The following is a 52,673-nucleotide window of genomic DNA, read 5'->3' as shown; positions in this document are numbered from 1 at the left end:
AACGTAAGTTCTAAACACATTTTTCTTCTTCTTATATTTCATAATAAGGATTCAAGAATGCTCCATTGAACAGTCTTTCGTTAATCCTAGAATTGAAATTTGTTTGAAGAAACATTTTATTACTTGAAACTAAAACGAGAAACAATTTAACTATTACTTAAACTCATTTCTTTGCTTTGTTAACCCCCTTGACATTAACATTAAAACTCTAAACTGTGCGGAATTATTAATTTCTTGATATAAAAATGATCTTTGATTGCACTGTAAACTACCAACTCGCAACGGAATGTTAAAAAAAAACGATAAATAACTACAAACTGAATTTTGAAAATATTTGACTATTTTTGCTTGCTTTTTAAAAGGTATAGCTTGACATTACTATAAAGTGGTGAATTATATAAGCCTACGAATTATTTAGAAACAGTGTTGAATAAAAATCTACTAAATTGAATTTATTAAACCAAGAATCACCATTGATAAATTGCCACTTTAAAGTATTTATTTGCTGTCCGGAACAAGTTGGCATCTCTGCTTTGAAGACGTCTGAGACACGTCAATTATTGTTCTGACATACGAAACAAATGACGTGTCCCAAACGTTTTCGTATGTCAAGTTACACATGCACTAAATGTCATAGCTTGAATAATTCTAAATGAATAAGAAAGCAAATAAATTATGAAAAAAAAAATAAACTAACGCTTTATTGCCTAAAATATACCCGGTAGCCGAGGGGGAAAAAAGAATACCTTGCCAGTGTAACCTTAGCAACATCGAACAAACCAAACATGCATTAAAATTTACACTAAAACACCACAGATGTGCCCGTTATGATAAGAAAGCGGTAAATCAGCCATTCCCGTACAATTTTATAATCTTGGGTACAAATTCCATAATTCTTCCTACCCCTGTCACAACCTGTAACCCTTGAATCTTGTTTTATTTTATACGAATGCCGATTCCTTTCTTAACGGCATAAATGCCTCGCTCTCTCTTCCATATCGCGTGGAAATGCATTTCTCTCTGATTTGCGCCCCACACCTTCTGCGGTTTTTCCAGTTTTGTTTTTTTCACGTTTCGTTACGAGTACTAATAAGATTAGTTTACGACTATTAATGTTCAACTCCGTTGTTATTAATATTTCTCAATGTCAACAGATGTCGCTCTGGTCAGTAACGTAAAATTATTAATTGTAATCAGTTTCCTCCATGGCACTGTATCGTGAACATCTTCTATGATTTTGTTATTAAATATATTATGTTAAAGGCGTTTGTAATGATTTAAAACCTCGAAATCATCGTATTTAACATCCATAGCCTTGCGATTCTGAACCCAATTCAGAAGGCAAGGGAACTCTTCGATCAAGAATTGGGCGAAATAAGCCTTCGTGGAGGACCTTTTGATGGAACTAACTCGTATTTGCGTTACATGGAGAAGAAAACAACGAGAATCTCCCACGGTTAGCCTGACGGCAAAAGGACTAACCTCAAAATGAGAAGAAACATCAGGATGCTATTCGAAAATCATTTTTATCAAAAGAAAACCATATAACGTGAACATTTGTCTGAATGAAGCGATTTGTTTAAACAATGGGTCACTGAATACTCTTAAATATACACATTTCAATGTTTTTAAACTACCACAAAACATTAACCATTTTCTTCAGTTGTAGAAAAATCATATAAAACCTTGTGAATATGCATTAGAATTATCTCTTCCAAACCCTTGACATTTTTATTCCTGGGACTGTTTCGTCGTTAAAATTCCCTACCTGGAATATTCGATTCAAAGCTTACAAAAGATTAACCATACTACTCTGAATATAATTATATGTAAAATTGACTTTGGTGTAAGATTTTCACATAATCAAGTTAAAACAACTTAAAACACATATAATGACATTAAAAGTTCGGGCGTTCAAATTCCAAAACCGTGAAAATTCGGAAATAATTTAATAATCGATTCAAATTTCATTTTCAAAGGAGAGTTAAGAGAAAATATTTGTTTTTCGGACAGAAATTTGCTAAAAATTGTCTGTTGCTTAATATCATCGTGTTAATAAATACGCTATTCCGAGCAAACACACAAAATGTTAAATGAAAAAAAAATTCTTCAGTTTTTATTTCGTTCTTTTTTATTGTGTCAACTTCATAGCTTAGCAACAAACTTGGTCGCTTAGCAACAAACTTGGTCTCCTTAGCAACGAAAATTAAATTGTTATTTTGTTATCTTTAATTTCTCCTTCTGCTGCAGCGTATCGTTTGCATTTTATTTTGGACTATCGCCAAAAAAATATAGCTTCTTAATGTTCCTTAATATTAATGATCCCATTTTTCCGAAATTTTGTCTATTCCACATTTTAAAGGCCAGGAAAATGCTATATGTTTATTTAAAGAAGAAAATTGAAATTGTCTGAATAAAGAAAAATATATGATTATTCAGGAAAATAAATTTTTGTGCCCGATTTTGTTACTTAATGTTAGTCCTAATTAATCAGTATATTTGAGGTCACATCATGAACTATTAAAATTGATAATTAGTTAGTTAAAATCTAATCATTAAAACGAAAGTTTTTTTTGCGTACTGTACAGTGGCGAAGCATTACTTATTGTACTTCAAGAGCTTCAATTTACCAGTATTTTATAATTTATTATACTGGCATTTTATGATTTACCGATACTTCATAATTTCAATTTTAATTATCATAATCAGGAGTCTGTTTAGAAGAAATTTAGGTCCGTTAACGGACCCTTCACAAAATATCTTTTCATAAAACGGACCCTTCACAAAATATTTTAACTTAGAAACGGACCCTTCACAAAAAAGACTTTTCTTTTAATCGGACCCTTCACAAATTTGTTTATCTTCATTATTATTTTGTTAATCAAATAAACCCTTTCCAGGGCAGAAAACAAGAAAGATGGATGTAAACGAATTAAGTTTTGTCTTCGGCAGACGATTCTTCCATTATTCGTCGGAAATGAATATTCTGCGTTCAGCAGCAGGTATAGGCTAAATACCAAATATTTGCATGTTGCATCTCTAATTTAGAAGCAGCAATTGTAGTTTATTTTTTAAAATTTAATTTTTTTAATTATAATTTTACAGTGTTGAGCATAATCTTGTATCTTTACAATTTAAAAACTCCTTGAAAAAGTTTTTTTTTGCAATAACGGATCCTATTTGCACAAATTCATAAAAGCGGACCCTGTTTAAAAGAATGTGAGTAATTTTTTCACAATTTCACGAAAAACGGACCTTTCACAAAATGTGTGGACAGACCCCTGATAACGTATAGCTACATTCACATTATGTAATGAAACTTAAAAATTTAATTGTAGGAACTGTTACAGATATTATATTCTTGATAAAATTTTGTTATTAGATCAATCAGAGGGAAAACACTACCTTTGTTAATTTTATTTGGCTGACATTATTAAAAATTGACTTTCAATATTAACAATTTGAATAAACGCATGTCATCAATGTCTTAAAGATGTCCTCCGCTCCTTGCATTTTCCCCTCACTTTTATATTTTTTCCGTTCTAATACCAGAAGTATAAAACTCTGCATTGATTCATCATGGAGAACGAAAATTCCAAAAACAAGAGCAAAATGAAAAGGAATTCAGAACAGTTTGAGAATTGAAACAGTGAAAAACAGGAAAAATGTTCTTTATCTCAATTTTCAGCTTATCAAAATGAAATCAAAAATAAAACTTTTTAACAGCTTCCTTCACCAATTATTTAAAAAAAAATGCAAAAAAAATCAGCATATTTTTTTTATTTTATTAATAAATACTAGGAACTAAAACAAAACGTAATGCACAAGTTTTAAGTTGAAATTTGAATTTATTTTTTTATGTGCAATTAATATTTAATTTAAAATCTCAGTTTACCATCCCGAGTTATTTCGGGCAAATGAGAAAAGTTAAATATTAGTCTTTGTGCCAGAACTTAAGATTAAAAAGTAGCGAATGTGAGCTTCAAAAGTAGCGGATTCGAACATTTTGTAGCCCAAAAAAACTACGTTATATATATATATATATATATATATATATATATATATATATATATATATATATATATATATATATATATATATATATATATATATATATATATATATATATATATATATATATATATATATATATATATGTTACGGGCAATGTAATTATTTAGGTCAGTATTCATAATGCTTAGTTATTATGAATAATGACCATTAAAATTGGGCAATTTGATAAATTTGAATTACTTCACGATAATTTCTCACATTGCCCGGTCATTATAAATACCGCTATTATTTCTTTGGGCACTTTGATTAATTGACAGCAATGGGACAATCACGTGCGTGTGGTGTGATTCTGGCTGGCCAATGTTCACCGGTGAATGTTGATAATCAAATTAGTCGCTTTGGTGAATGTCCGATATATTTATTACATCCAATTTGATACTAATTTATTCGTGGATATAATTACATTTATTCGATATTTTAATACTTACTGACGATAGATTAGAACAAACATCAGTGTTTGGAGTATCGGGCAAATGTATACCGGGCAGTGGCACTTGACCAGACCTAGTATGACTAGTAAATTTCCGAAATATATACAAAGTCTAGTGCCACTTTTGCTCTAGCTTAAATATTTAAAAAAAAAATAAACAAAGCGTTTGAATCAATTTTAAACTGATACCGAAATTATTGCTTGAAAAAAAATAATAAAAACTGCGCCAGATAAGAGTAATTGAAGTAGTTGCTTTATACAGCGCATGTGAGGGGAAAAATTTAAAAAAAATTATCCAGGTGCATCTAAAAAGTGGATAAATATCCCAAGATACCCTGTGGCTGTGTGTGACACAAATTGCCCACTTAACCTTTAGCATTATACATAATGACCGGGCAATGTAATAATTGCAACATAATTTATCATTTTGTCATATCCTTTTGGGCACTTTTTAAATTGCCCGGCCCAATTATTTACATTGCCCATGACATATGCATGTATATATATATATATATATATATATATATATATATATATATATATATATATATATATATATATATATATATATATTACTAAATTAAAAAAATAAGTTACACTTCAATGCTGTAGTTGTCGTTCATATAACCGTCGTTGAACAGCCGAACCAATTTTTTGGGTTTACGGCTACTAATGTTCAACTCCGTAGCCTTGCAATTTTGAATCCAATCCAGAAGACAAGGGAACTTCTGGATCAAGTATTGGAAGAAATTTTGCCATCGTGGAAGACTTTTTGATGGAACTAACCGGCATTTGCGTTACATGGAGAGGAAGACCACGAGAACTCTCACGGTTAGCCTCACGGCAAGGGGACTCAAACCCATGATCCGTCTACCACTGAGGATATTTCACGTCAGTTCTGTGGTCGGTGCAAGCAGGATACGGAATTCGTATCGACCAGCCATCGCCGGGATCGAACCCGGTTCACCTCATTGGAAGGCGAACACTCTCTCCCCTGAGCCATCGCGGCTCACCCAGTGATGTTTGACTTCAATGATCTGCTGGGAACCGTGTCTTAACGATCAGTCCACTGAGGGACTTAAATTTCGATGAGCTGCGTTCATAATTTCGCCAAATTCAATATTTCGTTTTAGCTCAGATTACAGGTCACGCGATTTTTCTAGATGATAAGCGATTAATAATGGTTGGAGTTACAGCTTTTTTTCCCCCATCATACTAGCCGTGCATTTTTCCATCTTTGCGTTTTCACGAGTCTATGATTTGTAGCATAGATATGGAGAGACTCTGGACTCTGCGCGTCAAAACAAAACAAGAATCCAAAACTAAAGCTGATGTGTTTTCAGAAATGAAAGAAAATATTTTTTAAAAAGATAAAGAAACTGCAGACTTTACAGATTCTCTTATTTTATAATAGGAAAGGAAAATTTTGTTTTTATAAAAGTATTTCTGTGACATAAGTAGCATGAAATTCTCTAAGTAGCGCATTTTTAAGATTTGTAGCTTTTGAAAAATAATGAGTATCCCAAAAAGTAGCGGGTAGCCCAAATTCGATTTTGTGTAGCGGAGAGTTTTAAAAGTAGCCCAATCCGCTACTTGTAGCCCAATCTGGCAACATTGCTTTGAATGACAGTTATTAAAACAAGGGACAACACACAATGTGATACTTTTCAAACGTCAGTGAAAGAATACGTTTCTAATTTCTGTGTAAATTCAGCAGCTATCGTAAATACAATCGCACAAAGCACGTGTGCAGTCCAACAGCAAAACTTCCAATAAAAACTTTACAAACTTCCAATTTCAGCAGATTATGTTTTTTGCTACAGACCGGGTAAAAATGTGATAAAACAAAATGTACTGACAAATTCTGCTAAGCCCGAGTTTTCTGGGGATGAAAAATATTTGCATATTTCGGGGAATATAAACTGCTGTTTGTAGAAAATGCAACACCATGAAAGAATCATCAGAATCAAATGAAATTTAATGCAGAAACGACTTGTACTGATACAAATAAATGATGAAATTTTCAAAACAAAAGAAACAAATTAAGCGTCCGAAATCAGTATTTGGTGCAGCCACCACGCGCTGCAATAAGTGCTGCTATACGACGTGGCATGGAGTCAAACAGATGTTGAATATCTGCTTGAGGAAGAGAATTCCATATCGCTTGTATGCGCAACCAAAGTTCGTCTTTGGAAACTGCAGGACGCGGATCACGAGTGAGACGCCGACCAACCATATCCCACACGTGCTCAATAGGCGACATATCCGGCGAATAAGCAGGCCAAGGAAGAAGTTGCATGCGTTGTGCTGAACAGAAGTCTCTAACAGTCCGCGCAACATGTGGGCGTGCATTATCCTGCTGAAAGATAGCTCCAGGGATGCCTTGAAGGAAAGGAACGACTTCGGGCTGTAGCACTTCACGGACGTATCTGTTGCTATTGAGATTACCCTCAATTCGTATCAAATTGGATCGTCCATGATACGAAATCGCACCCCAGACCATAACTCCGGGTGTTCGACCATTATGTCGTTCAATAATACACTCAGGAAGGCAGCGTTGACCCGCATAACGTCTAACACGAACACGGCCATCATGGGTCCACAAATTGAAGCGTGATTCATCTGAAAAGACAACTTGGTGCCAATCAGCTCGCCAGTCTCTGTGCTCAAGAGCCCACTGCCGACGCAGCCGTCGATGATCCGCCGTGAGGGGAATCCTGTATAATGGCACCCTTGCACGCAATCCACGGCGCAGCAGACGACGACGAATTGACGAAGCCGACAATTGTACACCTGTAGCAGTAGACCAATGTGCTGCCAGCTGCCTGGAGGAAGCTGTGCGATCATTCACCGCCATGCGGAGCAGGTGTCGATCATCGCGCTCTGACGTCACCTTCTGTCGTCCAGTGCCTGTTTTTCGAGTTGTTCGGTGCTCGTCGGTCCACTGCTTCCAAACTCGCATCACTGTGGAACTGTTCCGCTGCATACGAGCTGCTATTGCGCGATAGGAAAATCCTCCTTCTCGAAGGCCGATTATCCTCCCTCGTTCAAACTCCGTAAGTTGCTTGAATTTCTTATTCTTCCGTCGTGGAGGCATACTCAGGTCTCACTAAACGTTTGCCACTAACAAATAATCATAGACTATTTTCAACGTCCCGCTACAGCACTTTATTTATACGCTTTCAGCATCAATTCAGAGGGCGCTGCGCGCGCCACGCACGCGCGATGGCTCTGAAACTTTATTAATTTGCATAATATCCTATAATTGACATTTGCTGCGAATTTCATTTGATTCTGATGATTCCTTCATGGTGTTGCATTTTCTACAAACAGCAGTTTATATGCAAATATTGCATCATCATTTATCATTAATAATCTTATATTAGGTTTTATATCCGTCAGTTAAAATCACACTCATAATCTAGTAATCAATTATTTTTTGGTGTATATACATGAACTGAAAAACCATAAAATAAGAAACATTATAGTTTTCCTTGAAATGAATACTAAAACCCTTTTTAATTCCTCCAAGGAACCTTGGGATTTCCGGGAACGCCATTTTTTACCCACTGGAGCAGACGATAAATTCTCTATTGTTAGCCTATTATAATGCGCATTTAAAACTATTTATAAACATTCAAACAAGAAATAACCATTTTGACACAATCAAAACTACTAATCAAACACCTGCATTAAGAGAGAATAACTTGCTCATTTTCCTAACTCTGCGGCTAGTAAAAAAATAGTAAACTTAACTAATAATTTATATTTTAATATTTACATATATTTGGCTGAAAAAATAAATGAGATATACGACTCTGGTAGCACTGCATACTAATCGTGCAAATTTTTTTTCAATGTGTAAATTAACGCAAGAAATGTATCAATTAGAAAATGCGTGAGTTAAAAAAAAAATTTCAATGCGTGAATTGGAAAATTTTTTTCAATGGGTGATTTAGAAACTTAGCATGCCATGAGAGATATTTTCTATTCCAAGTTTTTAGTAATTCTATTCTTGGTGTAATTGCAGCCCTTAAGCGAAATCTCTGGTTGGTTAGTTATGCCATTTAAAAAAAAAGAATTATTGTAAATAGAATGCAAGAAAAATTAAAGGTTGAAATACTTGAAAAAATGGAATTCATGTGATTTTAACAAAATAAGTGATATTAAATTGTGAAATTTGAAATCTAAGTGAACAAATTTAATTAGTTAAAATCATTTCATATTCACGTAAGTATTAGTTAAAAATTTTACCAAGCATAACAACAAAATAATTAAAGGTGCCAAACTTTTTAAATTCTTAATTTAGTAATAATTCTAATAATAATTCTTAATAAATTCTAATTTAGTAATAACATGAGACACTGCGCGAAACCCAAACGATACTGCGTACTTCAGACAGGGTGCGTAGCCAAATTATTCAACAAAAAATAAGCACCTTTTAAGCACTTTTCAAGCACTCAAAAAATATTTTTAAGCACTTTAAAAAAATATCATAATTAGATAGAGTTGGAAAGTTTTTGACAATTGACGGTTTTATCTTGTTTTAACCGTCATGCAAAAAAAAAAAAAGAAAAAAAACTTTTGGCATTGCTTTTAACAATTGTCAAAAATCATAAAATTTTGAATCATGTAAAACGAATGGCGTTTTCATACGCTACGGACTGACAATACGGCGAAATAGATTGGGTTGAATTAATTGTGAAAACGTTGAAAAGAACAATGTGAACTGTGTCTTTTTGCAAAAATCAACATAAAGAAAAATCTCATTTTGAAAAAGAAAAATTAAGCGCTTTTTAAAAACACCCAATGAAAAAAAGCACCTTTAAAGGCTTTTAAAAAATAAAAATCGAAAAAAAAAAAAGAACTCTTTTAAAAACACTCTGTCAGATAGCAAAACCCCTTCCGGTAATAATGACTTAAACTAGGTCGGATGAAAAAACATAAAAAAAGCGTTGGAAATAAAGTAATGACAAAATATATCACTAAAGTGACTAGGGACTATAGAACTCTTGTTTTATTCTAAATATAAATATCCGCGATTTCAAATTAAGCTTATGAAGTAAAATATTTCAAAGCATTAAGCATCTTAAGTGGTTCCAAATAATTCAAATATCACTTAAAAAAAGCATTCAAGGATTTGCGAAAAAGTACATTAAAATAAGCTCAAGGCTTTAAAAGCTCTAGCGAGAAAAATAGCTTTTAAAAAAAAGGCTAAATCTACTGCAAATATAAAATCAGAACATAATCCAAAAGTTATAAAAATAACATTAATCAAAAAATAGTTAATAAAGAACATTAAAAATTGAAGATTACTTACATTCGAAAGATCCTTTTCAAAAGAAGATATTATACATTCGAAAGATCCTTTTCAAAAGATGATATTAGCCGAACTTCCGATGAAACTGAAATTAAAAAATGTTTTTCAGAATACTGAACATCAAAAAAGAAAGAAAGATTTGCTTTGAAGTTATGACGCAACAGATCAGTCGCCAATAAGAGATAGAAACTGCTTTCCCCCATTTCTGCTTCCCTACTTCTTCTCAATCGGAGTTATAAGGAAAGAGTTTTAAAATGTCAATTTTGAAGTTTTATAAATTTCGTCTACGATAACTACATTAAACGATAAAAAAATTTTATCTTCTGAAAAAATTTCTTTTAAATTTACCTTTCGGCTTTTTCAAAGCCTTATAATAAACTGCATTTCAATTTCTTTTCTAACTCATACTTGAAAAAAAAAAAGACAATGTGAGTTTGATTATTCACTAAATTCTCAACTTGTTTTTTGTTCTTCCCAAATTACGATATGGCTATCTCTAGAAATAAATGGGTGTTTTGTACGCATAAAAAATATTACTTTAATGTTTTAATAAATTTCGTGCAATTTGAGTAGAAAACATTTCTTATTCCACTCGCTACTTTAATTTTAATATAACTCCGCACTTCTGTATCTTCATTATTCGGTCACTGACTATTAATTCATTTCAAAATCATTAACTTTTCTAAGTTGGCAGTAGAAATCCCAATCTAATTCTACTTGCGAACTGCATATGATTCTCCTTTCTTAACCATTTAGCGGACAAAAAAAATTTCCAAACATACTTCTGGTGTCGGCTGAAACTCTTTAAGAATTATGTTCTAAACCTTTTTATATTCTTTCATCTCCTCAACGTTTACATATGTTAATAAATTCGCCGCTCGCTCGCCAAGCAAATTAAATAAAATTTCAACTTTAAATTCTTCATCGACATTTTTAATTTTAAACGCCTTTTCTAAAGAGGTAAAAAATAAATTCCACGTTTCCGGTCTACTCGGTACAGGAAGAGTTAATGTTCTTACGCTTTTCATGAGAGACTCTAATGATTTAGAATTCGCGTTTGGATTACATGGTGTGGAAAACCATGAAAACCTCCCATGGTTAGACTGACGACAAGGGGACTCCAACTCATGATCCGTCTACCATTGAGGATATTTTAAGTCAGCACTGTGGTTGGTGCGATCCGGGTGTGGAATTCGTAGCCATTCCTAGCCATCGTAGCTAGCCATCACTCGGATTCGAACCCGGTTCACCTCATTGGAAAGCGAACACTCTATTCCCTGAGCCACCACGGCATGTAATATTTGAAATTTTTTGGGGTTTCTGCAATGAAATATTACCGGCATTAAAAAAAGAGTGACTATTCAGGGTTATTGAAACAAGAGCAGTTTATGACAGAACAATGTGTTTTCATAAAGTAAAGCATTCCCTTAAGAACCCATTGCGGATCAGGGAATAATGGAGGTTAAGGTTTCGCAATTTCTCAACCAACGGCTATATGTGGCAATGTAGTTAGCATCGCGCACCAAACGCGTTTACTTCCCAGACAACATGGTATCCATCGACTTGAAGATGGTTAAGATTCAAGCCGCCATTGGGATTCGAACCCCAGTTCTACACAATGACAGTTCAGTGCCATCACGACTCAAAAGCGTTTTCATAGTTTAGAAATATTTGAGAAAGCTTGATTGGAAGTATGAAAGCAGCGCATTATTCTGTGACCTACAGCTGTTCTACATTTAAAGTAATACCTGGTGATGGTTGATCAATTCAAATATTGCTTGTCCCTACTTCAGTAATAACGTGACGCGGATCTTCAGACAAAGTCGTCGAAATAACCACTATAAGGTTATCATGGTTTTCCCCTCCATATCAAGCAAAACCGCGTTCGTCTTCAACAAAAGTAGCGTGTCTACTACTACAAAATTCCAATTCACTAGTATATATGACGTGTTAACTCGATTCTGCGATGGGGTATCTTTTCATGGATGAAGGTTGACATTGTAGTTAACTACTATCCCTACATTGGTGACCCGGGCGTGATGTGAATACGCCAAAACTCCAACTTGGATTTAAACACGCTTACTTCGATGTATGGTCCACATTGAACAGTTGACTTACTACTTGTGACATCGACACTATCCAACTCCTCACGCTGTTGCTACTCAGTCTGGAACACACATAGCGTGCAACGTACTGTTAAAGGCAACACAGGAGCGACCACGACCGTGAACTTAATATAGCTCTCACTATCAGCACTCAAAATGTACGGCGATCTTAATACAGCTCTCCCGGTTTCTCACAAATCAGCAGTGAATCAACTAGTGGTATCCAGTCATCGAATTCTATCACAGCTACAATTCTGGTGGGGGGGAGTACTGTCTACCACTACAAAATTCAAATTCGCTAGTATATATGACTCGATTCTATGATGGAGTACCTTTCCATAGATGACATTGTCTATTATTTCTGGTCAGAAATCGCACAAATAAAGTGAGCCAAAAAGTGATTATTTAAATGGATGATCTGAAACTCGCGTGTCTTAATAATATCGTAATAAAAATTCGGGAAATCCTGTTGAAGAGTGGAAATAATTGCTTACGATAAACTCGGCTTAAAGAAAACACGTTAAACATACATTTACTATAGAGTCTGTAAAAATTGAGTGCATGAAAACAAGACGACTCAAAAAAGCGATTAAAAATTTATTTCGACATTTTTCTCATTTTTGAAAATTTTGTTTATGTTTTATTGTGTTTAGAAGCTCTCACGGGGGAGCAGGTTGAGCACCCCTACCTTATAAGAAATTCCTTATTAACCAACTGAACAGAAGTTATTAAAATTAAATGCATTATGTGCTGCATTACCTGGAAGGAAGTAAAGAAAGGAAATGATGGGGTACCAAATACAAAAAAAAAAAAAGAGGCAGAGGTGAATGAATTGCAAATGATAGTAATTTTTTTTTGGTGGTCACTTAATTTTATTTAGTCAGCACGTAGCTAGTGGTGACCACTAAACTTACCCTTTACCAACCGATACTTTATATATTTATTTTATATTTTATAACAGCCGACCCAATTTTTGAGCTTAAAACTACTAATATTCAACTACGTAGCCTTGTAATTTTGAACCCAATCCAGAAGACAAGGGAGCTCCTGGATCAAGTATTGAGAAATTTGCCTTCGTGGAGGACTTTTTGGTGAAACTAACCCGCATTTGCGTTACATTGAGAGGAAAACCACGAAAACCTATGGTTAGCCTGAAGGCAAGAGGGCTAGCCCATGATCCGTCAGCCACTGAGGATATTAAACGTCAGCACTGTGGCCGGTGCAAACCAGATATGAAATTCGTATCGATCAGTCATCACTGGGATTCGAACCCGCTTCTTAGATTGAATTTGCACGCTTGCGTTACCAACTTAAAAATAACTTCAGTCTTAAATTAAAACGCCAGCAAATAAAGTTTCGAAACTATTTTGATAAAAAAAAATAACAAGTTTGACCTGTGATATTACTTTTAATAAAGTTATAAGATTATATATCTAAAAGTTCTTTTTCTCTCGATGTCTCAAAGTTGAAGGAACGCTAAAAACTTTTGAAATCGCAAGTTTTCGAGATAACAAGATTAAAAAACATTGAAAAAAATTCTTAAACAGTATTCTAAAACGCAGAGTCATAGTAAATCAGAATTACTACTAAAAAAGATATTTGTATAACAGTTGACAATAAGTCTAAATACAGCGATTATAATTTACTTTTAAAAGCAACAAAAACATAAAACAATTCCGTTATACCAATAGCTATAGAAAACAAGCTAACAATTAATAACTAGCAAAAAAATATAACTACTACTAACTAATAAAAAATTCGTGAAAAGAAATAATTAATCCCTTAATAAACGTGCTTTTGTAGTACATATTTCATTTCACATTCAAAATTATTATCACAAACTATTTAACACAGTGTATTATAGGTTTGTAAACAACTTTTAAACTAATTTTTTTTATTGTGTGCCGTCAAATTTCGAAATCGTTAAAAGTGTGCCGCCCTAAAAAAAGGTTGAGAATCACTGATCTAGAGTATACCGTAATACATACGTAACAAACAAATTCATTAATTCTTTTCGAATGTGTTATTATGATGTAAAACATTCAATAAATATTAAGTGTTAAACCAAATAAATTAAATGAAAAAACTGAACGGTACTGAAATGAAAACTGACGCTAATAAAATAAAATATATGTTTATCGACAAAGAAAAACAAAATTTTCACAATCAAAACATTGATTTCAATTTTCCAGCGTGACTAAAAAAAAAATTCCCAAGAACGATCAGTCGATGTTCAACTAAATATTTTATATGAGAAATAAATGTTATTACGATGTAAAACAGGAAAATCGTGAGCGGTAATTAAAACTGATGTTAATGAAATAATATTTGTTTATCAAAAACGAAAAATAACAAAAAAATTTCTCACTCACAAACGCCGATTTCACTCTTCCAATGTAACTTAAGAAATTTTTTTTACTGGGAACGATTAGTCGATGTTCAACTATATATTTTAAGTCACGGTGGCTTACTCAGCCTAGGTTTAGTGTGGCTCCTGGGTCAATCCAGACCCTTAATCCTCGATAATAATAAATAAAAGGTAGCATGACACAAATATAGTTTGGCATATCAATGATGTATTTTTAATTGAAAAATTAAAATAGAAAAATATACATAGTAAATAAATATTTCAAATGAAAAATAAAACAAATGTTTTTTCATCTCTTCGAATTGTAGGGTTGCCAGTGTTGGCACATTTGATTTTCCCTATGACTGCAAAACTCGCCAAATCAACTTTTATCTCCAAAATTTAGTTGATATTTTTTTATTATAAAGAATACTATAAAGATTTTATGATAAAGATTATAAAGACTTTATTATATTGTCTTTATTAAATGAAAGACTTTATTAAAGGAAAAATCCCCAATATCGAAAAAAAAATTAATAAATAAATTTAAAAGTATGGATTTCTCTTTCCCAATATACGGCCTAGTAAAACTTTAGATTTCAACTTACAAAATCGCATACTTGTCTAAAAAAATATAAACTGCCTTTAGATTCCATAGTTAAAACAGCTAAAAAATATTGAATTTTCAGCATTAAATTTAGATGTCAACAAAAACTGTAATTGTTTGCATTTTTTTAAAAATTCGTTCTATTTTCGTCTTAGTTTTACAGTTAACTTTAAGCAGTAAACTCAAAATTGAATCGGCTGTTCAACGACTGCTATAATACACACACACTATATATGAAAATATCCTAATTCAGCTTGAGTAAATGTTCAGGTATATCCTAATTACTCTCGCTATTAAAATCCCAACTAAAAATAAATCTTCAACTGAAAAAATATTTAAGCATTTAAATTCAACAAAGTCAGGAAATATGAGAAAAATAAAAGATTACTTACTTGCGAATGGAAGATAAACTACTCCCACAAAACTACGGATAAACTATTCCCACAAAACTACGAATCTATATTCCTTTGGATTACGAAACTGAAAAGAAAAAAGATTTTTTTTTTTTTTCAGAACACAGAACATCGGAAAGATTTAAGAGAGAAAATGCAAATTAAGATCTTTGCGGGTTTTCGATTCGCTGAGAGTTAGTGACGCAATATAGACGTCACTTATTAGAAAATACAATCGTAGTTGCAAAGAGGATTAAAATGTTAATTTTAAAATTCGAACTCTTATGCATCTCGTCAAATCTAATTTAAAAGAGAAGCAATCTTACAACTTTTAAACAAAATTTCTTTTAAAATTCTCTTTCTTTGCAAAATTTACATTACTGTTTTTTAAAAACTTTTACTCAACGTGTGTTTCATTAAAGTTTTTTTAAAATAAAAATAGAGTTCATTTATTAAATGCTTAACTTATTTATTTTTTCTTTCCATCATAGAATTATAGATTACAACTTTCAAAAATAGACGTGTGTTTTGTGCTAGAAATTAACATTTATTTAGACCAATGTTTAAATAAATTTTATGAAGAAACCTATCTTATACAACACTAGCTACTTTTTTAAATTAACAGTTGTACACACAGTTTTTTTTTTCAAGTAAAAAATGTATCTAATTCATTTTTATTATTCAAATGTAGTTAAATGTAGATAGCAATAAAAGTAAATAGTTAAATTGTTTCTTTCTCTTCTTAATATACAATCGGACTTCTATTTAACGAACTTCCATTTTGCAAATTTCTCTATTATGCTATTTCTTTTTCTTTTGGAGGAACAAAGAACTTTATAGAAATTTATTCTAAAAAAAACTTCCCAAATTGCGAAGTGAATAACGAACTTTTCTTTGATATGAACTTTCCCTATTCCCCGAAATATTTCAAAACATTTTAAACTTGCTAACGGATTTTATGGGGGAAATGACCTTGAATTGTTTCTCGTAGCCATTTGACATAGAGAGACTAGTAAAATCTTTTTCAATCTTTGTTTGCATTTCAAACGATAAAAACAGACAAAACTAACGGATTTTAACAGTAATGATTAAACTTAAGAACGCATGTTGTAATAAATGTTTAAGATTACTTTCGCATAAAATGCAGCTATAATTTTATACATAAATTTAGCTTTTTTTGTTGGAAATGTATGAAGCATGTACTGAATAATGTTTTGTTCCATTCTTGCTTTCCATGCAGATTTCCTTTATGGTTATGATTTAAATAATAAATAGTAGTTACTAAAGATAAAGATGTATCCATTTTTATCTCAATTATGCCTAGTGTTTATGAACTTAAAACCTGTTTTGTGTTGTTTAAGTATTTCAACAGGTGATTTTCTATGGAACTAATTTTCCATGTAACGAACTAATTATCGGGATTAAGAGACTTCGATAAATAGAGGTCCGACTGTAGTTATATTATGTTTAGTTTTTTTTCCCATCAGGTTTCAGAACAAAATGGTAACAAAACAAAAAGGCTTTCCTGATAGATTTAATATTTTCAAAGAATAGTTTCGAATATTAGATATTATAACATGATCAGGGATATTCCATATGCCAGTTATTCAAAACATACGGCGTGTTTAACTATATTAAAACAAACTCTAGATTAACAGTAATATAATATTCGTATCCTTTTTGGCTCGGTTCTATTAATTTGTTTTTACAACGATTTTCTGAAAAATAATCATTTTTTACGACGATTACTTATAAAACAAATTTGTTTTTACAAATTTTTTATAAATAAATCCAGGAGAGAGGGATTAAAGACGAGACATTCTCCTAAATTTAATAAAATTAGCATAGAAATAATTAAACTAAGTTGTCGCTGAAGCATAAGCATGGGAGTGGGGGACATTGGTTAAGAGCAAGTTCCTCCTAACTATTTACCAAACTTTTTCCATATCTTTTCTCAACCCCTCAAAAAAACAAAAAAAAAAACTCATTTTTATTCAATAAAGAAATTAAAAATTCCAAATACTTTATTTACAGTCCCTGGCCAAATTATTAGACGCACTGTAAGATTCTATATAAAATCTTAATTATCAAGTGATATTATATACAGCTTTATTGTTTTTACGTGACTGAAACCGGTTTTCACTTATTTACGTCCCTGTATCGTATTGGTTAAATTAGACGATATATAATATAAATTCAACGATTGGATAAACTAGACGATATATTATATAAATAAAGAATATTATATCAGGTATTATGTTAATATATTAATAATAATTCGACCAAATCATGAGACACACTGTAGTTTTTTTAATAATGACATGTTTTGCACGAGTGTAGTATAGGCAATACTTTTATATTTAAACATACATGCAATGAGTTTTATTCATGAGATTTTTTTATATACTTCCTCTCTGTATTTGTTTTTAACGTATTGCATTACAATGCTAACCAACTGTTACATGAACGTAAGCAAGTGCAAACCGGTTTCAGTCGCTTGAAAACAATAAAGCTGTATAGTGTATCACCTGATAATTAAATTTTACATAGAATCTTACAGTGCGTCTAATAATTTGGCCAGAGACTGTATGAACAAATAACTGCACACATTGATTAGCTCCATAAAATTGAAAAATGATATGAAAAGTATGTACCGAAGGCAAAAAAAGTGAACATCCTGAATAACTTTTGATCCAATAATCGAATTTCAACGTACTATTAGTCACTTATGAATTCGGATCTCAATCTTAAATATGCAAGTTAATTCGTGCAGACGATGTTTTTTGTTACGAAACCAGACACAAATAACACACTTTCTCTAAATAAACATGCGATGCGATGGGTGAAATTAAAAAAGTTGAACAAAATCGGCCGAATTGTTCCTAGAAAAACTAATTTAAAAATACTACGTTTTTTAAAATTTAGTTTTTCAGGATCTACTCTACCGATATCGCTATAATTTTTGTATTCTGCTATGAAAAATTATATTTTTAAAAATAATGTAAAATTTGTATACTTTTCTCTTCAAAATATTTTTTAACTATTATTAAATAAAATAATAAAAAATATTATATCTTTACTAGCACTTATTTTTTGCATCTTAGAATAAAAGAGGTGGATATCTTAGGATATTGGACATCTTAGGACATTAATATATCTTAGGATAAACAAATTTTTCCGTAAATTCGGATATTTGATCCCGATATTTTTGGGGATATTTTTTTTATACATAACGTCGTTGAACTGCCGACCCAATTTAGGTTTTACGACTACTAATGTTCAACTCCGTAACCTTGTCATTTTGAACCCAATCTGGAAGACAAGGGATCTCCTGGATCAAGTATAGGGAAAAATTTGCTTTCGTGGAATACTTTTTGAAAAAACTAACCCGCATTTACGTTATGGGGAGAGAAAAACCACAAAATATTCCAGCCTGACAGCAAGGGGACTTTCACCCATGATCCGTCTACCACTGAGGACATTTTACGTCAACACTGTGGTCAGTGCGAGCCGGGTGCAGAATTCAAACCGACCAGCTTTCGTTGGTATCGAACCAGAGTCACCTAATTAGGAAACAAGCGCTCTATCCCCTGAGCCACCATAGCTCAAATGTAAGGGATAGTCACAATTTGGGATTATTCCCATAGTTTAATCAAGAGAGCGATCCAAAGTTTGAATTTTAATGTAAATTTTATTTTCTGCGTATTTCGTCATATCTCGAGAAGTTTTTAAGCTAATTGAAAACTTTTTACTCACTATTATAAAATTCTTTTCCGTGCTAAAAATAACCTTTAGTCGATATTTATTATTTTTTAACATTTAATTTAATAATAGGAATTGTAATTTAATTTTGAGCAGTGTATGTATATATATATATATACATATATATACACTGCTCAAAAAAATTAGGGGAGCACATGGCTCCTTTAATTTTTTTGAGCAGTGTATAATTTCAATCAAAACTATTGATATAAACATAGACAATTATTAACTTAAACAGTTATGAAATAAATACAAATTTTAGATATATAAACAATTATAAAAATCTATGATAATTGTAACAACGAAAATGAAAACTAACTTACTAGTACATCGCCAGTTTTAACAAAACTTTAAAGCCAACCTTGGAAATGGAATTTTAGAAAAAGCCTAAGTCATTTTTGAGATATAACATATATATGAAATTACAAATTATATCAAATTTTTAGGAAATTCTGTATTATCTTTACTAAATCACTTAATTATCAAGTGAAATAACTGAGATTTAATATCGTTAAACTAGAAACTATCGAAGCTTTTAAAATTTACTACTCTAGACGAGAGAGAATAATAATTTGTTTTCCTAGGGTTGTTATAATCTAATATCATTTTCGCCTAATTATAGTTATCTCTAATTTTCCGGACGAAAGTCGCCAATTCAAAATTCGCCAACTAGAAAAGTTAGAACTAAATATTACAAAATATATTTTAAAATCTAGATTTTCTTGAAGTATATTACAATAAGTAGCGAAACGCTTTACCATTTTAAAAAATACTGACCTAAATCAGAACTTTATACTATAAAGATATATTTTACAACACATTTTTATTGTATTGTTGAAAACATAAAGCATTTTTTAGAAACAGATGATCACGATTTTTCTAAATATTGTTCTTAATTTCCAAATTTTAAAACTTTCTTATTGAATGAAATATAATCTGTTCAAATTTCGTTTGACGTTTTTCTTTTAGTCCTTGTTCTTTTAATTTACTTCCTGCTTCGTCAGAATTACAAAAACTCTTTCTCGTTAGTAGATTTTTCAAAAATAAATTTTGATATTTTAGAGGGCATCGGCAAGACAGGGTTATATCGGTTAGAGGGCGTTATATCGGTAAACTTGAGTATGAACCCGAGAGAAATTATTTAAATCAAATTTCCATTTAAAAGATTTAATCTATACAACACATCAATGAAGAGTAGTGTTTGGTCAGGGGATAGAGCGCTCACTTCCCAATGAGGTGAACTGGGTTCGAATATCAGTGGTGGCTGAAATGAATTCTGCATCCAACTCGTACCGAACGCAGTACTGACGGAAAATATTCTCAGTGGTAGACGAATCATAGGTTAGAGTGCCCTTGCCATCAGGCTAACCGTGAGAAGTTTCCATGGTTTTCTTCTCCATGTAACTAAAAGTGGATTACTTCCATTAAAAAGAGTTCCACGAAAGTAAATTTCCCCTGATGCTTATTCCAGGAGTTCTACTATCTTCTGGATTTGATTCACACTCACGAGGCTACGGAGTTGAACATTAGTAGTCGTAAACTCAAAAATAGGATCGGCAGTTCAACGACAGTTATAAATAAAATACATCAACAAAGAGTCGTTTTGGATCAGGGAATATAGCTTGCCTCCCAATGAGGTAACCCGCTTTCCAATCCACAGCCGGCTTGCGCCGCTGACGTAAAATATTCTCAGTGGTTCACGGAATATGGATCAGTATCCCCTCACTGTCATGTTAACCACGCCTAGGTTTTTACTCTGCGCGTAACGCAAATGCTGGTTCATTCCATCAAACAGTCCTCCGCGAAGGTTAGTTTGCCCCAATCCTTGGCTTCTGGGTTAAATTCAATACTACAAGGCTACCGGTTAGATCCTGACCAAACTATCAGGACCCTATTTCCCAGATTGCGGTTATACATTGGAAGTCCAAAATTTGAATCCCTTCGAAGAAAATATTATGTTTATTCAGAGAAAGTATGCTGTTGTGTCTGATTTCGTCTGCACGGATTCATTAGCATATTTGAGGTCACCCCCTAGAACCATTGAGTCCTAGAACGTGAAGTTCCAATCATTAGATCGAAGGTAATTTAGGATGATTCGTTCTTTTTTTGACGCACTGCACACTTAAACCAGATTTCTGTATAAAATATTTATCTTGCACCCCGCAGACTTCTGTCCAGTATGTAAAAGATAATGTTTAATTATATAAAACGTGTTTCTTAGAAAATATTTTATTACACCCACTACACGTATGAGGCACAACTTAGACTGAGGGTATTTACGGGCACTCTGCTCCTTCATCTGGATTAGTGCCCTTAGGCATCGGATGTATTGTCTGTCGCTAATAGAGTTCTCAGCAAGAAGAAATTGCGGAAGCTCTATAGTTTGTCTTAAGTAAGAACTTCCTAACCATTCGTCTGGACACGTGGCGGTAACTATGGTAACGAGGTATAACTATTTCAAGTCGGAGTGAAACAGATTAACTTTAATGCCAACAGATGGCACGCAGACAGAATGAATATTAATGTTTTTTATTTTGTTTCAGTCTGATTTCTATAGCTTTGATGAAAGATGATCGATTATGTCATGTCCGTCCATTTTTTTATTAAATTTGTTTTATCATTAGAGTTCGTTTTCTTTTAAAGACAAGCGATGCAGTATCGAAGTCTGGTAAAAAGATAAAACAAGCATGGTGCCGAAAACACCGAGGCTATTACTGTTAATTGCTTGTTGTTCATAAGAATTTGTTGTTGTTGTTGTAGTTCATTTACGTCGCACTAGACCTGCACAATGGGCTATTGGCGACGGTCTGGGAAGCATCCCTGAGGAGGATCCGAAGACATGCCATCACAATTTTGATTTCTGCGCATGGGATGGCACCCCCGCTTCGGTAGCCCGTCGACCTGCACGCGAAGTCTAGCACTTTACGGTAGAACAGTAGAAGTCTAGTTTAACGAGGACCAATGCCGCACACCCTCGGTCCCTACGCAGACTGATCCAAGTAGTCACCCACCAGCACACTGACCGCTGCCAATGATGCTTGACTTCGGTGATCTGCTGGGAACCGTGTCTTAAAGATCAGTCCACTGCGGGACTATAAGAATTTGAAAACGAAAATGACGAACGAAGCGAAACTAAAAACGAGGTGGTTTAAGAACAAGTGCCACTAAACTCATGACTAAAATTGACGAAGCTTTAGAAAATTCGAATTAAGAATATTTTGAAGTAGCACTTGTACAGTTAAACGAAAAAGAAAAACAAATAATTGAACTCGATTAACTAATTATTTATAAAATCGAGGACTGTAAACAAATAACAGCAGAAGTTGAATCAACTGAAGAATGTAGAGATAAAATTATTCTCTATAAGTTTAAAATTGAGAAAATTCTCAAAAAGGCTGCAATCGAAAAAGAAACTGTTAGAGTCGAAAGCTCAAAAACAATTGTAAGAGACTTATTCCAAAATTCAGAAGCTCAAATTGAAATTAAGTTACCTAAGATTTACATTGAAAAATTTGATGGCAATACTGAGAACTTTCAAGAATTTTGGTCTCAGTTTAAAAACGCGATAGATTAAAAACGATATTGTAATTAATATTCTTGAAGAGCGATACGGCAAAAAAAGAAATTTTGATTATATATCGCATATTAATAATTTATTAAATTTGTCGCCTATTCGTAACACTTCTACCTCAATAGCGCTCCGCGAACTATACGATACGTGTGAAATTCAAATACGTAGTTATAATACGTATATAATACGCAACATAATACGTAGTTCAAATACGTATTATGTTATTTTTTTAACTTCTTTTTCAATATTTTTAAGTGAATAAAGTGTTCTATATATGAAAAGAATTATTTTTCTTAGTTAAAGAGCGAATAATGGCTGAAAAAGGGACAAAAGTCGTATCAGGGGGTACGCACACATCATACCCCGTAGCTCCCTATAATATTTACCTATAAATTTCAATCTTGGCCTGAAATTAGAGTTTAATGTAACAAACAATTTTACCAAAGGAATTTTTTATAGACTAATTAGTGGGCCCACAAAGGGCCAAAATAAGTTTTGTTGACTAACCGGGAGTAGGTGCATTAAGCGAAATATTCGCGAGGCTGCCATGTGAAGCGTGACACAGTAGGTAGCGCTGTGTGCAGGGATGATGTGTAGTCCCGGAGATCCTGGGTTCGAAACCCTGTGATCGTCGATTTTAAATTTTTTTTTATTTATTTTATATTAATTTTTAAAAAATACATTTCGATATTATAACGCGAATCAAGTGCTCTGTATATAAAAATAACTATTTTTTCTTTGGGAAATGGCGAATAATAGCTAATAAACGAATAAATTTTGGATAACTTTTATTGATTCATTTATTTTATTTTATGTAATTTTTTTAACTTCTTTTTCAATAATTTTAAGTGAATAAAGTGTTCTATATATGAAAAGAATTATTTTTCTTTGTTAAAGAGCGAATAATAGCTGAAAAAGGGACAAAAGTCGATTTTTTTCTCAATTATTTTTTCTTAGTGTTACATTTTGCTTGTTGCTCGAAATCTATAAGACTTAGAAACATGAAATTTTGAATGTGCGTAGAAAATATGCAAAGCGTTAGAAAGAAAACAAGAAAATACGATTTGATTATTAGTTTTATTTTTTTTTTATAACCGCCGTTGAACAATCGACTCAATTTTGAGTTTACGGCTACCAATGTTTAACTCCGTAGCTTTGTAATTTTGAACCCAATACAGAAGACAAGGGGACTGCCAGATCACTACCCGGAGGCATTTATTTGTTATGAGAACTTGGAGGACTTTGTGACCCTGACAGATTTAACATGCACCAGTCACAAATTTTATACATGGGTATTCTTCTGCCGGCTGGATTCAAACTCCCATTCTCACGAACACGAGCCCAACGCACTATCAACCAGGCTATCCCCGCCAAATTTATTAGTTTATTTTACAACAGTCATTGCACAGCCGACCCAATTTCGAGTTTTCGACTACTAATATTCAACCCCGTAGCCTTGTCATTTTGAACCCAATTCAGCAGTCCCTGCACCCTGGAGCAGGTGAGGGCCGTTATATTAATACTGTTTGTAAAAATAAAAAGAGCATTTTGTAAGCTGATATTATTTAATTGATGTTTATATTGAAAATATTTCTTCATTATTTTTGCTTTCTTTTTAATTATTTTAAGTACATTTGTTAAATTTTAGTGCAAGAATAAAGATTGTCATTATTTATGTAAACTCTTGTCTTATATTTTTAATGATTTATTAAAGGGTCTATTAAATCTCAGAGAGAATAAATGTCACACGGGTTTTAAATATCAGCTCTGCTCCCCACATTATGTACCCCCTAAGAGGTCTATAATTATTTCCTCTGGTATGGTACACTATTACCCGGTAATATAATACATGGTTCAATTGAAATATTATGGGACAATATTAAGGTCTGATATCGGGCCTTATGTTACTTAATATTGAAAAATGACTTCGAATTTTTAAATCTCTTTAGAAGACTAATTTCTTCATTTCAAAGCTTTTCAGAAGACTATTTTAGATATATATACATAGTAAACTACAGGGCCACATTGTGTACTCCCTCTGACGTCTATAATTATTTCCTCTGGTAGGGTACACAATTATCCGGTAATATAATAGGTGGTCTAATTTGAATATTATAGGTTAATATTAGAGGGAGATTTAGGACCATATTTTTATACAGAATATTGACTTCGAATTTCTTCATTTAAACGCTATTCAACACACTATTATATTTATACATACATAGGAAATTAAAGAGCCACATTGTGTACCCTATATGAGGTCTATAATTATTTCCTCTGGTAGGGTACACTATTACACGGTACTATAATACGCGGTTTAATTGAAATACTATGGGTCAATATTAAGGTGTGATATCGGGCCTTGCGTCAATATTGAAAAATGACTTCGAATCGCCTCGTTTTAAAGCTTTTTAGAAGACGAATTTCCTCATTTTAAATCGATTGAACGCACTATTTTAGATATGCGTACATAGTAAATTACAGGGCCACATTGTGTACCCCCTATGAGGTCTATAATTACTTCCTCTTTTAGGGTACACTATTACCCGGTAATATAATACGTGGCCCAATTAAAATATTATGGGTCAATATTAAGGTCTGATATCGGGCTTTGCGTCAATATTGAAAAATGATTTCGTATCGCCTCGTTTTAAAAGTTATTAGAAGACGAATTTCCTCATTTTAAAGCTTTTCAGAAGACTATTTGGAGGATATCCGTCGTTGAACAGCTGACCCCAATTTTTGGGTTTACGACTACTAATGTTGAACTCTGTAGAGTTGTAATTTTGAACCAATCCAGAAGGCAAGGAAACTCCTGGATCAGTACCCCCAGAGGTACTAATTTGTTATGGGAACATGGAGGACTTTGAGACTCGAGAGATTTAACATGCATCAGTCACCATTTACTACACGGGGAGTCTTCGGCCGGCAGGGATCGAATCCTGCAAACTCATGTACCCAGCGCCCCACCGACTATACCCTATCGACCAGGCCTAGTGATAAAAAATAAAGAAAGAAATTAAAAAAAAATAAAAATCCATGTTCAGAAATCCATAAAACAAGACTAGACAATATAATATTAACGTGCTTTATTCAATGGCATCATAAGCATTTACAACTAAAAACGTTTTCCAAACTAAAATCATAATGACACAGTTACAGTTCCTAAACAATACATACAACATCTAAGCAGTTTTCAAAATGCCCTACAGTGGTCCACAAAAATGCTTTGGGCAGTATAGTTATCATTCCATTAGTTAGTGATGCTTTTCAATACAAATAAACAAAATAAAAATATGCACCACATCACATTTTACATTGTTAGTAAATATCAACACATCCTGTGGGCAAAATGTTTGTCCAGTTTTTATATAAAGTGTGAAAACAAACATCAAAACTTTCAATAAATTAACATTTGTAGATAACTCCAGGAGTGGAAACTTTGCTGCTTTCCCTAAGCTCTACAATCCTTTCCAATTATCACTGCCATAAGGCACTCAAACATAAGTATTTGAACTAAGAACATTTTATCACATTTAGAGATGAGAAATTTTTATTTATTTGTTTGAAAATTTTGTTCATTTATTTGTTTGAAAGAGGGTAATAAAATTATCATAGCTTACAAAATAAATAACAATAAAATATTTTTTATTTTATGTTAACAATTATATAACGTTTGTGCTATTAGTAATCAAATTTAACATGGTAAGAAACAAATTATTAATTTCACGCTTACAATTTAAGGATATATGAGCATTTATTAAATAAACCAAGATGCAAATATTGCTAATAAAAACTGAAATGTAAACTTAAAATAACTACTTTATTAAAAAGCTCCTAATGCTGAGAACAAATTATCTATCACAATAGTTATATTTTAGAATATCCATAAAAACCACTAATTTAATTCAGGGTTAAGAAATAACTTTTTAATATGGCACCTAGCACAATACCTGTTATTTTGGTAATTTAGTTGTACCAGCAGTAAGCAAAGGGTTAAACAATTAACCCCTTCTGGTCAAATTATTTGTTTTCAAATTTCTTATAATAAAAAGCTTTTTTATATCTGAATATTAATACCAAATTCTTTTCTATATTTAAAATATTATTTGTAACTGTTGATTCTTTTGGGTATTGTAATTAATTGGATGACAATATATTTATTCCTCTTTATTAATATTATATATATTTATATATTTTAAAATGGATTTATGAGTTTTTATCTGTTAGTAGGCTTTAGTAGGTTTTCAATTCAGGAAAAGATAAACAAAATTTAATTACTATTAACAGGCTATCGAAAATAATAAATTTTAAAACAATAATCAGAAAGTAAAAGTTACTGTATTGATTCTTGTTAACCAGATAATTATTCATTATTTAAAATTAACAACTTAGAAAAAGCAGGAACTAAGAGATGCAAGTTTTATTTACTCTATTTAAGAAAATTATAGCCACTCATTGTTCAAAATTATACAAATGATAGTCAAGGCTTCTAATTTAAACCAATGCAATTAAACTTTACTTAATAAAATGTAACATGGAAATAAACTTTTAAAGGTTTACAATTATTAAAGTTGTAATTAACCTAAAAAAGCATCCAAAATTAAATAAAGCGAGGAAAAATATTACTTGAAAGATTTTTCCTTTAATGGCAAATTCTAATATGTATATAAGTTCTCTTCCAGTAAGTATTTTTAAAAAAAGTGAAAATCAGTTGAAATATAAAAAAAAAAATCAAGAGTTTTCAGCTTCAAACAAATTGTATTTCATGAACTTTAAAAACAGATTAACTCTCCACCATATTTCATGTATATTTTTAAAAAGAAAAAAGAAAATAAGTGCAAAATTTTAATGAGTGAAATAAATTTTTCTTAGTTCAAATACTCCAAACGCTTTCAACATTCTTTATCGAGCCAGTACTATAGCTTCACAACTTTAGATAGAATGATACTTGAACACATGTACATATAATAAAATTATTTAAGTTATCACATACACCTCCACACAGACTAGGATAAAAACATTGAGGAGTGGCAGTGTAAGAGACTAGTCATCTACAATATCAAATGCCATTTGGTCTAGAGTATATTCCTAAAAACCAACATAAGTTTCCAATTATTATTTACATCAATACTTTTAAAATTTTTATAACTGTTTAACATGTTTCACAGTCATTGTGGGGTTATAGAGAAACAGACTTTCTAAAGTATCATTATACATTTTCAGCAACCAGAGAAAATATTTCACATACATTGTTATATAGATAGACAGATATTTAAATATATCATTCAATTTTTTTTAAATATACTTTTCAACATCAGAACACATTCCTTACAAAATATGTTTGAAACAAGCACATCTAAGCATAACAGATATTTTACTTTCTACAGAATGCTATATTTAGCATTGTAAACTCATTACTTAACTTTGTTTAAAATCCATATCCTACACTGATGTTCAACTTCATCCAAAAGCTTTGATAAATCCATATTAAGAAGAGGGTAACGATAATTATAGTTTTTTTTAACATATTTAATATAATAAATAGTTTATTTTTAAAATCCAAATCATAACATGAAAAATATATTCATTAAATGCATACACCAGGAATTCACAAACTTTTTACTTCTGTATTCCCTTCATGCCAATTTTAAAGTTTCCAAGCTCCTTTACAAAAGCTTTTAAACTTAACAATAGCTTTTTTTTTAACTTAATAAATTTTAGTTTTTTCGCTACCTTAGAAGTTAAAACTAGGGCCTAAACTTTCATATTTAAAAAGTAGTTTTTCAAATTTGAGATTAAATGTACTGAATAGTTTTTGTTTTAGAAGACAAAATATCAATCATTAAAAATTTAGAAAAAAATTTTTTTTTTTCATTTTAAATTTTATGCTAACAGTTTATATAACCAAGAATTATAAAAACACTATAGACGCTTATCATTATTTTACAAGAAGCTATTTCTGCTAGTTAACCTAAATGACCCCAACTTGCAAAATGCTAATGTTCTTCTCAGAGGTTGATCTCTAAAGTTTGAGAATCACTGCTTTTTTTCCTTTGCTCAAAGAAGAATTACACATTCTTATGGATAGTGTTTTCAGCACAAAAATAATTAAAATCCACTGCCAGAAATGAACTTGCTCTGATTACAGTTAGAAAGCTAACTTATATTGTGAGGTGATATTCATAAACAGTTGATTTTATTGTCATCAAAACAACTAAATAAAGGTAGGAACTACATTTGCTGTGATTCCTAAAATCTATTCTATCGTTTGAATTTGATAAAACAACTAAATAAAGGTAGGAACTACATTTGCTGCGATTCCTGATATCTATTCTATCATTTGATATATCTCTTTCACATTTAATAATTTGTTTTTTAAATGTTACCAATTCAATTACCAATGTAGAAAGAAATTGTCTTTTTATACATAATTTTGCTGTTGGGTTTGATATTGCAATGGACTCTGCCTACTCTTCTATTTTAAAGAATGTATCCATAATTAATAATAATTTTTCAAAAAATAATATTTAGTAATCAACAATTAGCCAGGGCAACCGATAATTGCAAAATAGAGCAAATACAATAAATGAAAAGTATAAATTGGTAATGAATTCAGAAAAATGGCTATGGAAGAAAACACCACCCATTAAGTAAGAAAATTTTCTACCCATTTAAGAAAAAATATGAGACCTTATAACAATACCTTATACTGTTCATTAAAAGTGTATATGAAATATATATTATTTTCAAGATTCTATTACATTATCAACAGATATATACATATATATCCATATAATTTTAAAAAGCATATGAAATAAGCATTGTTAAAATGTTTATTAAAATAATTGATAAATTAATAATGAACATTATTTTAATAATGTTTATTAAAATAATATAAAGAGTTCAAATTTTCAAAAGTTAACTAATTTGTTAACTTTTCCTTGAAAATATTTCTTTGTTTTGACTGTGGAAATTTTAAAGACAAAGAGTACTTTTTTCCAATAATTATTTTTATAATAATTATTTTCATCTATGTCACATGCTTTAAAAGTTACTGAATTGTCAAAGTTTGATAGCATTTAAGTTTTAATACACTGAAAAATATTTCTTCAGTATATACTATTACTTTCTTTAGAAAATTAATTATGATTTAGTATTAGGATCATCTAACTTCTTTCTTTCACTAAAAGTAAGGGGAATAACGTTTGCTGCAAAATTTTAGTTTCATAAAAGCACTACTGCAATGTACATAAATATCATTTTCACAATCCACAGATAGTATGGAAGTAGCACTTCAGTTATTGGTTTAAATCTGTAAAACTTTGCATAGAACACGATGGTGAATACCTCAAGAGTATTTAATCAAAATCTCATTCATATCAAACTTTTTAAATAAAAATTACTGATAAAGTGAACAGTTTTTATTTATTTTTGAAAAACATTTAGTATTTATGTCCTAATAGTAGTAGAACAAAGAAACAAAAAAAGAAAACATTTTTTATGAAAAAAGAAGATTAATATATAAAAACTATTACTTTTTTAAATTTGATAAATAAGTCTTTTTTTAATTTTCTAAATATATAAGTATTAAAAACAGGGGAACATTTTTGTGCATCTTAAATGTCAATTTCATAGGTATTTATACAAAATTGAATCACATCACTTCAATTTCATTGCAATGAAATTTCTATAGCAACTGAATAAGATATGTAAATAAAATGATGAAATCACAAATAGATTCTTAAGTAAAAATGAATGACAATTGTGACAAATAGCACACAAAATAGAATTGCACTTGAATCAGAAGATTTGATTGTGAAAATATTGCTTAACTTACTAACATTTTCTGCAATTGCTGTCCCTTTTAAAAATTAAAGTTTTGTACATATATTTTTTTAATTAATAATATCTTTTTAAGTACAAAAAATTGTACATTTTATAATTATGGACTAGAATTATGAATGAAAGAAATGAAAATGGAATGAATTTAATTCCAAAAATGAAAGACTTATTTTAAAAGTGAAATTAAAAGTTTGCGTGGCATAGTAATTATCAACAGTAAGAGCTTTACCACTACTTATTTATTTTTTGAGATAGCTATAAAGAAACAGGTTCTATAAATTTCATAAATGCCATATATATATATTATATTACAAAACAGAAAAGAATAGATTTTATTTCAATAGGTATTGATAACTAAATCAATATTTTTACGCCCCCTGTAATTTCTTTGTTATCATTTGCAAATAATGATGACACAATTGCCAATTTTCTATAAAATTTGCTTGTTACAATGATGCCAAATGGTAATGTGTAATTACTGTAATTGTTTTGAGTTTGGCATATTAAATTTTGAATTTAAAAGACCATTCTTGGTCAAAAATGAAATGCTTGCATTACAAAGAATGTTTTAATATTTGTTCGAATTTATCGGTTGAAAGAATTAAAAATAAACATCTAACAGGAATTGTGACAAGTTTCAGTTAAATTATAAGTAGAAGCGTGTTATTTATTGATTAAAAGTAGAATATCTTAAAAGTGAATTAAATATGTCAAAATACTGTTTTAATATTATAACTAAACTTACCACACAAAATAATAAATTAATGCACTTATAATGAAAATATATTTTTTTTTCATATACAAGCTCACTTAAAAAGATTTTGAAAAATAATAATTTTTAGAGTAACTTGTTTTGGTAAGCATTTAATTTAATATAACTTTAAAAAATATAGCATATAATATAAAGTTTTTACACTAATTGCTACATGGTAATAAAACTAGCATTTTTTGCACAATTGTATGAAAAACTAAGGCTGAAACTTGACTAAATGAGAAAAATATTTGTCTGCTAACACACATACAACTCACAGATAATACTACAATATTTTAAAGCTATTTCATTAAAAATCATTCTTAAAATTTAAACTTTAATCAACACTTATTCTTTAATTGGAAAATTCCATCCTTACTTTCACAATAGAAATTTTAATATACTCAAGAAAAAGCTGGGAAGAATAAGTTTTTCACAAGTTGAAGAACTTTTTCACCAGTTGAGAGTAAAATAATATTTCATTTAAGTACAGTCACTAATTCGAAATGTAAACTTTAATGTTTCTGATATTAGATATTTTAATCTTTTAAGCCTTTGGTTCAGACTTTCAAGCTATACAGCCTGTTTTACAACATTGAAAGTTTATTTTGCATGTTATTTATTAAGAAATAGTTCACAAAAAAGGAGAAATAAAAACTAAAGCTTAAAGAGTAAAACTTGAAATAAGTATTAAAAAATTGACATAAATTTTACAACATAATTATACTTAAGTATATTTAATATAACTGCCTGTTTTATCACCTAACAAAAATAAAACTTTCTCATTCAAATATTTTTTTTTCTTTAGTAAACCAGATTTTATAAAAGTTATAACTAATTAAATGTGACATATGACAAAGAATTAAACTATTATAACTTTTAAGATAGTTATCACATACTTGGTATTATAAAGAAGATTTTCCAAAAGAAAGACATTGTATGCTTTCAAATTTCTGACAGAGAAGTCATAAATATTTGAAACAACAATATATGTGCTTAAAAGAGCTATCAATGAGTACTGCAATATTTAAGAAGAAAAGTGGAACTTTTCCCCCAGTTCTTTTAAATATCATTTTAGCATAAACATTTTGAATGACTAATAACAACAGAAATATTTATTACATTAGTAAAGTAACTTAAAAAAGCAACATGGAAGGAATAAAAGCTAAATCAAGAAATGAACTTAAAAAAGATATGGCATAGTAAAAAAAGAAAATTTATCTTTATAGTTAACCTGAAAGTTAACAGTGCTTTTAAAAGGAAAGGAAATGAAAAACTTGGTGGTGCATTTGAAAAAAAAAAAAAAAAAAAAAAAGATCTTCTTTAATATATATGACGAAAATGACAGCTCTTTTTAGTAAGACCCTTTGTAACAAGGTTCTTTTACTTAATGACCATATTGGATAGACTAAAAAAGGATTAAAATCGTGTTATTTCTTTTAAAATAGAAAATACAAGACTCAGGTACTTTAGTAATATAAGTTTCAATATTAAATATAAACTTAGAGCGAACATTACAACCACTTATTTTTAAAAACAAGGTTTCAGTTAGTCTGTAATGTGCAACTTGTTTTGAAGAAAATACAAACATTAAATTGGTGAAACTCACAAATCAATAATTGGATATAGAATTTATACATCTACAACAGAAATAGTTCTTTCAAATAGCTTTTACATTTCTGTACATTCGAATCTTGAACACATAAGTATCACATAATACTGAACACATTGGGTAGCATATAAAATGCACCTATAGAAAGGTTATTAAAATATGCTACATAAGTTACTGAATATAAGTTACATTTTGAAATAAAATTGTTACTAAGCTTTGATGAGAGGTATTAATCCAGTACAAAGTGATGAAAAGTAACAAATATCAAGAACAAATACTCCATATGTACTTTTCTTGATTAAATAATCACATATTATATAAAGCTTATAAGTACAGGTAATTAAACATTAAAGCAGATCAACCAGCTTTCTATATATGTTTATCCATAAATATTTGTAATCACTCACATTTTTAAATAGTAAATATTAATATTAAACACAACTTTAACATAGAACAAGGAAAAAACTAGAACTTAATAAATACAATCATAAACAACAATTTTTGAAATAATTTGCAACTAAATCTTTCATTAGCCTTTTTTTTAAAAAAGCTATTCACGCAAAATTATATCCAAACAATTGAAACTGTTATATTTTTATAGCATGAATATGCAACAGTCGGTTAATATGTAATACTCAGAAAATATTTAAGAAGCTTATAAAGATACAAAAACATAAAAATGTATATAAAGACTTGGTAACATTAACAACAAAATAAATACTAAAACTTAAATTAACAAGATATACTAAAAATAAATTTCGACTTATCACATGTGAAAATGCTTCATATCTAACATAGGAAAAATACACAAATTTTTAATAAATAAGGAATCTGGATAAAAGTCAACACTAAACCTTCTAAACACAACTTATGTCTAAGATGATGTCATGAAAAAGAAATAAAAATAATTGAAATAATTACAACACTCAAAAAATAGTAATGATGATGAATGATAACGTTTAAAAACGTAATTCCGAATATTACACCAAAATTTGACAATTTGAATTTGAACAATACTTTTATAAATGCAACTCTAGCCATATTAGACAAGGATATGAAAAGTTGTTTAGTATGAAAGTAGAAGACGTTTACAAACACTTATTTTAAAAATTGCTGTTGATTCACAGAATCCTTATGAAAAAATCAAATAAGAGCTAATCAATGAATAAATGTAAATATTGTTGACTAAAATCACTTATTTTCAAATGATACTTCACATTTACAAAATGGAAGCACAAGGAGTCACATTATAAAACATAAATATTAAACTGTAAACTAATATAAATATGAGTAAATAAAAATTATGGGTTGTAAATAAGATTCTAAATCAAATCCTTGCTAAGCACTTATTATTCCATTAGGAAAATGATTTTGCCCAGGTGAGCAGGCAACATGTGTGGCAGTGTTGGTAGCATTAGGCAAATATGGTGTAGCTGCTTCATGAGACAAATATTCATTTCCAGAGTTTCCATTTCGCCTGCAATGACATGGACGGAGGAGCTTAGGATATATAAGTGCCTCTCCATGGGGACCTCGAAATATAATACCACAGCAAATTCTCTCTCTAAAAAGAATGAAATGTAATTTAAGAACAAATTATTTAATGATTTAAAAAATATAAAGCAGAAAATAATATAGACAGGGTGTGTAGCCAAATCTTGCAACAAAAAATAAGCAACTTTTAAGTACTTTTTAAGGGCTCAAAACATATTTTTAAGCACTATCTATATACATTAACAAAATGCAAAATAATTCACAAAGACTTTACATGATCATGATAAAATAACTAGTTTTTGATTAGCTCCTTTTTTATTATATTAGCCATTAAAAAATGAGCAAGAGATTTCAGAGGGTGGAAAATGAAGCTTGAAATTGAGAATATCATGCAAAATGCAGAAGAGTTGCACATGAAAGCGCCATGATCTCACAGAACCCAGCTTACTATACGCACATGCGGACTAGAAAGTATTTCATCAAACCAGTAAAATGATTGGCGCTTTCATACGCTATGAACCGACGATATGATGAAATTGATTTTGGTTAAATGAATTGTGAAAACGTTTAACAGAACAAAGTGAAAAGCATGCTTTTGCATAAAACGTGGCTTGGCATAGAAAAAAAATCTCATTTTCAAAAAGGGAAAATTAAGCACTTCTTAAAAACAACCAATGAAAAAAAACATCTTTAAGGGCTTTTAAAAAACAAAAATCAAAAATAAGCACCATTAAGCACTTTTTAAAAATGCTACGCACCATGATAAAACTCAATTATTACTATTGACAACAGAATGACTCCTGAAATAAAAAACCAACTCTATCTTGGAAATAAGGCTGTCTAAGGACTGAGAAGATTTATTAAATCTAGGTATCTTTCTAGAAAAACAAAGCTCTTAATCTACATAACTCTTGTCAGGTCAGTTTTGACATATGCTTTTAAGACTTGGACATTGACAAAACTGGAGGAAAGTTGTATTGCATTATTTGAGAACTGTACAAGATTTATAAAATCCTGATATTATTAAATACATAAAAATAAATAGAATGAGTTGGATAGCCCGCGTGATTTTAAAGAGTGACGACAATAAATACAATAAAAAAGATGCTGCTTTTTAAACCCACTGGAACAAGAAAGCGGGGAAGACCGCAGTTGACCACAGGGCTGACTCGGTGAAGCCTGATTTTCTTGCAATTAATGTAAAGAATTGGAGATCAAAGATAAATCGGAAGTCATTATGGAGAAATCTTCAGAGGAAGGCATTGGCCCACATTGGGCTGTCTGGCCAACTATGATGATGATGAAATAACATAGAACACATTGTAAAGAGAAAACATTAAAATAGTCGAAAATTTAGAGTCTTCGAATAATTTTACGATCTTTACATAGAAATGTCAATGATTTAAACCAAATAATTAAAATTAGCTTATTTATTCCTGATTATAATCAGTCTATTTTTTATAAAACATTATCCATTTAAATATTTAAAGTAAAAAAAAATTGTATGTTGGCACTAATTTTAATATGCTAAAAACATTTTGCTTGACCTAAGCACAAAGTGCTTAAGTCTATTCATAAGTAATTAATGATATATTATTATGGCGTTTGAAATAGACTTGGTGCTTAACAACTGTATCCCATAAAATATCATTCTCATATTTTGTAAATTAATGCACATTGTCACTCAATTTTATCATTTAATAGTATCTACAAATAATTATGCGCCAGTTTTTGAGAGATGAATCTAGAAGTTATACCTTAACCTTTAAATTTATTAACTAAAATTCAGGTAAAGTAACGAAATTATATTTACTTTTGAAAAACAATTATTAAATAATATTTTAAAATTATTACAATGCCAAAACCCATTCGCAAACAGAATGATAATCAAAACTTCTTTACATTTCTTTCTTTATATAAATCCTGCACTTTATTTTTTTTATATTTTATTGTCTTTTGTATTTGCATTTAAGAAAATTTCATAATCACGATTTGAATGTCTTATAAAAGCAACAAAATATTTTTAATTAGCTCTTTCAAATATGTTTATGAGATACAAATATCTAGTTCATACTACTCACTCTCGCCAAAAAGTCATGTCTAAAAAGGATGACAATTTATGATTATATGATGAATTGGCATGTTGTGCAATTTGACTGAATATATCATTATGCCTTTGTTTATCATCAATAATGTCTGGATCCATATCATCATCAGGTTCTTCGAGGATAGTGGAATCATCAGAAGAATTACTAGGAGAGGGACTTGGCACTCGACTGTGTGGCACTGAGAGACCTGAAGATTCACTAAGGCTATCTTCATTTCCTAATAACATCAATGAAATGTAATGTTAATTAATTATCCCCTACAGAATAATAAATGAAACAATTATATCCATTTAAATCCAACTAAGAATTTTTGTTTTCTCTCTAACAGCAGGTATTGAACTTTCGTTCTTCACCTCGGAAGATGTCGGAAGTGTTGTGCATTTAACGTTACCCAGTGGGCACCTGTGAACCTAAGTCACGGAGGCGGGCAACATTACCCACACCCCACTGCCACAAATACCCGTTCATAGGGTGGGCCACATTCACACACAACAGAGGACAACACATAGAGGAAAAACATCCATGTCCAGAGTAGGATTCGAACCTGCGGCCATTGGTTTCGCAGTTAGGCACACTAACCGCTCGGCCACCTGGCCGGCAAACTAAGAAATAAAGAGCTTAATTGAAAAACTTTTTAAAGAGAAATTTAAAAAAAAAAAAATTAAACTTTCTTAAGGAAATATCTATTTTAGACTCATTCTGAAATTATACCATAAAATTAATTTATTTTATTCAGTCCTTAAAATTTAAAGATCTCAGTGGATGAAGGCACTAAATGACAATCTTTGAGTGTAAAAAAGTGGTAAGAAGTTCTAGGTGCATATGGCAACAAACATTCAACAAGTAAACCTAAAAAAAGCCTCTTATATGAAGCAATGTAACCAAAAGTAAAAAAACTATGACCTGGACAATTTAAGTAACTGTTAGAGGTTTATAGATTTTGCAAACTGGAAGTTTAGGAACAAGAGATAAAGGCAAAGCAAAATCTTTATTTCTTATTGTCAACATTTAAAATTTAAAGCAAGTACGAAACAATTCATTAAAACATAACTTAAAGCCTTTATCCTCTTACTTCTTCAAATATAAAAAAAACTCTTACATTTTTTTAAAAAAAGGATTAAGACTGGCAACCTATTTTTTTCATTGCTAGCATTGATCATGAATAAACAAGACATTCATAAATCTACCAAAAATATTAATACTTTAAAAATATGAGATATATTCTGAAAAAATGTAACTCTCATTTTTTTAAAACCCAATTGCTAGCTAATGTAATAAAATGTCCGCTTAATTTAATCACAAAAGTACTACCACTTTATAATGTAACTTTTCTCATTATAGCAAAATACTAGTATGGCAGTCAAATGGTAAAAATAACAAAATGAAATTGTCGCAACAAACTTATTTATTACTAGAATCATTATTTTTTTCATAACTGTTGTTGAACAGCCGACTGAATTTTCAGTTAACGATTACCTTATAACTCCTTAGCCTTCTGATTTTTAACCCTATCCAGAAGACAAGGGAACTCCTGGATCAAGTATTGGGAGAAATTTGCCTGCATGGAGGACTTTTTGATGGAACTAACCCGCATTTGCGTTTCATGGAGAGGAAAACCTCCTCTGGTTAGCCTGAAGTCAAGGGAAGTCTAATCCATGATTTGTCTACCACTGAAGATATTTTATGTCAGCACTGTGGTCAGTGGAAGTTGTCTGCAGAATTCAAACCTGGTTCACCTCATTGGGAGGCAAACGCTCTATCCTTTAAGCAACCACGGCTCTTTATTATTATTTACATAAATTTATTAAAAAGAATCAATTCATCTAAAATCAATATCAATGAAATTTTGCAATTAGAGAAAAAAAAATTTAAATAATTACATTAAATAATTCAATTAAAGCCTTTTCTATATAATATTACGAAATATTCATTTGGTATTTTATCAAAATCAAACGGATTGATACATTTCTCATGGATAATAGCAGATTTCAATTGATTGAGATTTAAACTTTTATTTTAATAGTAAAATTACCTGTTTGAAATTATCAACTAGTAAAATAAGCTGCAATAAGGTAATAATAGTTTTAAGAAGAGATTCAGAGTAGGAAAATTTTCTGCAGTCACCTGTATTTAAGAGCACTACTTTTACAAGAGTAAATTTTTTAAATAAAGAAAAAGAAGTGTACTGAGTAGCTGAATACAAAAATCAGAAGTTCAAAGCAATTCCCAGCAACTACTTTTCATGTTAGTTTAACAAAGAAACAAACCAACTAATTTTTTAAGCCTGATTGGTGCAATTTTTACGTGCATCTGTCAATGAACACAATTAAAACATATTTGTAGCCGAGCACTTATAAAAATTATGTCTGATGTTTCTGAGCAGCAATAGTAAAGAAGAAACGAAAGTAAAAAACATACAAATAAATACAGTCGGACTTCTATTTAACGAACTTCCATTTTGCCAATTTTTCTATTTTGGGAATTTTTTTGAGGAACCAAGAACATTTTGGAAATTTTTTCATAAAATAACTTCCAAATAGGGAAGTGAATTTTCTATTTAATGAATTTTTCTTTGAGATCCACTTTCCCATTTAACTTCCACTTTCCCTATTTAAAATTACTTTGCGGTTATAATTTTATACAGCAAATAAATACAGTCAAAATTCTATGCATGAATTTAGCTGTTTTTAGTTGAAAATGTATGTAGCATGATAGTGTAACACTGGATAATGTTTTGCTCTATTCTTGTTTACCAAGTAGATTTTTTTATGGCTAAGATTTATAAAATAAATAGTATATACTAGTTTACAAGATTAAGATGTATCAATTGCTTTTATAATTATGTCTAGTGTTTATGAATTTAAAACCTGTTTTGGGTTGCTTAAGCAGTTTAAAAGGCGATTTTCTATTTAACGAATTTTCCATATAACGAACTTATTATCGGGATTTAGCAACTTCCTTAAATAGAGGCTCGACTGTACATTTTTAACTTTTCTTCTTTATTATTGCATTTCACAACTTATAGACATTAATTAGTGTGTATGTTACAGGGATGAGAGTAGTTGGAAAGTAAAAAAGAGGAAATTCAAGAACGAATATATATATATATATATATATATATATACAAAAATTTGCCAAAAAAGTGCAATTTTTAAACTTGTAAACCATGTGATTATAAATCTCGATCATTAATTTTGAAATTGTATGAATATATGAATATGAATCACATGCATGATTCTAAATTAAGAGAATATGAATCCCAAAATGAGGCTTTTAAATCACGTGAATATGAAACGAATCACGACATTGGATTTTAAGCTTGCGTGAATACGAATCGCTACATAGGGTTTTAAAAGCGCGTAATTACAAATTGCGATATTGGATTTTTAAATCTCGTAAATAAGAATCGCAATGTACGACATTTGAATCATCTGATTAAGAATCGCAGCGTTCAACTTTTAAATCAGGTAAATACGAAAATCAATGTTTGAGGGAGGAATGAGGACTTCAATGCTTTCGCTTCGCGGAAAATTTAATTCCTCACAAAATATTTTTACTTGTGCAAAAAAAAAATTTCAGCGGAAATTAGCGGAAAAAATGGAAAAATCTGAAAAAAAAGCGGAAATCCGCGGAAGAATCACACCCCTGATGTTATGACTATGGTGATCAATCGGCGATTATGAATAATTGCTAAGCAATTATAGGAGAGTTGTCTAAATCATAAAACTTTTTACATTTCAATCACAGATCACAATTACATGTGAAATATTTTAATAATTAAATGTGGTTATTCAATAAGTTATATTATTTTTTTAGTAATAATATTTGAGCAGTAAGTACTAAAAAGTAATTTTCACAGGGTCTACAAATGGCACAATTTAGGAAACCAGTTACCAAATTCATACCACCTGCTCCTTAAATCATACCTACGTCAAAGAAATATTGAGTATTTATGATTAAGTGAATATGTAGACCATGTATTACTCAAAACAATTGTTAATCAACATAATAAGAAATAGTATATTAAATTTTTAAGCTCTCAGAAATATAGTAACAGCATTGTAAAAGTAGATAATGTTAATGGAACATGATATTAAAGGCTTTTTAAAACTGAATCATTCGGATTTAAATGGTCCCACGAAAGCCTTCAAAATAGAAGGAAGTGGGACAAATTGGTCTATAAAATCCCATTACTAATTATTATATAATTTTTTGACTATTGACTAAACAGAAGGCTTTTTTCATCTTTTTTTACATCTTGGGTATAAAGAAAATAAATCTCATTATAAGAATATTAATTTTTATCAAATTGACTGAAATATAATTTCCTTCTGAATGATTCACATATTGATTAAGCTTTTCTGTGTGAAGAAGTCAGTTTAAATTTAAATTAAACTGACTTCTTAACACAGATGCAAGAAAAGATTTAAATCCCTTTAAACAGAGTTCTCAATTGTTGAGACACACTCACAAGATAAGAAATTCTACATTGGTTGAAATAGTTCTTTGCCACTTTTCTACAGTTTGGGTGAAGTACAGTTTATATGGCTTGAAACTTAGCTTTTTAAAATGATGGATGAAATTGATAAGTTGCTACTAAATTGTACCAGCACGATTTAGGTTTGTGAGCGAAGTACAATCTAGGTACTATGTAACATTTTAAACAAAGTGTTATCCCAAGCCTCAAGCAATAGTTATCCATCAAAGAAGAAACAAGTAGAACATAACAGAATGAGTTGCAGTTCTTAGTTTTGCAATATCCTTAAACAGGATGTTCCAAAAATTACATTAAAAAATTGTAAAACCGATTAATTTAAATAAAAATTAATGCAAGTACACAATGTCCTAATTTTTCTGTGTGGATCTTCATGTGAAAAGAAAAAGCACCCTAATTTATCCACAAGAGCAGGGGTCATCAAAGATGTCGATATCAACTCTTAGTGTTAATTTAGTATGACATGGGGTAGATCAGATTCAATCACAAGGACTTAAAAAATTAAGTGATGATTTTATATTAAGCTTTGGATATGTTTAAAATATGGATATCTCAGAATGTATTATCATGCCACTTTTTGCTAAAATTGAAAATATTGAAAGTCATTTTCAAGGTGAAGTCACTGAATTATTAGTTCATCTTGAATTATGGACAAACATAAATATTATGCAAAAAGATCCAAAACTTAGAAATTAAAAAACTTAGAGAGGGTCAATAAGAGAATTATAAAATCTATTGGGGTCGATGACAAAAAAGTTTGACAGCTACTAGACTAGAGCGTTCTCTATGCAATGCTTTTAAAGAAATCATTGGTGGTAACTTTTCTCAATAAGAAATGTGCCATAGGGACAGCTCTAACTGTATGTTATTCACACAACTCTGATAGGTATCGAAAGAGAAGAAACTCTTGATAGGTGAGTTTTTCTGCAAAAAAAAAAAAAAAACACTTCACCAGTCAGGTTCTCATTCTCCCTCTATGCTTATCAGAGATATGTGAATAGCATGCAGTGAGAAAAGATATATAATACCTAAAATTTAATTGAGCCATTACAAATAAAAGCTAATTTATGTCTTTAGTCGTATCATCAAATGGAAATGTACACTCAAAAACATTAAAAGAATATGTGAATAAGGAATAGGTCATTTCAAAAGAATGGAAAATATTTTCTCAGAGAAAAAGAAAGAAAATTAAAAACCTAACAAAATTGAAAATGATTGAAATTGAATGATCTCATGAATTGAAATGATCTCATCATTTCTTTAATTAAATACTTGCTGTCAAGAAAGACATTAGAATTTGAAGGTTAACAAAACAAGCGAGTGAAAAATGGTTAATAATAATAAATTTGCTCCTGTAAGCATGAATACATATTTCCTAATAATGTCATGTTTAAAAATGCCAATTTATCATTCAAAACCATTTTAAATATGGCCAGGGGTCTGTCCAGACATTTTGTGAAGGGTCCGTTTTTGTAAAATTGCGAAAAAATTACTTGTAATTTGTGAATATAAAATAAACGTTAAGTCACATTCTTTCAACCAGGATCCGCTTTTGTGAATTTGTGCAAATAGGATACATTATTTCAAAAAAACTTTTTCAAGGAGTTTTTAAATTGTAAAGACATACAAGATTATGCTCAACACTGTAAACTTATAATTAAAAAAATTAAATTTTAAAAGATAAACAGCAATTACTGCTACTAAATTAGCGATGCAACATACAAATATTTGGTATTTAGCCTATACTACTGAATGCAGAATATTCATTTCGGACGAATAAAGGAAGAAGCGTCTGCCGAAGACAAAACTTAATTCGTTTACATCCATCTTTCTTGTTTTCTGCCCCTGGGAAGGGTTTATTTGATTAACAATAATGAAGATAATCAAATTTGTGAAGGGTCCGATAAAAAGATAAATTATTTTGTGAAGGGTCCGATTTGATGAAAAGATATTTTGTGAAGGGTCCGTTAACGAACCCAAATTTCTTCTAAACAGACTTCTGATGGCTGTAAATTAAGTTCTACAGAAAAGTTCATCTTCTAAAAATAGTAAATGACCATGACCACATTTCGAAAGTAATTTGTAATCACTACATTAAAAAACGTAGTTGTAGTTAACTACATGGGATGAGTAGTTGGAGTAGACTAAAAAAATGTAGTTTTCCCAAACACTGAGATGAATAAAGAAAAAGGGTAAAATTTTAGAACTTTTGTGATTTACTGTGGACAAAATAATATAAAGTAAATTTGAAATCAAAATAATAGTAATAAAATTTGTTGATCCCATCTTAATTTTTGGCAGCTTTATCCCAATCTAATGTTTAAAGAGAAGTATCACCAAACAGAGAGAGAGTACTGTAAATAATTATACTAACTCCAGCAGCTAAAAAACTCCATTTAAACAATTTGAACTAATAAAAAAATTAAGCATAAAAACACTAACCTGCAATATCATCAGATAAAACTTCTGAAGCACTTTGCCTACTTCTGCAAAGTCTTAAACGAAGTTTCTTTGAAGGCTGCTTTTCAGGCTTCTGCTTATTTTTGCTTGTGCATTTTGTTCCTGGTCCAGCTCTCGCATCTACTACCTGGAATATCAATTATACCCATATATTTACCAATACATCATCATCGAAATGTCTAATATTCTAATATGAAATAAAACAAGACAGCTACAGGATAGTTATAATCTCAATTACATCATTAAAATGTATGGTATAAATAAGTGCTACAGGAACTCAACTTGCACTGGAATAAGAACTCAAATTCTTCATTAAAATTAAAATTAATAAAATTTCTTCATTAAAATTAACTTTACGTTGAGAGGTATTAAAAAGTCTTAAGATGTAAAGCGTACTAAAAAGATTCAAATATATAATAAATATACATATAGTAAGTAAAGCAAGAACATATAATTTTTTTCCAAGTGACTTTCACCATGTGCACTTCACAAGCCTACTCAGATTTGAGAAAAGTAAAATGAATTGCAAAAGATTTTGATATTATTGATAAACATTAACAGTTCATTTAAAAAGAAAAAATAAGGATGATTTGGTTTGAAAGAAAGACATAGTTGAAAATTGATGTTTTTATAAGGAATAAATAGTCAGGATTCTCAAGAAAGAAAAATGCTCGAAAATTTTGTATTATCTCTTTTAAGAAATAGAAAATTGTATTTCCTTCAAAATATTTTGGCATTATGTTCGTAGTTCTGTCAATAGTTGAACTTGAGACGTGATGCTCAGGGGATAGAGCGTTCGCCTTCCAATGAGGTGAACCCGGTTTGAAGCCCGCCAATTGCTGGTCAATACAAATCCACATCCGGGTTGCACCGACCAAAGTGCTGACGCGAAATATCCTCAGTGCTAGAGGCATCATGGGCTAGAGTCCCTTTGCCGTTCGGCTAACCATGGGAGGTTCTTGTGGTCTTTCTCTCCATGTAACGCAAATGCAGGTTAGTTCCCTCAAAAAGTCTTCCACGAAGGCAAATTTCTCCCAACACTAGATAAAGGAGTTCCCTTGTCTTCTGGATTGGGTTTAAAATTACAAGGCTACGGAGTTGAACAATAGTAGTTGTAAACCCGAAAATTGGGTCGGCTGTTCAATGACGGTAATAAAATTATAAAAAAAAATAGTCGAACTAGAAACCATTAAAATAGAGCTATGTCAGTTTATAAAACTAAGGGTTTCTTTAAATTAAAAGGTTTTGTTTATACCTCTTTTGCTAATTACACCATAATTTGCAATGGGGCAGTGCTGTCATCTTGCATGGCAGAAGAAATTAGCATAAGGATGCTTGACCATGTAAAGCTATGCACTATGAGTTAAAATTCATGGTAAGACTTCCGGGTTATTGCTTCCCATTGATTTTTTCGCACAAGTTTGAAAAAGCATGCCCTCCAATATTATACTTGTAGGGTTTTCAATACAACACGTTCTTTCAATTTAGCTTTTGATTTGATTTGTTCATTTACGTCGCTCATTTTTGATTTGTTCATTACTGCACAATGGGCTATTGGCGACGGTCTGGGAAACATCTCTGAGATGATCCGAAGACACGCCATCACAATTTTGATCCTCTGCAGAGGGGATGGCACCCCTGCTTTGGTGGCCTGACGACCTGCATGCAAAGTCGAGCACTTTACGGTAGAACAGTTTAATGAGGACCAATACCGCGCACCCTCGGTCCTTACACAGACTGATCCAAGTGGTCACCCACCCGCACACTGACCACAGCCAGTGATGCTTGACTTCGGTGATCTGCTGGGAACCGTGTCTTAACGATCAGTCCACTGTGGGACTTCAATTTAGCTTTAAATGAAGCAAACAACAAATGAATAACTCGGCAAGCTTGCTATGATGTTACTCAAAAATAACAAACAGTGCTATTTTACACAAATATACCCAAATAAGGAATAACACTCAAAGCATGGCTAACCTTACATTTTTTTAATGTTGTGATAATAATTTTCTTAAATTTGTTTTAGGCTCAAAACCAATTAGAATTTATAAATTATAGAAAACTCTTAAGAATGGTAAAATTATACATTAATTTAAACTCAAATCACATTAATAAAACTTCCTAGAATATTAAGTCTGTTTACATATTGACTTGTAAGCATAACATAAGCAGAAGGTTATACCCAGGGCCTGATTAAGCCTAATTGGGGCCTGCGGCAAAAACTTTTTTGGGGGCCCCCTCTACCTCAGTAATGAAGGTATTTAGTATGGAGGAACTTAAAGGTATTTAATTTTGAGGTATTTAAATTTTTCTCCTCATTATGGATAACAAGAAAATTGACTAGAACCTAAAATGGCTACTACGTCCCTCCCCCTTCAATGGTCAGACGAAATATCGTTCTGTCCCTTTTATTGATTTTCTGATAGTTCTATGTCCATCATGCCGAATGCAGTTTTCTGGTTGTTAACTTTGTCATCTAGCAGCAAAAAATTCATATCCTTGCTGACATTAGGGCTAAATTTCAGCAATTACAATGGCTCAATATCAGAAGCCTGTATTTTTGCAAACATATAGTATTTTGCAATATGTAAAAATACAGGTTTTTGATTGGCCAAATTTGTCCATCGCAATTGCGAAAATTTAGTCGATTTCCGCCTTAGAAAGCCACGGATTTACGAAATATACTGCCCCATATGCCCCTGCCTTAGTCAGGCTCTGGATATAACGGAAGTTTTTTAAATTTCTTCCGGTATTAGGAAGCTCGTTATTGTTTACATTTAGTTAACCATCCATATTTTGACTTTCAAGTAATTTTTAATATTTAATTTTACGCATTAGATGCTGCTCTGGGGTTGTGCAAAATACATAAGAGTTAACCTATTATGTATACCGCTGTCTCTCTTTCTCTTTTGCTCTCGTAATTACAAAACATCTCCATAACCTCTCTGTCCACCTGATACATGGAACCATGAGTGAAAGCAAGACGGGGAAAAGAAAAAGCTGGTAGTAAAACTATTTCAGTTTTAGCCTGTTTTTGGCTGGTCTAAATCTATTCTCTTCTTCAAACTATTCAACAATATCTACAAGGTGTCTGCTACATTTTAGATTTTCAAATTCGTGACTAGTTCCAAGATTTTTTCATGACTTAAAGAAGTTACTATTTTCTCTGACAAAAACACAACAATAAATTCAAAAAAGCATTATAATAACATTAATTGAAATAATAGGTATAACCAAAACTGTTATACTTTGTATCTTCTTATTTATATATTTTATAAAGAGTAAAGAAAGAGTTGAATCAATAAAATAGCTGAAAAAAATACAAAAGCAAATAATTTGCAGAATTATATTCTAAAGATACTTTTCTTGTTCCTCGGAAAGGAAAGAAATACTCTTGATTTTTTCTGTTCTCTTTTGGAATTTAAAAAAAAAACGCAAATTACTGGCTTGCTTCAGCTAGAATTTTAAATTTATAAAATAAAATAAATAATGATAAAAATTCTGAAATCACAGAAGTTTAAAAGATAATTTGCTCTAGAAATGATGTTCTTTCTTTCATTTTTTTGAAAACACCATAATATTTAAAGAGCACAATGAAAACATTTTATATTTTAATAAAATATGACTGTGAGTGGGGATTTTGTTACAAATTCATATATTCGGAATGCCATGAAATTGGGGGGGAGGAGGTAAATTCCATCTTAAAAATTAGATTTTTCCACAACCTAAATTCTTGACTTTTCATGACTTTTTTTAAAAAAATAGTTAAAATTATGCCATTTCATGACAAATTTTGTTCAATACTGAAATCTATGACTTTCCAGGTGCCCGGATACCCTGGATATAACATCAGTCCTACCCTAAAAGTCCCTTAAATACTAAGAGTTTCAAAAATCAAATCAAAATGTTTTTCAAACATAATTAAAGAAAAATAAACTTACATGATGCCAATCTCTGTTTGTACCATTTGGAAGTTTTTTCCATCTCTTTACAAGAAGCACACAAGCATTGCAGATTTCACCTGAGCGTTTCTCACTCATTCGAAAACATTTTTCAAATTCTGATTCATATTTTTTACTATCAGTAAATCTTGAGCTTGATGACTTGGCTTTGCAAATACAACAGCCATTTATTGAGCGATATATTTTTGGCTTATGGAAGCTAAACATGATAGTATTTTTCCTGAGTAGTGGCAGTGCAAAACTGTAAAATATAAATAATAAAACAAATTCATTCATTTTTCAGATAAGATATGTTGAAATTTTAACTTCAATTTACAATTAACAAAATAAAAAAGATACCCAGTTTTATTTAATTATCGATAAATTATTTTAATAGCAATAAGAATAAAGGGTGTAGGGAGTAAGTGAACAGTCCATCTCCATAAGGCTGTATTCTACTAAAGTTGTCACTTAAAGATTAATCAGGCTACAGAGTGTGTAGCCAGATTTTTTAACAAAATATAAGCACCTTTTAAGCACTCAAATATATATGTAATCACTTTCCAAAAAAAAAAAAATCATAATTAGAATCTGTGCGGTGATATAAAAAAATTTTCTATCATTTAAAGTTCTTAATTGATAAACATAAAATCAATAAAATTCAAAAATATTTTAAAAAACTTTATATAATAAAAATAAATAACTAATTTCTGATAAATATTGCAGATAAAATTTTGAAAATCATGCATTTTTTGTAATTTAAAACGGCAATCGATACGGCAAAGAAAAAATCTCTTTATAAAAGAAAAACAATTTATCACTTTTTACAAACCCTGAATTTTAAAAAAAGCACCTTTAAGGCCTTTAAAAAACGTAAATCAAGAATAAGCACCTTTAAGCACTTTTCAAAAACACTACGCACCCTGGGCTAGTCTACTGAAAGACAATTCAACTGATTTTTTTTTCCAAGTTAGTTTTTGTTTCTAATGAGTTTGAACTATAAATAAGTAAATTTAATTGGAGAAAAAATCAAACAATTTATTAAATTAATAGATTATAAATTTTTATTTTTAATGAAAATTGTCAAATTTCAAAGAGAAAACTGCTTTTCAAAGTTTCTGATGTAGTAATGTTCGTGCACATTGGAAAAATTACATGATAGATGCCTTTTGCAAATTATGCAATCTGATACTATCAGTACCTTATCAAGAGAGCATTAAGGGAGCTAAAATGAATTAAGAGCTTATGACGACACAAACAAATGACATAACAAATGACAAAACATTTTTTAACTAAAATTATACTCTTACTTGATCTAAAACTTTATTCGCTACAAAAATATACAAATATGAAATAACAATCTACATGTTTCCAGCACTTCAAAATAGTAGCTCATTTTCTAGACTTGTCCGACATGTAAAGAAACAAAAATGATTTGAAAGAAAAAATGTGAAGTAACCAACCAAAAATGGAAAAACAATGGTGAGAAACAAAACTCACCATTACTTTTTAGAAACAAAAATTACCATTATTTTCCATTGGTAACTTGACATTTTTTATTTCAAATCATGTTTGTTTCTTTACATTCATGCCTGGCAAGTCTTGAATTTGTTTTTTTTTTTAACGGCAAGCATTAAACACTTGTTCTTTGCCTCGAAAAATGCTGGAAGTGCTGCTCTATGAAGTTACCCGATGCGCACCTGTGAACCTAAGTCACCGGAAGCAAGCAGCCACACTGCCACAGACACCTGTTCATAGCGTGGGTCCCATTCACACACAGAGAGAAACATCCATGCCCTGAGTGAGATTCGAACCCTTAAACCATTAGTTTCACAGTCAGGAAAGCTGACGCAATGAGGAAATTGAAAATGGACGCCTATTTTTGAAGCACTTAAAACATGTCGACCGCTATTTCATATTTGTATCTTTCTAAAGCGATTGAAGTTTCTCAATTTTCTTGATTAAATTTATTGATTAAAATTTCCACAAAGGGTTAAAGTAATTTAAAGTCCACTAACCTTGCTGAGTTCTTCAAGACCCATCAATATCATGATACAAATAAAAAAACTCTTAAATATTGTTTAATTTTATTTTAATTAATTTTTATTTTAAAGTAATTTATCGATTAGAAGAAATGGAAATTCATCAAACAACATACTATAAATTGAGGATTTCCTCACCAAGCGAAATTATACAACCACTACAGGCATGGTTTTGCAATATATGGGAAGATGTAAACAACACATGAAACAAAAGAAAAGTAGCTATTTTATGCTTGTTTCTGCTCATTTTATGTAAATGAAAATATGTCATTAGTTTGTCCTCTTCTACAATGAGTTTATGTTAAATCATATTCCTAATACTAAATTTTGCATATTCATTCTTAAAACAATTCAAAAAATTATATCCAGTTACTTTATTCTAAAAGTAAATAGGACAAAACTATTAAATATTTCTAAACATGGAAACACAGAAAATATTTCTAAATATAAATTCATGGATTAAATTAAAGTCCTCATTAATATTAAACAAGATATGAAACATATTTTCTACATTCTCATACAGCTTTGCACTATAATGATTCAAATCAAAAATATTTGTCTTTAATAGTAGCGTAATAACACTTTTTAGACTATAATATTAACGATTTATTTTTTCCATTTTAAGCTAATATCATTGTTTTAGTTAACTTTGATAGGAAAGTAAAAAACATATACAGGGTATCTGATAAATTTTAGATTTTCCAATCTATGACTTTTCATGACTAATTCCAAGGATTTTTCATGACTTACCAAAGTTACTATTTTCTCTGACCATAAATATAATAATTCTCCTTTATGCATGCAACCTTTAACCACTGGATATCACCACTCTCAAAGCTCCATGCCAGAATGGTAACATTTTCACACTTCTTGTAGGTTTTTCTTTTGATAATTTTGCTTTTCTTTTCTGCACAATTAATTCCCCTGCAGAATTATACTCTAAAGATACTTTTCTTGTTCAAGTAAGAAATGTTAATGATTTTCGTGTTCGCATTTGGGAATTTAAAAAAAATTCGCCAATGACTGACTTGCTTCAGCTAGAATTTTAAATTGATAAAAAAAATAATAAATAAATAATGAAATCAGGGAAGTTTAAAATATAATTCCCACTAAAAATGATGTTCTTTTGTTCATTTTTTTAAAAAACAGCATAAAAAACATTTTATATTTTTATAAAATGTGACAGTGAATGGGAATTTTGTTACAAATTCAGACATTCAAAACACTGTGAAATTGGGGAGGTAAATCCCATTTTAAAAATAAGATTTTTCAGCAACCAAAATCCATGACTTTCAATAATATTTTTTTAAAAAATAGTTAAAAGCATGACATTTCATGACAAATTTTGTTCAATACCAAAATTCATGACCCTCCAGGTGTGCAGATACCCTGCATATGCTCTCCATTGAGTTTATCAAAGGAAAGTGACTAAAGTAATTTAAATAATTCATTGCCTCAAGAATTTATACAGAAAGAATTTATGAAGAAAAACTTGTATTAGAACATTGAACTCATCCTTTTAATGACAATCCATTTTATAAATGCATCAATATATAACAGAATAATTTTGACAAAACAATAGAATAACTTTAAGGCAATTCTACTATCAGGAATAAACAAAATAACACTGTAGTCTCTGAGGTTAATTATACCTGAGGGAAAAGTATACCTGCTAATCCCAATTTTTAAAATGCAGAAAATTCACTATAAAATTGCAAAAGAAATGACTTAAAATACAGAAGATTTTACACACTTTCACTTTTTATTTCTTTTTCAAGGAATCAACAATACAGCTATTGTACAGTCAGTTATGTAGTGTTTTAACATAATCAACTCAAATGAATATGCAATAGTAAAAATATATGATTATTTTTATTTGTACTATCAGCTGCTTAACTTATATTTTACATTAATCACAAACCAACAACATAAATCAGGCTAAAGCACAGCGAAAATTCAAAATATCTTTGATTGAGCAAGGCATAAGTGCTCACTTTTATATACATATATGCATACATAAGATGTCTAAGAAGGTACAAAATTTTAATGCACTTTCAAAATGCAGAAGATTTAAAGACATGCAGAAAGCTTCTGCAAAATGGAAAATTAATCAAAAATCATACTAGTATAATTTAATGTAAATCTTATGACTCTGAGTTTTATTAGTAATCTTGCTCCAAACATGCAAGAAACTAATCAAAACAGTCAAAACTTGGCGATTATTTTGGAGCAGGTACCAATATAGAAATCCTCAAAAAAAAAATTCACGACTTCATATAAGTGTAAATTAAACATAGAAATGAATTGTTTAAATTATTTATAATAATTGAAAAGAACATGATAACAAAAATTAATTACCTAAACAAAACTAATAAGTAGAAATAAATATAATAGAAAATAATGAAAAAGGTGTTAATAAAAAAGAAATTCAACAAATCAAGAACGAATTTCGAACAAAACAACTGCATATCTACACTTAGTATTGCGAAATTTAAGTATTATAAACATAAATATTGATCGCTAAAAGCAAATATTTTCCATCTTTAAAATATTTGATCCTATTTAATAGGCGGAAATGCTTCATAAATATATACTTAAGGAAATATTATTGCTATAGACACTGGCTCCATCAAGTTATTTTCGTTCCACCAGTTCAGAAAACAAAATGCATTTTTCACAATATATTAAGCATGACAGCAGTTATAAATTACTATTTATGCATTAATCAATTCCTACTTTATGAAATAATATCGAACTGATGAATTAAATAAATACGATTCGCTATTTGGAAGAAAACATTTCATGGCCGACATCATCTTACAGGTTTTAAGTTCTACAGCTAAGGGAAACGGAGATCTTTTGGTTTTTAATTATATTTTAGTCTATAATAAAGATAAATAGATAAGTGGCATTTGAAAGTTTAAGTGAATTCTAAATGTAAATACCTTTTCCTCTGGACGTCTTCCCATCCGCAGCCTTCTCGCTGGCCGGCGTCGAGCGTACACAACTTTGGCGACAAACCGATGGAACGATTGGCTACTTTCCAAACAGGTATGTCCAAAGCTAAGGGGTTGCTGTAAGTAATGATAACTGATAACATTAAAACATTGGAAGAAAATAGAAAAAAAATGTTGAAGAAAGTGCTTTATACTTCAATTTGAACATGAAGAGTAAATTAATAGTGTAAAATATTAAAACATAAACTGTCTTTGCATTTGAATTATTTAAATGACAACAATTCTCTATTTATCTTTCATTTGGCATTTGGCGTGATGAAGAAGACAGCAGAAGTTTTGGTTTTGTTTTGAAACGTTCGA

General features: G+C 30.5%; 1 protein-coding gene across 3 annotated transcripts; it reads right to left on the bottom strand.

Moving 5' to 3' along the window:
• Window positions 1-25,682: 25,682 nt before the first annotated feature.
• Window positions 25,683-52,435, bottom strand: LOC107440761 (SIN3-HDAC complex-associated factor). 3 transcript variants are annotated; one of them, XM_043045259.3, is made up of 6 exons: window positions 52,302-52,357; window positions 50,107-50,393; window positions 47,315-47,576; window positions 43,356-43,500; window positions 36,392-36,635; window positions 25,683-34,380 (listed from the first exon to the last, which is right to left on the bottom strand). In XM_043045259.3, the coding sequence occupies exons 3-6, from the start codon at window positions 47,540-47,542 to the stop codon at window positions 34,155-34,157; spliced, it is 843 nt and encodes a 280-aa protein (XP_042901193.2). In that variant the 5' UTR covers window positions 47,543-47,576; window positions 50,107-50,393; window positions 52,302-52,357; the 3' UTR covers window positions 25,683-34,154. The 3 variants fall into 3 exon arrangements, with proteins under 3 accessions (XP_042901193.2, XP_015909279.2, XP_015909272.3); XM_016053793.4 differs by lacking the exon at window positions 50,107-50,393 and having other exon boundaries at window positions 52,302-52,435; XM_016053786.4 differs by lacking the exons at window positions 50,107-50,393; window positions 52,302-52,357 and adding an exon at window positions 52,093-52,276.
• Between the last annotated feature and the right edge of the window lie 238 nt (window positions 52,436-52,673).

Source organism: Parasteatoda tepidariorum, chromosome 12 (genome assembly GCF_982258835.1).
Source record: "Parasteatoda tepidariorum strain Cologne lab strain chromosome 12, Ptep-v5.0, whole genome shotgun sequence".
Lineage (NCBI taxonomy): Eukaryota > Metazoa > Arthropoda > Arachnida > Araneae > Theridiidae > Parasteatoda > Parasteatoda tepidariorum.
This window is presented reverse-complemented; position numbering and strand designations above follow the sequence as displayed.

Coding starts and splice junctions, on each gene's coding strand:
- LOC107440761 (XM_016053786.4), bottom strand. CDS start 52,172: ATGATGTCGGCCATGAAATGTTTTCTTCCAAATAGCGAATCGTATTTA. Junction 36,636..43,355: donor TTTATCTGATGATATTGCAG/GTTAGTGTTTTT, acceptor TGATGTTATTAG/GAAATGAAGATAGCCTTAGT. Junction 34,381..36,391: donor GACATGACTTTTTGGCGAGA/GTGAGTAGTATG, acceptor CATTCTTTTTAG/AGAGAGAATTTGCTGTGGTA.